Source organism: Gopherus flavomarginatus, chromosome 3 (assembly GCF_025201925.1).
Source record: "Gopherus flavomarginatus isolate rGopFla2 chromosome 3, rGopFla2.mat.asm, whole genome shotgun sequence".
Classification (NCBI taxonomy): domain Eukaryota; kingdom Metazoa; phylum Chordata; order Testudines; family Testudinidae; genus Gopherus; species Gopherus flavomarginatus.
This window is the reverse complement of record NC_066619.1, coordinates 271,471,951-271,544,039: the sequence shown is the minus strand read 5'-3', so window position 1 is coordinate 271,544,039 and position 72,089 is coordinate 271,471,951. Positions and strand designations below refer to the sequence as shown.

Here is a 72,089-nt window from a genome sequence, read left to right as displayed (position 1 = left end):
GTTTTGTATAGGTCTCTCGCAACTTAGGCGCATTTAACATGCATGATTTCAGCTTTGCGCTGAAAGGCCTGGAGTCCCGGAGGGGGCGTGGCCTCAAGATTTAAAGGTCCTAGGGCACCAGCTATGGTTGGGAGTCCCAGGGCCTTTCAATCACTCAGGGGGCTCCCTGCTGCAGAGGTGGCTGGTAGCTCCTGGGGCGAATTAAAAGGCCCGAGGCTCCAACCACCATGGAGCTCTGGGCCCTTTAAATGCCCCCCCATCCCGCCGCCAGAGCTGTGGGCGGGATTTAAAGGGCTCTTCTGGGCTCCCCACCAGGGTGGGAAGCCTGGCGGAGCCCTTTAAATCCCACCCGCAGCTCCGGCAGCAGGACGGGGGGGCATTTAAAGGGCTCCACCGGGCTCCCCGCCGTGGAGGGAAGCCTGGTGGAGCCCTTTAAATCCCACCCACAGCTCCAGCAGCAGGACGGGGGGGGCGGCATTTAAAGGGCTCCACTAGGCTCCCGCCACGGTGGGAAGCCTGGCGGAGCCCTTTAAATGCCCCCTCGTCCCGCTGGCCGGAGATGCAGGTGGGATTTAAAGGGCTTGGGGTTCTGACTATACGTGGTTTTCGCCTTACGCAATAACCACGGAACAGAACCCTCGCCTAAGATGCGACAGACCTGTATATAGTTTGCTTCTGGAAAACTTCAGGATGAAAGTTAAAAGGAACTGTAGATGTCAACTATTATCCCTCCTCTGTTCAGAGAGAAGGTGGAGTTTGTGTGAAAGATGTGCTACAAAATGAAACTGTGTTCTGCCTTCATTCCAAAGCCATGTCTACACTACAACTTTAGAGAGTTACTGACCTGCTTGGTTCTAAATACAGTGTGTCCACACACAACATGGTCAATTTAGTGACAATGGCAGCTAATTGTTTCAGTGGCCTAGTCATGTGATTTTCTTTTTCTTACAAGTTTCTAACAGTGGTAGTCGATGTAGCAAAATGTGTCTGTATAACTGAGATGGCTAGTTCTGCTCCGCCCATCTTTCTGTGGAGTCGGACATCCCAGAATGTATTGCTTCTCGTGTTGCTGATGCTCTTTTTATATGTTCTCTGTATACTTTGCCTTCCTGAGGCAGGAGGACAATTGCCCAGATTTTTCCAGAAGGCACCAGTGATAGTGCTCACTCACCAATGGGGTGCCCCCTTGTTTCAGGGCAGGGTGTTGCTGCTAGTTTAGCGCCAGCACTTCCTGCAGGTTGCCTGCCTGCCTGTCTCTGGAGTTGGGTCTTCTGTGGCACAGCCCGTCAGCCAAACTGCCTAAGTGCAAACCCCTTCCAGGGTATCATAAGTCCAATGAGAAATCCACATGAAACTGAATAATTCTTCTGCTCTCTCAGGTTACTGAATCTTCTCTTCTCACAAACCTTATCTTAGGTCTCCCTCCCACAGGTCACCGACTCTGCTCCCTGTGAGTTTCCCTCCTGTCTTCTCTGCAGTCTCTTCCTAGATCTTGCCCCCTTTTTTCCAGGCCCCACCAGAGGGCCCAGTCCTGTCCCTATGACTTTCCTTAATCTGCATACCCCAGGCCCTTCCAAGGAATTGAACTCCCTCCATCTCAGTTCTTCCCTCCATAACTGAACTCCCTCAGTCTACTTATCAGGCCTAGCTCTGCATCTTCTGGCGAGAAGGCTGTTAGTCAATCAGCCACCCAGCAGGTGCAGAGCATGACGAATTGGGGTTTTATTCCTGACTTGGAAGCGTTGGGGATTAAGCCAATACAAGATACATTGTTAGTGCCCAGCATGATTGATCCATAACACAAAAAGTCTCTGAATATTTGAAGCACTTTGCACGGCTGATTGTTACTCAGTTGCACAGCTTATTTCATTTTGTCATTTTAGCTCCTACCAATCTCAGCCAAATCTGCTTTTCTGCCTAGCTCACCACAGTGGATGAGTGTAAATATTCATGCCCAACCACTACACACGCCTGCCTGTATAGCAATGAGTACATAAAACAATGTAGAAATGCTGGAATATAATTTCTAGAAGTACCTCATCTGACAGGGCCATTGTTACTGCACATTAAATAGTAATCAGCAACAAAAAAGAGGACATAACATGGACTAATAGATTACTGATCCCTGCAGATTTACTGGAATCCTACAAGGTGCTTTTCAAAACATTCTGTCATTGCTTGCAAAGCTCTGGCTTTACTACTACTAATTATTTCTATTGTGTTAGTGTTTAGGGACCCTGAACGTGGATTAGGGTTACATTGTGCTAGACATTGTACACACAAGTAACACAAAATCTCTCCCTATCCTGTGGAGCTTGCCATGTAGAATGAGGACAATTCACAAGAAGTGAGTAAGCAGACAAACAAAAGAGAAGAGGATGTGGAAGCAGTGTTGCCAACTCCTGTGATTTTATTACAAGTCTCGGGCTAGTCAGTGTTTTTCTTAATGCCCTAGCTCCTTGAATCAAGCGATTACACAAGAACCACACTTTTGATAAAGGACAAAAGCTTGAAAATGTGACCTAAATGTAGCCTAAAGTTGCAGAAACCAGAAAACAAATAAAAATAACCCAACACATATTGGTTTTTGAAAAAAAACTCATGATTTCTAAGCCAACCTCATGATTTTTTGAGGCTTGACTGATTATTATGAATGTTTGAGATTGGCAATATTAGGAATGACAAGGTAACAGCAGGGTTTCGTTATCCATAGGCAGTCACCAGGCTTGGCATTCTAGGTAATCTTCAGCTTTATAGTCAATAAGACTTCCAACTTTTTGTCTGAGGGGAAGGTTTGTGTCATGATAACACAAGGTAAGCCTTGGGTCTCAGGGACTTTCTTGCATTGTCCCTTTGCATGGAGAGCATAATGCTCCAATGAATAGCTTACAAGTCAAATTTTACCCTGTTCTAGGAATACATTAACCAAAATACATGTTGTATATTTGACCTTCTAGCACTCACTGACAAAGTTTACCTCATAGTTACTATTTTCCTAATAAATTAATTTTAAGGTTTGTTTTTCAAGCTCAAATGGAAAATCCCAAATTGTGTCATGACAAGAGTAAATACTCCTACATGTTTAAATGTTCTGTTTTCCACTACTCTGCTGCCAACATCTGGGGGTGCAGAAAAGAAACCCAAACAAGTTGAGTATGTTGAGAATGAACTAGGACTGTAGCCAGCTCACTGTGGCCTGGTGCTATGTGTTCTTACATTTATTCAGATGTTGTCCCCAATCTATACACAAAGAGTAGAAAATCAAAGCTTTCACTTTGATCAGTGAACACCATTCTTTATCCCCTGATGAGCTGCTGGAAGGCCTGTTATTTTAACTTTAGAAGTGTAATTGGCTTGTACAGTGCCAGATATACCATATGAAATTTAAGATGACTTTGTATCCCACACATCTGCATACTGAGTGCTTCTGAAACAAAGTAAACATTGTGCTTGAAAAATATTAGTGATAATACATCATTTGAGTCTAGGCTTTCACAGTTCTGACCTCAGACTTGTATCTAGGAGAATGACAAAAGGCTTGGGAGAAAACTACTAGGGGCTGTAGTCTGATACTCAGAGCAGTGTAAATGTGTACTGGTCTAATTAAAATCATAGTATGGCCTGAGGAGTGTATCTGTTGAGTGCGTTTCTACACTCACTCACACTCGCTTTACACATGGTTACTCCACTGACGTCAGTAGTTACTCTTGATTTGCATGGTAATGAGAGGAAACTCAGACTCCCTCTGTTTGGTCCTAATTTGGGTTCTGCCCTATGAACTGGAACTGTAGTTCTCTGCTCCATCAGGGTGTGTGGCTGTGCCTGGCCATATTTTCCTGGAACAGTTTGCTAACATCAAAGATTTTATAATGATTTTATAAAATCTTGGCACCATTGAAGTCAATGGCACAACCCCATTAATTTCAATAGGAACAGGATTTCACCCAGGATAATTACCAACACACATGTGTGATAATACTGACATAATCCAAAACATTGACATGATCCAGACATGCAGGTGGAAATGAAAATCACTTATTAAAACCAGAAAGAAAACCAAGGTGGCTTGAAAGGTTTGGTCAATATTGTCACACGTGATGAGTGATTTTTGAGTGCCCAATTTGAGCTACTGTAAAAAGGCCTGGTGTTTTGGAGGATGGATTCTCATCACTTTAGGAAAATTTGGGGGCCTTTTACAGTGTCAAGTTAGGCACCCATAAATGGAGATATCCAAAATTACTAGTCTCTTCTGAAAATTTCAGACCTTGCATCTGTCTTTGCCTGTTCATTGAGAAAGCTTTGCAGATCAATCTCCAGTCCTCCAAAAGGACCGTCTAGCCAAAACATTAACCTTTCATTGGTAACTGTAGTTGTGTTTTTATGTAGTACTGAATTACTTCTGCTGGGAACTGGAATTTTGAAGTATGTTCAGCATTGCAAGGGGGTTTTGTATTTAAAAAGTTAACAGAAAAGAGTTCTCTGCAGGCTGTTCAGGAAAGGGTTTTATGAGTCAGTTTTGCACTTCTGGATTGTTGTCTGTTCTTTTTATTCAGTTAGTGACTCTGATTTGTGTCTGTGCATTCAGTCATGTTTTGTAAGAACAGAGTATTTAAGCACCAACATCAGCTTATTAACAGAAGAGGACTCACATTTTCCAAGAAAGAATGCCAAAGTTGGGCCTGCAACATTTGCAGGCAACTGGATTGTTGGCAATATACATGAGTGATAATTCATTGTATTTCTGCAGCACCTTGTATCCCATGTAGGGATAGCAGAATATATCAAAACAATCACCAATCAAACCTCACAACAATCCACTGGGGTAGTGAGGTTTGATTGGTGAGTGTTCTGAAATATACAGGATTTCCTTCCCCACGCTGAAATGCAGCTGTCTCTGGGATGAAAATCAGCCATATTTTAACAGCATGCAACAACAATGCATAAAAGAGCTCAGAGCAGCAACTGTATTTCTTAAGCCTGGTTGCAAAGGCAGGGGTGGCTCTAGACATTTCGCCGCCCCAAGCACAGCAGCATGCTGCGGGGGGCGCTCTGCCAGTCGCGGGACCAGCAGACCCTCCGCAGGCATGCCGCCGAAGGCTGCCTGCCTGCCGCCCTTCCAGCGACCAGCAGAATGCCCCCCGCAGCATGCCGCCCCAAGCATGCACTTGGCGTGCTGGGGCCTGGAGCCACCCCTGTGCAGAGGATGACGGAAGCTATGTGAAATTTCCATAAGCTGGCTAGGCAGAAAGTAGGGTGCCTACCTCAGTCCTACTGGAAGGTGCTCTGCAATGCACACTTATACAGGACAGGCAAGGCAATGCAATACCTGCCTAGGCCTTCCCCATTCCCAGCTGCTCTCAGACAGAGAACCATGAACTTTGGTCCTAGAACTCCATGAAGGAGAGAACACTTTAAATATTCAGGCTTTTTGCAGCCCTGGGCCTCCATGTAGGGTGTATGGGAAGAACTCTTAAGGGTAATCATGACCCTGGACTTGCATAAAAGAGAAAAGAGTCTATCAGGCCAGTTTCAATGGATGGGGCAGGGATTGGAGGAAGTGGGGATGAAGGAGAGATTGCGACCAAGAGTCAGTGACAGCGAGGGGAGACTAAGAGCAAGGAATAGAAGAAGAGCAAAAATGAGGTGAAAAGGGGAAGTGGTACTTACATACCAGAGAGGGAGAAACCCTTAAAAAAAAGAAATAAAAAAAAAAAGAAAAAAAAATGGCTAGACGTCAGAGCAACGCAGAGGCAGGAAGGAAAGATGGAGGGATACAAAAGGAAGGGAGAAACTAAGGGTACGTCTATACTACCCACCGGATCAGCGGGTAGTGTTCGATGTATCGGGGAATCGATTTATCGCATCTCATCTGGATGCGATAAATCGATCCGCTAATCAATGCCCGTACTCCACCTCGGCAGGAGAAATAAGCAGAGTCAATAGGGGAACCACGGGAGTCAACTTGCCGCAGTGAGGACAGCCAGGTAAGTTGAACTAAGATACTTTGACTTCTAGCTAAAGTTGCGTATCTTAATTCAACCCCCTCCGCTAGTGTAGCCCAGGCCTAAGAGTAGTTGATATAAGGAGGAGACCATAAGAGAAGGAGCAGTGTATCAAAGGGGAGAGAAAAAAACAAACAGGAATGGAGTCAGGGAAAAAGGAGGCGGGAAAACAAAGACGTATTGGAGAAATAATGAGAAGAGGGGCTGAAGGTGAACTGAGAGGAAAGTTACACCTCAATTACATTGAGAAGGTCAGTGTGAAAGGGCTGTCTTTCAAATAAAGGAACTAAAATAGCAAAAGCTAGGGATGACAGGAGATCATGTGGCCCATCCACCTACTGTATCTGTCTACCATGTAATGTGTTTTCCCTCCAAGGACTAGTTTGACTCATACTTTAATATGTTCACAGTTGCAGAATTTCTGCCTTTGGTTGTCTGTTACATAAAGACATTTCTTCTAAATCCTCTTCTTTGCTCCCATTCATGAACTTTCATTATGGTTACTCTTTTAAACAGTGTAAATAAGCATCAGTCTGCTTGACCTTGCAGGGAGGGACAGATCTGGTCTGCTGACTCACCCTACTGGCCAGATCAGAAGGGGCTCATTAGTTCCATTTAGGAATGTAAAAGACTAAAGGCCAAATCCTGGCCCCATTGAAGTCAATAAGAATTTTGCCATTTATTTTAATTGGCTCAGGATTTGCGCCAAGATAGGAAAAAGACAGGAGGTCATGTAGGGAGAAAGCCTAACTGTTGCACTCAGGAGAGAGCTAAGGTTTGTTTTGTAGGAGCAGTTCTGCACTATTACTTTTTTACCTTATCTAACTACATAGTCACAAAGAGATTGATTTTGAACATCCATCTTGTGTGTGTAAAGTTAGGATCAGGGTGGGAATCCCGCCAGATGACACACAGTTTTGTGGTGTCCTTCAATTCTATGCACCTCAGGATTTAAGGTGTTTAAAGTCAGATTAGCTCTTCCTAAAACTCATGTCTCCATGACCCCTGGGCATAGGGATCATCAGAGCTGAATCTGCTTTCCCCATTTTTTTTTGAGTAAGAACCAAAACCTTGAAACTGAAAATCAGGAAAGTTTGGCTCCAGGACCAGGTCCCAATTCTAAGGGGAAATGGGAGACACAAAGAGAATGAGGTTCCCAGTGTCACACAGTAAATCAGTGTGAGAGCCAGCAGGACAATCCAGTCCCCAGACTCCCAGTTCTGTGCCCTAACTAAAACTCTCTGAGAATGCTTTGCAAAGCAGCACCATTAACAAAGCACATATGAATTCTCACCTGGAAAACCAGATGGAAAAGGTAATGCAATGCACTGGGGAAGAGCTTACACCAATATCCCTTATACAGGAACATAGAAAATAATGGCTGCAGTTGATGTGATGAGGGGGATTAGATTGTGAGGATAATCTGTTGTGACAAAGTTCCTCCTCTACCTTGGTGGGTCCTGTGCTTATTGGCAGACTTGCTCACCTCAGTGATCTTCCCCTCTTGTGGAACCCACAGTCTGGGTCAGCTCCTCCTGTGTCTGATCAGGAGTTGGGAGGTTTGGGGGGAACCCAGGCCCACCCTCTACTCTGGATTCCGGCCCAGGGCCCTGTGGATTGCAGCTGTCTACAGTGCCTCCTGTAACAGCTGTATAACAGCTACAACTCCCTGGGCTACTTCCCCATGGCCTCCTCCAAACACCTTCTTTATCCTCACCACAGGGCCTTCCTCCTGGTGTCTGATAACACTTGTACTCCTTAGTCCTCCAGCAGCACAGCCTCTCACTCTCACTCTCAGCTCCTTGCCCTCTTGCTCCCAGCTCCTCACACACACTCCTTCTCCTCTAGCTCCTCCCTGCCTGACTGGAGTGAGCTCCTTTTTAAACCCAGGTGCCCTGATTAGCCTGCCTTGATTGGCTGCAGGTGTTCTAATTAAAGTAGCTATCTCCACTGCCTTCTAGAAAGATCTTAATTGGCCCCAGGTGCCTTGATTAACCTGGAGCAACTGCCATTTGGTTACCAGGGTCCTAGGGATTTGTTTAGCCTGGGGCTAACATACCTGTTTCTCAGTACTTTACTGTAGCCATCTGGCCTTGCTCCATCACATAGTATATCACTATATGAAACTTTGCTTCAATGGAAGGTGCAAAGAATTTTGAACCAAACTGAATAAAGGCCAAAAAAAAAATTGCAAAACCACCAAGAAATAAGAAAGAAAGCTCATTTAATAAGGCCAAACCCCTCTCCACCCACCCACATTTGCCACAAGGAATTTTAATTGATAAAGAGGCTTCTAAGTTCCAAAACAATTTTAGTTGCACTGGTTAGTTTTTCAGGGAGCACATTCAGAAGCCTTAAAAGCAAGTCTCTTTTATTACGACGCCTTAGTCTAATTATATCCTAAACAGAGCATTCTTCGATCTGACTACCCAAAAGGGGCAGCTAAAAACTGGATTTTTAAAAAATAGTTTTTCCATTTCAGAGAGCTATGAAAATAATGACATTGTTCAGTCCCTAATGATCACTAGCCAGAATTATGTGGCACAATCTCCTTTTTGGCTGAATGTACTTCCTGTTCCATAGTTTTAATGCTCTCTCTTAGTGTCTCCATTGGTCTCAGAGGACACTAGTTTACTACTTCCTGTAAAAGTGCCCAAAAGGAAATGTCCAGTAGAATCGAATTAATTATTAATTAATGATAACATCTGGGATTTTCCAAAAGCGTTCTCATGATTTAGGAGTAGACGTGCCATGGCTTGAAAAATCTCACACAATAATATGACACTGATAATATATCATCATTTATATTGTAGTGGTGGTAAGGCCTGATTGTGGTAGGTAGTGTGCAGACACAAAGATAGCCAATTCCTCCTTCAAAAGAGCTTACAATTCTCAGTCCCCAATCCTGCTCCAGACCCCATGCCCATGTGGAAGCCTCCTTATTATGCCGAATCTTAATTGCTAGTGATGCATGAGCCAGAAAGCAGCCAGCTTAACTTTCAGATCCCTGGCTGAATTTGCAGGACTGGCAGACAGAAAAGGTCTGTCTTGATTTGTAAACTGAGCAACTATGTTCTGAAAACAATTAAGAGAAAACAAATGTGTATCTCCACAGTGTCTCTTTTAGTCATTTTTCTAATTACAGGTACATTATAAGTAGCCCAAAATATCCTGCTTTAGTAATTATTTGAGAACAGAGAGCTTAAATAATGATTTTTAAAGTAACAGACCTTTTGCATCTGACAGAACAGAATATGTCCGTAACTGGCGCATGGCTCACAGCTGAGAAATGTTATCCCAGAATTGAAAGTTTGTCATTAAAACTGCACTTTGAGGCTTTTCCAGTGTGTTAGTATTGGACTAACTCTGCCCAATGTAAGTTAATTGTAACACTCCCTTTGATTTCTATGGAGCAGAACTTGGCCAAGGCTAAGCACTTTTGAAACTGTTTATTTCAACGTACTTCATGTTTTTGTGAGGCAATGATGTTAAGACAGTAATCAGTATGTTCTGTAAACTGTTACATAGGTCTTCATGGGGGAGGGGTGGTGTTAATTCAACCCCATCTGAACTGGCATGACAGAGGCATACGAATTGTGCTTGAACTCTGACTTGAAGAGAGTACTGTAGCAATAAGGGTATGTCCAATTCCACGTTGTCCATTCAACCTTTGAATGTTCTGGTGAAGCTGTCACATTATTTGTGTTTATGCCAGGAGAAATTGAACCAAAGCTTCCATCATGTCATGCATGCCTCCAAACAGCAATCTCGTGGGAGCAAAGTTTTTATTGACCAGTTACCTAACTGAATTTGACCCAATGACTTCAAGGTGGAAGACTCCATTGTGGGGCCGGCTACTGTAAATTGGTCCAGGTCCAGTGGATTTCATTACAAATTCCAGGGGCCTTCTAAATCCAAGAACTTTGATTTGCAGTGAAAACAGAGTAATGGCACTCCTCATACTTGCTTTCTGCCTCAGCCAGAGATTGATACTAATTCACAGCTTTTGCTGGCACAAACCTTTACATTTTTCTTTTAATGTCAACATAACTCCTTTAGATCCCAACGATTAATTTTGAAAATCTTCTGTTCTGTGGACTATTCAGCAGATGAAGAAAAAAGTGAAAGGGCTTTTTATAATGTTCAGGCTAACTAACATTAACTTTGATTGTTAGCCACACTATTGTCAGCCTTTTTTCCTTGTGGTAAGAACAAAATGTTGTTTCATAAATATATTTTCCAGTGTATATTTTTTGGCAGGGAAGTTAGTTTGTCTCTCTCACTCTCTTTTTCCCCCCTCTCTTCTTTTTCAAGAAGCAGAGCTGTTGGACATGGAAAGGAATGCATCTGGCCTCCAGAGAAGAGAAATGCAGAAGGAAATCAGAATTTGAGTGAGTTTTGCAAGGAAGCCAACTCTATTTTGTGTCTGTGCTTCCTTTCCAAAATTGCTAATGGGTGAACTGTCCAAAACATGTCACTTACCAAAGAATTTTGGCACTGGGAGAAAACAATCAGTTATCCCTCAGTAAAGATTAACTTTGCAATATCAATTCTTTGATCTAGTCCTTTGCATGACAAGCATATTCATTTATAAATCCATTTTAAAGAATCTCTGGGCTAAATTCATCCCTAGTCTAAGTCCACTGAAGCCACCAGTGTTACATCAGGGATAAAGTGAGCTGGGTGTTTTTCTTTAAGTGCAGTACCAGTTAATATGTATTAATTTTAGTAGTTATTATTTGTATTACAGTAGTGCCTAGAGACCCTAACAGAGTTTGAGGCCCCATGATGTAGATGCTGTACATACACCAAAATCTAACTAGACAAAGGAGCAGAGAAAGGAACTACTATCCCCATTTTAAATGTGGGAAACCAAGGCTCAGAGAGATTAGAGTCCAGAACCTCAAAGATTTTTAGTCGCCTACTCCTATATTGATTTCCATGGGAGTTAGGCATCTAAATACTTTTGAGGATTTATCCCGATGGGAGTTGCCCACAGTCACAGAGGGGAGTCTGCAGTAGAGCTTGGAACTGAATCTACATCTGCTAACTTCCATGCCAGAGCCTTACCTACATGTCCATTCTTCATCTCCCTTTTTACATCTCCATCACTGTTTCATTTCCATTATGTTATTGCTTTCAGAGTCAGATCTCGCTCTCAGTTACTTCAGATTTTTACAAGTCTATCCAAGGGCAGAATTTGGCCCTATATACATACCCTATTCAGTTATTGAAAATGGCACACTTCTCAGAATGACCTTGTATGTAATGCAGTATCAACAGCATCCTAGTTCTTTCAAGTCACACAAGATTATTTTCTAGGTTCAAAACTTGGCTCCATTGTGTTTACACCATAACTCCACAATAAAAGGACAATAAATTAATACTAAATGATTGTAGTAGACCAGTGGTTTGCAATCTGTGGTTTGCAGACACTTAGGGGTCCGCAAACTATGTCTAAAGGGTCCACAAAAGGTTGTAATTACCATAAAAAATGGTTTTTAACCTGTGGTCTGTGAACCTCTGGTGGGTCAGCAGATTGGCTAAGATTTCCAAGGGATCTGCACCTCAGGGTCTGCAAACAAAAAAAAGTTGAAAGACGAAATACAGTTAGCAATAATGAACTTCTTACAGTTATATGCCACCAGTACCATAGAATCTCTATGGATCAGGTGCTGGAACAATCTTTACAGTGGGGGTGCTGAGAGTCATTGAACCAAACTGCAAACCTCTGTATGTAATGGAAACCACTTCATGCTATGCTACGGATAAGAACATAAGACCAATAAGAATGAACAGACCCAGTTTGGCCAGTGGTCCATCTAGCCCAGTATTCTATCTTCCGACATTGGCCAGTGCCAGATGCTTTAGAGGAAAGGAACAGAACAGTGCACTTTATCAAGTGATCCATTCTCTCTCATCCTGTCCTAGTTTTTGGCAGTCAGAAATTTAAGGAAATCTGGAGCAAGGGGTTGTGTCCCTGATCATCTAGGCTAATAGCCATTTATGGACCTATCCTCCATTAACTTATCTAATTCGGTTGTGAACCCAGTTGTAATTTTGGCCTTCACTGTATCCCCTGGCAATGAGTTCCACAGGTTGGCTGTGCATCGTGTGAAGAAGTACTTCCTTGTGTTTCTTTTAAACCTGCTGCTTCTTGATTTCATTGGGTGACCCCCACCTGCTTCTTGTGTTATGTGAAGGGGTAAATAACATTTCCTTATTCACTTTCTCCACACCAGTCATGATTTGATAGACCTCTATCATATCCCTCCTTAGTCGTCTCTTTATCAAGCCGAATACTCCCAGTTTTTTAAATCTTCCCTCATATGGAAGCTCTTTCCTGCCTGTAATCATTTCTGTTGTCCTTTGTACTTTTTCCAATTATAAAATATCTTTTTTTGTGATGGGGTGACCAGAACTGCATGCAGTAACCAAGATGTGGGTGTATCATGGATTTAGATAGTGGCGTTGCCACTCTCTCTTCTAACGGTTCTTAACATTGTTACCTTTTTTGACTGCTGCGGCACACTGAGCAATGTTTTCAGAGAACTATCCATGATGACTTCAAGCTCTCTATCTTGAGTGGTAACAGCTAATCTTAGACCCCCGTTATTTTGTGTGTTTAGTTGGGATTATGTTTTCCAGTGTGCATTACTCTGCATTTAGCAACATTGAATCTTATCTGCCATTTTGTTGCCCTGTCACCCAGTTTTGTGAGATCCCTTTGTAACTCTTCGCAGTCAGGACTTACTTCACCTTTAAAAGGGGTAAGAAGCAACTCCCTAATAGTGCAGCTCTCCATCTACAATCTAGTGCTGGGGTCAGAGGGCATTGGAGGATGGGGAGCATGACAGGGAGAGGCTGTTGGGATCATCATCCCTATGAAGCAATGTGTGCTGTCAACACCCCCTTGAACTCCCAGGGGATGAATGTGAAGCTATGGCTGTCTCCCAACAGCCTCTCCCTGTCTAGTACACCAATACTGGGCTGAAGTATTTAGCCTGTATTGTGGTTTACATAGAGAAATAGCTACTGTGACAATGTGACCAAGAAAACATCAAGGAACTCTGGAGACAGACTTAATCACAGCCATATTAAAACCATCTGTCAATCTTTCTGGAAAGGTGGGGCCTTCTGAGCTCATTGTTGGATGAAAGAAATCAAAGGCGGCAGGTTCTCTAGGCAATGTATACTGCATTGCTTCAGTGAAAATTATCCACATGGGTGCTTCTCTGATAACTTTTTTAAAGTCATAGAACACAGGGTCAGCAAGTCATCTAGTCCAACCCCCTGCTCAAAGCAGGACCAGTCCCCAGACAGATTTTTGCCCTAGATCCCTAAATGGTTCCCTCAAGGATTGAACTCATAACCCTGGGTTTAGAAGGCCAATGCTCAAACCACTGAGCTATCCCTCCCTTGGAAATTGGAATGCTTGATGGCAATATGATATAATCTTTATGAGCTTGGTGGATTTCTTATTGCTTCTTCAAAATAGAAAGCAGGGGTGGTTGGACAAATGATTTATAAAAAAGTTGATGACTATGCTAGATAGACAGGAGAAAAGGATTGTGCTAATATTTTCATGGTATGAAAGATTTCTTTCAGCTATTACAATCATTTGTATTACAAGTGCACCTAGAGGCCCCATTCTTCAAGGTACTGTACTACATAGACAAGTAAGGGACAATCCTTACCCCCAAACAACTTACAGTCTAAGTGGAGAAGCCAAACAAAGGGCAGGTGAAAGGCATTATTATTACTATTACGCACATTGTACAGATGGGGAACTATAGCACAGAGATATTGTATCTTGACCTATGTCACAGCAGATATCTGCCACAGAACTGGAAACTGAACCCAGAGCTGAGTCCCAGGTCCATAATGCAACCACAAGACCACCCTGCCTTCCCAACAACATGTTTAATGCAGTTGCTGTTATGGTCTCTACGCACAAAGAGAGCAGGGAGGGAAAAGATACTTTAAGTCTACGTGACAGGTTAGAGTAGTAGAAGAACAAAACAAGAAAGACTCTCACCTTAAATCTGGGCAGAAGTCTGACACTGACTAAAAGGCGGCTTACACAAGTCTGTGGTCTCTGTATGACATTTATCTTCTAAAGGCCTGATTCTGCAAAGACTTACTCACATGCTTAACTTTATGCATGTCAATAGTTCTACTGAAGTCAATGGGAATATGTGTCTGCCAAAGCATGAGTATAAGTCTTGACAGGATTGGGGCCCTAGGAGACCAAGGGATACCCTTAAATATGTACAACTTTTATATACAGATATACATTTGCATTTAATACCCCCTCACCTCTAATTGGATTTTAAGCCCAGAAAGGACCATTATGACCATCTACTCTGACCTCCTACATACCACAGACCATAGACTTTCACCCAGTGACTCCTACATCATGCCCCATAACAATAGACCAGGGAGTGTCAATTATCAAAAGCATTTAAAACACTTTTCATTATGAAGTAAAGGATTTTGTCATAATTTCCAATGACAGACAACTGAATATGAATTAAATTCCATGGCACTTTTAAAAAAACTAAAACAATGACTGGACAAAGCTGTGACTTTTCCCCATTTTCTGCCATGACAACAAGCAGTGTTAACCCTTCCATTTCGGAGTGCCTCTTTCCAGTTTAGGGGGATACATTCCAAGGTGGAAAACAGGAATAAATTATTTTGCTTCCTCCGGATCAGAGGGCTAACACTGGGGCCAGTTTTCACTGGTAGCAACGGCTTGTTCTTTTGCCCTTGGAACTACAGCATTGAACATTGTAGTGAGTAGGCTCTGACCTTTTCTGTTCAGGTGGGAGCAAAGAATGCAAACTTGTTCACTGTTTAATAAATACAGTAAGTGTTATTTTTAATGGGTCTTTTTCTTTTTTGTCCAATAGCTAGAAATTGCAAGTGCTCAGGAATAGAAGCAAGGTTGTAGGGGAACCCAGTTCCCCTGGGCAAGATGTCATACACATGTACAGGAAATTGAATGCAGAAATTATTGCATGCAAGGCTGTTAAAGAAGTGACAGGGTTATAAAACAGATCTTTCAACTGCCACCCATTATGAGCATTCCAATTGTAGAGGGTCACATTTTAATACAAATCTGCTGTCCCAGATTACATTTGTCTTTTCCCATAAACTAGATGTTGCCAAAGTTTTATAAGGAGGTATTGCTTCTCTTTGCCTTACCTCACTTATCTCCTTTCTGTATTCAAAACAAAAACAAAACAATAGAGAAAAACAGGAACAAAACAGTGACTTTGGAGAATTTATGAGCTCTTAATGCTGTATCAGTGATGGGGCTTGTTTTCTTGGGTTGATGAAATGTGTGGATTTTTTTATAAAGCACCTCATTCTCCGAAAGTGGATAATATGGGACTGCATAAATAGAACACAGAATCTCATTAGGCTTAATGTGACTAATTTATGGTACGAATTTTTCCTCTCATAAGATGATAGTCCACCCTCTGCCATGTGCAATAATAGCATACACTTAAGGTGAAATGACTCATTTCTAAGTAATTGTGACAACAAATTGGTGAGATGATTGTACTCTTAGTTACTACAAGGCATTTTTAATATGCTTTCCTTGCTCCCTCTCTGTTGTTATTCTTATTTTCAAGGCAGCAGATGAAAAAATGTCTCAAGGCCATCTGGGGAATTAGATTTGAGCTTACAGGCTAAGTAGGTAAGCAGAGTAACATTTAATTTAATTACCTTTGAAATAGGTAAAGGGAAAACAAGCTCACAGCCCCATCAAAGAAATTGTATTTCAGAGGCATGTTAATTTGTGGAATCATCTCTCCAGAATTCATCTCCCTTTTGCTGCCAGCAAATCAAAAGCCAACCTTAACACCAATTCAGATCTAAATTCCCTTTTTACTTTAAGCCATAAATACTTAAAAAATAATAATTCTGCAGCCCAATTTCTATACTGATTGTTAATGGCTTCATTTGAATAGTCATTATTCTTTGAGACTCAGTAAATGTAGAGGGAAAATGTAAGAGTTTTGCCTTAATTCAGCAAATTCAATTATTTCCACAGTTTCAGATAGCATGGTTCATACAAACATTTAAGTCTATATTACAGCCAGTATCTACTAATTACAATTCATACATTTCAGAAGCTTTTTATGTTATTTTGTAGAGTACTTCTGTGCACTCAGTCAACTAGAATTGTGACCAGAGATCCATATCAGCAACTGATTTTGAACTACGTGACTGGTACATTTGAGATTTACATTTCATTCTTTCTGGCTAGAGAGCAATTATTTTATAGTACTATTTTCAGGGAAGACACACTGATTTCTTGACTACAAACACTATAGTCAACCAAATAGTAACCAGAGAATTTCAATGAAGGTGGTTTTTTTGTTTTTTTAATGCATTCATCTACTAGAGTAATAGGAAATTCTTCTTTGCTGAGTTCAATATGATTTTCAACAACATCATATGGTAGCAGAAATAATTGTTGAGATAAATAGTCAATAAATAACACCCAACTTATGTCACTATTGCTGGAAAAAAATTCTTCAGGCTCTCAAATGCTGTAATCAGATAGTTATATATAAATGTAATTTTTAAAAGAATAGTAAGTTTGTTTTAAATCCATACATCTAGCAAGTCACATTTATAGCTGTAATTTTTAAAACATAGTAGCTAGAACAACTTCAGATGTTAGCATTATTTTACACGTATACCCATTCACTCTGTTCCTTAGATCACATTTCATAAGACCATTTGTCAGTATAAAATACTTTTGCTAATGCTGATGATAGATTTTGAATGCAAATACATTCACTGCTGCTTACAATAGCAGTAATAGCTTTATTTATAGTTATCAGAAGCTGTTGTTGCCTTTAAAATATTCAAATATACCAAAAGTTGATTGAAGTTGATTCTCTTTGGGATACATGTTAATGATTCAGCATTAAATGTAGTTTTTGAATACACACGAGTTTAATAGTTGAGGAAGTGGCATGATCTAAACAGTCTGAACATCGTTCTGGAAGTCCAAAAAGCTAGTTCTGATTTTGACTTTGGATAAATCTCTTAATCGCTCTCTCTCTCTCTGTCACTCAGTTTCCCCATCCATCAAGTAGGGATAATACTTAACTACCTCCCAGGAGTGTTTGTGACAATTAAAGTTTGTGACGCACTTTTATGTCTTCCTATGGGAGACAATACAGCAAGTGCTGAACATCTATGACTACAAAGATTTCCCTACAAGGTATCATTATTAATTGCAATTTTCACATCTCTTGCATGAGCATAAAACTGTCGCATGATTAATTTGCATGCCAGAAATAGCCGAATACTTCAGGTTCATTTCAGATATATACATATATGGCCATTCAGCCAAATCCCATAGCCACATTCTGCTGTGTTATGCTAGAGTAAAGCTAGAATAACGCAGATATGAATCTGGCCCAGTGTCACAGGAAATTAGGTTGGAAATCTTACAAGTCTGACTTCTCTCACAAGCATCCACTGGCCTGGGAATGCTGCGAGAATCGCCCTCTCTGCAGTATTTGGGCACTTCAGCTTCTGGTGCCTTTCGGAAACCAGGGGGTATGTAGTCCCACGACAGTGAGTGAGTGTCTCTCAGTCTTTCCTGTTGGCGTTGTTCCACTTTGTATAAATAATTAAATATTAATTAGGCCAAAGAAAAGAAAAGAAAAAAAAAGCAAGAGTTAGATGCTCTAGCCTGCTGCTTAGGGGCATTTCCCTGGCATGTAGGAAAGCCAGGTTCAAGTCACTGCTCCAATGACTAATTATTTATACAAAGAGGAACAGCTTCTATAGCAGAGGTTGAGAAAGATCTACCCCAGAATATCCAGTAGCCTGGTGGTTAGCACACTAATGTGGGAGACCTTGGTTCACGTCCCTGCTCCAAATCAGACAGAATAGGGACTGAAACATGGGCCGCCCTAATCACTGGATATTCTGGGGTACGCAGGACAGCCCCAAGAATTCCCAACCTGCTCACCCCTGGCTGGTTTTCATTTGGGTCAGTTGTGCTTTGAGCACAGTTACTGGATAGGCCTCTGCAGACATAAGCACCAACTTCATGGGTGCTCCAGGGCTGGAGGTGAAATAGACTGGGGAATGCCGAGTCTGAGAATCCTTCCTGGGTTCAGGCATGAGTGAGGGCTCACAGCAACTGTGGAAGAGTATCAGGACTTAGGCACTCATGGTGATTTAGGTGCTTCCAGGAGTAGGTGGCAGCTGAGATGTGATTTTGAGAATATGAATGGCACCAAATATTGGACTTAAGAGGCAGTTAGGCACATTAGAACCATTGTGAATGTAGCCCAATGGCAATGTCTCACATTTGTGAGAAATGAGTGCTCATGAACAGCACCAGAGCTCCAGCTGTGGAGGCTGTATCAGTCATCCACAGACTAGGCCTATCAAAAGCAGCAACAGTGCAAGCTTCCCTGCCAAGGTGCCTCAACCCTGATCTAGTGTAGAGGTGAGAAGGTTGTCTCGTCTTTGTAATCAGCTCTCCGACCACTTTGAAGAAATTGCCAAAACAGGTGCCAATTGCAATGCTGGCTTTTCTGTCCACTGGGAGCTGAACGTACAGCACTGTCCTCCTTGTACTTCGCTCATCTCACAGCAATTGGGCAATCACCATTTTTAGTCACTACTAGCTTGAGCTGCAGCTGCAGCCTAGAGGTTAGCGGCTCCTTGTTCCATTGCCAATCAGTTGAGCCCTCTGGAATCAAATCTGAAAACACTCTGCTAGCGGCATTTTAGCAAATCGCTTCAAATGGAATCATTTAGCCAAACTCACTGGCTGGTGTGACTCCACAGCCTTCAGAAGAGAGACCCCAGTTGTGAATTTGGCCCGCTCAGTCAGTGCCCATTTATGGCTAGCACGTTTTTCAGATACCACTGCCAAGGGTTAAAATGTTTACATGCCCCCAGAATTCAAATGGATTGGTTGCATGTCAAATGCCAGTGAGAGAGACAGCTGGAGTATCTAAATGGAGTGCTTTGATCTTACTATCTGTAAAAAAGAGATCATTTGGTTTCCCCAAGAAGCACAGACATTTAGAAGATCCATATACAACTCATGCAAGTATTTGATTAGCAACATTTTCTATTCACATTTAGATAGTTTGTATATAATGCTTACTAAATACATCTATCTGTATCTATATGTGTGTGGTTATATGTATGCATGCTAATATACATATTTGCCTGTATATTTAGAGACACACTAATCTGTTATGTTTATTTGCCAGGAACATTACAGGGTATTAAAGCTTTAAGATTATTTTGAATTTAGTGGTAACACCAATACTCTGAAGTCATCTCCTCTCACCATATGCAAATCCTTAGGTAACACGCTGATTGTAACATTAGGTATTCAATATTTTTAAGGAGATGCAGACATGAAAACATAGACTTCATAGTACTTTAATCAGGTCTGACACTGATTCAGAAGAGAAGAATTCTAAAATATGACATTGCACAGGGGAAATATTTCCATTCTTTACAGGAGAGGATTTTGTGGTTAGTCCACAGCACAATTGAAATAGACAGCAGATGTTTGTGACTTCAGGCAGCTAACTTTAGTCTTTCTGACCCACCACCCTCTGCTTATTGTGTCAGAATAAATAAATGTTTTTTTGGTACTGGGAAGAAAACAGTTTATTTAAAACGTATTAGAGAGTGATTGTATGTATCTGCAAATAAACAATAGTCAGTGCTCATATTGTTTAGTGACAGGTTTATGAAGAATGCCAATATTATAGTTTAAAATAATAACCTCCAAGATGAAATAAACATACATTTAATTAAATGTGAAATGAATTGGACACAAATCTTAACATTAGCATAATGACATTTCTGAGATGCAGTGATATAAAGGAATGTGCTTTCATAAGCATAAGAGTCTCTTTGCAATTGAATGATTGTTATTAACATGTAATATACTTCTTACAATGACTTGCTTAAAGAAAGCTTGATATGACTCTATTTTAGTAATTTTCCTTGGTGTCTATTTTCCCCATTAATTTGGAAGCAATATTATATTCATTGTATATCTTTGATTATCAGACTCAGTGAATGATCATTTGTTTCTGTAGTCCTGCTCATCAGCACATGAATTTAGCATCATGGTCTCAGTGTCAAGTGGGCAAATATTTCTAGTTTTACATTATCATAAGACCATCCTCCAGCTACGGTTGTTATAAAGAACTGAGCACCTTGAAGTACGCTTCCAAAAGCGTCTCAACCAGCTTCTAAACATGTGGGAGGATCTTTGCAAGCCTAGTTCTTGTGCACACAGCTTTCACAACTAAGCATTTTCACAAAGAAATCAAGTAGTTAAATGACTGCATGGTCTCTGTACACGAAACTTGGACATAAAAATATTAAAAAATGAAAATGTGATCAGAGGTGAAAGAAGGGCATAAGGGAGATTCACCAAAAACTCCATGTAGCTGTGGAAACTACAAAGCACAGAAACAGACATTTTCTTTTGTTGATAGTCCATCACTGACGATGATGACGGTATTGTTGCCATTCTCATCTATGTTTTCTTTCATAAAACTGGTAACTGCATCTATCAGTGCCAGTTTTGAGCTCCTGAATAAAGGTCATGCTTTTCAAAGGTAACTAGTGATTTTGGGTACTTATCTCAAGATACTTTAATTTAGGTCTCTGTTCAAATGTGTGTTTGTAATTGTGTGTCTTGAGTGATGCATGCAGTTTGGTAGACCCCAAAGCTGAGATTTGGAAAAGTGACCTGTGATTCGGGATGACCAACACGTTACACTTTAAGGGATCCAGCAATTCTGAGGGCAAGTACTCAGCACCTTCTGAAAAATCAGGCATCTCAAGTTTCAGATCCCCCCCAAAATGGAGGCACCCCAAATTGCTAGTCATTTTTTAAAACCTTGCCCACTGAGTTGGTGCATCCAAGAAGTTCACTGCTTTAGCTGGTCATCCAAAAATTGGTACTTAGGCCTAGGTCCTCAAAGATACTTAGGTGCCTAACTCCAATTAAAATCAGTGGAAGTGAGGCATCTAAATCCTTTGAGAATTTGGGCTCAACTGTCTTTGGTTTCAAAGAAGGAAAGGCAAAGCAAGTTATTCGAATACATTCATTAACACACTGTGCTACAAACAGTGACAGTGCAGCATTTTCTTCAGTAAACTACATACATGATTTTCATACAAGGCAATGAACAGAGGGAAAAGTACCGTAACAACGACTGCTGACTAGCATGACATGACACATCAAAGGCTCAAAATAGTATTTCCAAAAACATGTTATTCATTAACTCAGCGGTGCCTGCTATTACCATAGTCACTTTTATGGGTGGGGGGAGGGAGAGAAGGAGGAGAAGGGAAATAGTGGGTTTTCAGTTTAAAATGTTAAATTAGGTAGTTCTAGAATGTGGGGGAGGTTGAAGAATCCTTTTTTTCCAGACAGTTTATTCAGCTTTCACCTGCTAAAGTGCCATAAGAAGGGATGAGTGGAGAGACTGAGTAACAGAGCAGAGTTAAGGGTACTCACCCAATAAGTGAGACACTGTGTTTTGTAGAATATTAGTGAGTCACATTTACTCAGATCAGATCAGTGCTGAGTCCTGTCATGATGGGATCTCAGACTTAATAAAAGTGCTTTTTTCCTTGGCCACCAGTTTGGGCAACTGAATTTGAACCCTGCCATTGAATGTTCATAAAAAAGAGCTGCATCACCATTGAGAACACCAACCTTCAACAATACTTTTCACTTCAGGGCAGGTCCTTTTTAAGCCACCCGGTGTTAACTTAGTATTATTTGTTGATTATACAGTGCCCCAAAGCGGTATTGTAGGGTATTTGGTAAGATGGGTCCTGGCCACAAAGAGCTCACAACCTAATTAGACAGCATATGGACAAAAAGGAGCAGGGGAGAAGGATGCACCATTCCCAGTTATGTTCTTGCCCTACAACCAGTCTTTGCAATGTTTCATTTTTTTTTATCTGTAGCATGTATTGGCCCAGAACCCCAACTGATGTAAATCAGCTTAGCGCCATTCTCCAGTTTACACCATCTGAGGATCTGGCCCTTTATTACTGCTATGCTTTGCTTGCTAACCCAATACATGTATCCTCCTCCAGTTGCTAAGAAGAGTGACTTCTACCTTCAGGCCGTAGTTTTCTTATTGTTGCAACATGTTTCAGATCTGTCTCAATGAAGTCTACAGAAGGTCACCACATATCTAGGTTTATAAGCACACTTCATTTATATTATTCCTAGAATCATAGAATATCAGGGTTGGAAGGGACCTCAGTAGGTCAGCTAGTCCAACCTCCTGCTCAAAGCAGGACCAACTAAATATTAGGCTTGATTAATTACCTTTTTTATTTTCCTCTCAGCTGCTCCCTTTGCATGAACACACTGTAAAAGCAGGAACATACTGTAGCAATGTCCATCCTGGTGGATCATGCCAGGGCCCATCTAGTCTGGACGCTGGCTTCCATAGTGGCCTATACCAAATGCTTCAGAGAATGTGGCCAGAAAGCCCATAACAGACAATTTTGAAATAACTTGCTCACATGACAAAATGTCTTCTTACTTGGGTCAGGTAATGGTTGGTTTGTGGCCTGAAGCATGAGAGTCTATATCCTTTATTGCTATTTTATCTATTGTCTCATTATCGAAATCAATGTTCAAGCCTTTTATGAATTTTTCTAAACTCCTAGCATGAGAAATTTCTTGCAGCAATGACTTCTATCGGTTAATTACATGTTTTGGTTTTTTAAAATAGTCTTTCCTTCTATCTTTTTTTTTTAAGATTTTTTTTACTTTTTGGTTTCCTAGAAAGTTCTCTATTCTTGTACTGAGAGGTTAACTAGTAGCACCTGATTTAACTTCCCTGTACTCTTCATTAATTTGTATACACTATAATTACAGTTATCCAAATTCCTTTTATCCCCAAAATCCTTATCTGAATCCACAGTGTCCCCCAATGTACAGCTATGTTAGTTAATCACATCCTTTTTACCCAAAATGCACGGTTATCCAAAACTTTTGGACTTCCCCTGACCATTTGGATAAAAGAAAGTGGTGTTGTCCAGATGCTGAGCATACACTATGCTAACACACACCTCTGGTATATTTGACTGGGGCATGCAGTAAAACTGACTTTTGAAAGTTATTTGGTCTTTGAGTCAATGATTCCCCTTCTGCTTTTAAAGCCAGGGCCTCGAAATGGGACATTAACTGTTGCTAATAGGTCTGAGTAAGCTTTGTAGAGTCAAACTCCAAGAACATATTTGCTCCATCTTCCCTCCAGCCCCTCCCTGCCCATTGCTTTTAAGAACTGTGCTTGCATTGAATTCCTTTCCTTTAGATCTGTTCCTGGTCCCTTCCAGTAATCAATTGCCATTCTTTACCCTCTACCCACCACCTCTATCACTGTGCTGGTTTAACTCTGCTGGCTGGTGTCTTTAGGGTGGAGTATTACCAAAGCTCTGCTACTCCTGCCTCTCTCCCTGCCTGTCTTCTTACAGTAAGGAGAGGACAGTGGTGGGAGCAGTGAAGGAACATAAAGGAGAATAAAACACACACACCCTTTATGACCCTTCATGCCTGCATAGTTTGATTTACAGCGTAACCGTATGTGATGTTGCACAACTCACTTAACCTCACTCTGCCTCAGTTCACCACCTGTAAAATGGAGTTAATGATATCAAGGTTTTGTGAAGGTAAATTCATTAATGCTTGTGAGATGCTACAGCGATAGACATTCCTCTAAATCAATCAGTAATTTTTCCTGTTCTTAAATTGCCACTATTCCTCCTTCCACAATTAAAAATGGAGACTGATTGCTTTATCATTTCTTTACAACATTCCCCCCCCCGGCCCCACCCCCATGAATTGATGTTTCAGGGCAGCACTCTCTCTGGGACCCCATGTACAAAAGGGATATCACTCCTAGTGCTATATTAGTTATAACAGATTGCAAAACATGAGTTGGAGGGGTGTGGGAGTGGAGGAGGATTCTTTTCCTTTTGCTGCTAAAGCCTATCTGAATCCTGGCTCTGATCCTATTGAGACAGGAAGAAATGAAGTTAAGATCAGAATCTTTATAGCAGTGGCATATTTACAGATTTTATTTTATTTAGACTTATTAAGAGTCCTAATGCAAGCACTAAGATAGCACCTAAGGATAACTATCCTTAATACAAATGACATTACTGCCCAAAGCCATTACAGATGGGACTGCACCGATATCGTAAATAACCCTCTAACCCATGCATCTGATGAAGTGGGTATTCACCCACGAAAGCTCATGCGCCAAAACGTCTGTTAGTCTATAAGGTGCCACAGGACTCTTTGCTCCTCTAACCCAGTGGTGGGCAACCTGCTGGTAATCCGCTGGCTGGCCGTGAGACATTTTGTTGACGTTGACCATCCGCAGGTCAGCTACCCGCAGTTCCTAGTGGCTGCAGTTCGCCGATCTCAGCCAATGGGAGATGCAGGAAGCGGCGGGCCTGAGGGACATGCTAGCTGTTGCTTCTCGCAGATCTCATTGGTCAGGAATAGCGAACCACAGCCAGTGGGAGCTGCAGGGGGCCGAGCCTGCAGAGAGTCAACATTAGCAAAATGTCTTGCAGCCCACAATCAGATTACCCTGATGGGCCACATGCAGTCTGTGGGCCGCAGGTTGCCCACCACAGTTCTAACCCCTCATAGGCATATTAGCCACTGCTGACTACCCCATTTCCCTCAACCTACTCCTCCCAGAAAAGCCTAGGAAATAGATAGGTCTTTCAGCAAAACCTAAAGAACAACAAATCTGGACTGTTTGAAACTAAGGTGGGGGGATGAGTTCAGAGCCAAGGACCCCTCCCAGAAAATTCTCTGCCGGCAGCTGTTGAACCAGGCGATGTTGGCTGCAGAGCCTCCACTGAAGATAGTTCCCATGAGCTCACATGGAGAGACAGGCAGTGATTCAACTAGCCAGCTTTACTGGTCAAACCCAACCCCAAGGGAGCATCACTGATTGCATTGCCGGCCCTAGACACTGCCCTTGTTGTGGGCTGCCTGTGGAGATGTCTGTCATATCCCTCGTGCAAATGGCGTTTTATTTCTTACCAAAAAATATTTCACAGAGTACGTCCTTAGCGCAATCGGGAGGTGTGAGTGCAGCACATGTGTGCATACCCGAGGTTGCTTTGATCTAGCTACATCCAAGCTAGCTCGAGTAACACGGCAGCAGGGAAAGCTGCGTAGGCTAGCCTCCTGGATAGAACCCTGCCCAGGAGACGGGGTGCATATTTGAGCACCTCGCCCATGCCACCTCACTAGACTGCTGTTGTTGCTTGAGCTGTGGTTGATCTAGACAGATCAAAGCTAGTGTGGGTAGGCCTAAACATGCTGCAGTCACACTATCTGTTTGCTGTGCAGACACATCCATAGACTTCATCTTATCTCATGCCAAAGGATTTGCAATGGACACAACGTTTTGATCCTGAGCAGTGCTGAATCCCTTCTGCAAAGTCCTGAACTTTGGTGGGTGATCAACATGATACAGAATTGGGCTCCTTGAGCCACAATTCTTCCTGCCCAGCCCCTTCTGCTCATTGATAAAATGGTTCTTAAAGTCACTTCTACATACACAGGTATTTAGTTATCTCTCTTCACCAAACACGGTAGCATGGTCCAGTGGGCAGAGCATGAGCGTCAAGTCAGGAGATCTGGGTTCTATTCACAACCCTGTCAGTGATCTGGGGCAAGACACTTAATCTCTCGGTCTCCTCTCCCTCTTTGTTTAAATGAGAGCTCTTGAGGGCAGGGACTGCCTGTCACTATGTGTTACAATGAGACCCTAAATCTTGCTTGGATGTTCTAGGGCGTTCTATACGCCAGTATAATCTATTTCCTTCATCTGCACTGCACAAAGTTTCTGGTGCTGCCCCATCTAACTTTTCTGATTCGAAGCTAGTTGCAGTCAAAACTTCTGGCCACATTTAAATGCATTTGAAAATGAGGTTTCACTTAAAGCAAAGCAAGATCACATTGTGCTTTACTAATGGTGCTAGTTAAATAATTTATGTTTTACTGCGCTTGATGCTTGTACTATATAGCCCAGGCAACTCCACTGACAAGACTTTGTTGTCTCCCTGCCCAGAAATAATGATCTCAGACAAATGTATGTTCACTGTCAGCTGAGCTCTTTTTGGTTCACTTGACACGGTTTTGGCAGAAAAGGCAGTTAATAAGCACCTACATCTGAGGTCATTGTTGCTATAAAAATTGCACATTCCGTACAATATCCAGACCACATTTTAAAGCTTTTAAAATGTTCTGTCTCATTACTGTGCTACTGTAGGGGTCAGAATAAATCCTATTGAAGCAGACTTCAACTATCTAATCGACACAGGATTTCATGCTGCTAAAGAATATTTATATCACATAATACAGCTGAAAAATGAATATTGCTTTTTAAAAATATTAAGCATAGTTTTTGTGTGTGTGTGTGAATACAGGATCTGGGCTAGATCTTGCAGTCCTTACTCAGGTGAGTAGTTCATTGAAATCAAGATCTGGTCCACTGTATCTTTCATATTTTAGTGTTAAAGCAGTTGCAATTCTGGGGGTCGATTCTGTTCTCAAAGTTTTGGACTGTCAGGACTACTATAAAGTTTGATACACTAAAACAGCCATTCTGACTGCTTAGATCTCCATTTTAAAACTGCATACTTTTGCACTTTTCATTACCAGATAGAATTGGGGAGAGAGGGGAAGAAGAGGAAAGGAAAATAAATGATGGGAAAGAAATGTACCCATAAAAATCTAAATTTCTATCATTAACATAACATATTTTTAAATTACTCTTGGATTATGTGTTTGTTTTGTTTTTGCTTTTAATTGCATCTGACCCATTCTGTGGTAATTTGAGATTTTGAAAATAATGTTTCACCCTACATAGGTATGAAAATCCAAAATTTTCATGGCTGCGAGAAGGAACAGTTCATTTTCGGTCACTCAGAATGGTCCATTTAATTTTTGACCATTTTGTATAAGATAAAGTAGATTTTGAAATAAAAGTAATTTCAGAATGAAATACTCAAACTTTCAATTCCTAATTTTGGAAACTGTTCTTTCCATTTTTTGTTCCAAAATGAAATTTCATCAGAAATGTTGAGAAAAATTTTGGTTTAGTTGAAATGGCTTTTTCTGATGGAAAACTCAACCATCTGTATTCACAAGAGTAATCCTTGACATCACAAACTGGGAACAGAACTCAAGAGTAAAATCCTGACCCTGCTGAAGTCAATGACAACACTACCATTGATTTCAGTGGGGCCACGATTTCACTTCAAAAGTTATGATTCGATTTCTCTTCTCTGGCCTCAAGCGCACATCGAAGAATGAACTTTAAAATACTGGGTTTCTATTCCTGTTAATATGAATTATTTGCATGACTAAATATTTGATTGCATCAGAATCCAGTTCAAGATCCAGTTTGCTCTTAATGGCTCGCAGCTGGATCTATAACTTTTTAAATGTGTTTTTAGGGACAGAACATTGACTTTTAAATGTATATTAATGGGATGATAATAAATGGAGCATCTGTAACAGGCATTGCAAAGACAGCATTCACTGGGCAATTTTTAAAGACTTATCTGTTGCAGAAATAATAGACATGCTTTTCTGTCAAGTGCTCTCTTTATTTACCATAATTATAAAAATATCTCTGAATTTTCAAAATTATCATAAGGACAACTTTTGATTAAAAAAAGGTTAAAAGATCAATGGACAAAATTAATAGAACCTATCTGATACTGAGCACTGGTATATTCCCCCTAGGGATCTGTGAAGACAGAATTTATTCTACCGCACCAGAAATGTTTATCAAAACCCAGGTTAATTGCCAAAATAGTGAGACTGCAAACTGAAAATCCTGATCATCCCTAACAGAGCTAACATATGATACCCATGTTCAACATAAATATGTGAGTACTCCTATTGAACTTGTTAAGACCACTCACGTACTGAAAGTTAGGTATGTAAATAAGTCGTTGGAGGATCAGAGCTTTAGAGTTGACAAAATTGTCTTCCTAAGTAATCAATTAAAAAGAGTCCAAGATAGATTATCCTTATTTTAAATAAAATTATTAATATATACATAAAATGCTCATATTGCTAATGTGTAAAGTTTGTATTGCTTAATAGACCACTTTTATCGAGTACACGCACACCCACATGTATATACGTTGTACATCACACTCTTTTCTTAAACTTAAATTTTACTATAAATTAGACACTAATTCCAGTAACTTTTTTTCTTTACATTGTATGTTAAATGTTACTCTTATTAAAAAAGTTCTCACTACTCCACAACACACAGAAGCAAACAAACAATAATATAATAAATAATAACAATAATCAATCAAGAAAGATTAATTTAAATATTGCAAGCATCATTCTCAGCCAGTCAGTTTTCTTTTAAATTGTTTATGTTTGTCATGAAAAACACAAACACTGCGATGGACATGAATAAATGAATACAACCATCAGCAACATCCTGACAGAGGAATGCAGGTATATACATCTCTTATGCTTTTAGCTTCTGACTTTTTTTCCTTTTAAATTTTGATACATGATCTCATTACATTTTTTTCTAAAATACTGAACTTGCTCTTCTAAACAAAACGGATCCTTCATGATGGATGTAAAAAAAATATTGTCCTCTGACTGTTTTTTTGGCTTTTCTGATTGGCCACAGAAAACTAGTTTGATGACTATGAGTCAAATCTGAACAAGATAAAAAAGCTATCAGCTTCTCAATGAATATTTCTAAATGTACATGATTATTCTGAAAGCAACTAAAATTGAAATCTTCATTAGGAATTGGCAAGTATGTTTTTGGCACAATAACGCTTTCCTGGCTTATCAAGAAAAATACTTGTTTGGTTTTCTGCCTCCTCTCTCTCTAATACCAGGCCCCTAGGAGTGCTAACGTTTTGTAGGATGTATTATTTCCATTACAGGGGCTTTGGACCAATTTTTGGGGATTTTATTTAGTATCATTTTAAGTGCAATTGATACAAGGTGAAGATCAATGTAAACAAATTCAAGGGCAAAGTATGGGGTAGCAACATGTCCGCAAAACAAAAAATAAGACTCTGCAACAGCTGTGTGGTATCAGTTTTGCTCGATGCTGCAAAGACCTGGGGCATTACGCAAGCTGACAAGAAAAGATTTGATGCATTTGATAGCAGGTGTTTCGGAGGGATATGTAATGTCAAATGGCACCACTATGTTGGGAACACAAGAGAACAAGAAAGAAGCATATTATATGCCTCCTAACAAGGAAGTGAGACTTTAGCAGACTGACCATCTAGCAAGCATGGAGCAAAGACGGGCAGGCAGAGAACATACAGAATGGAGTCCCTTATCTGGGCTTTCAAGTGTACCCTAGGGCTGAGCCACAGCTCACTGAAATCAGTGAAAAGCCTCCCTATCTTCTCTGCATCTATCTTGTTAGACTGTAAGCTCCCTGGGGCAAGGACCATCTTAGTGTTAGCCCTGTTCTGTGCTGGATACACAGCTGGGACATAAGAAATAATCATAAAAGAGGGAGGAAAAGAAACAATTTTAAAATGAAGGTCTGTGGCCCAGTCCTGCAAACCCTTGCTCTCCAACAAACATGGAAATAATGGTTTGATGAAGCAGGCCCCTAAAGTTTGGCAAATGTGAACTTAAGCTGTGCAAGGAAAAGGAGTTGGCACACAAAGAGCCAAAATCTACTCTACTAAGCCCATGTGACTCCACTGACTTCATTGAGGCTCCACAGATGTCAGCAAGAGAAAGGTCTGACCCACAGTAACAATACCCGATTGTTTGCTGTCTCAGTATCTTCCCAGATGCAGATTTGTGAATGAAAGATGAGGAGCATCTTTTTTTTTTTAAATGTAGCCTGAAGAGTTTCAGAGGAGAAGATAATTGAAAACAGATGGGCAGTAGAGCCAGGCAATATGGACAAAGTGGACCTACGCTACGGAAGCTCTAGCAACTGTTATGACCTTTAAGGTGCGAAAGAGGCTGGACTACCAGCAAGTTACATTTGTTCATGATGGAATCAAGAAAAGGAAACTTACACCTTCCAAAGAGTAATTAGAACCACATTCAAAATGATCTATGTTGATTTCCCTATATCAAATGATGTCAAAAATAGTTCACTGACCAAGCTCGGATTGTGCCTTTTCCTTTATTTATTTTTAAAACCTCTTGTTTCAGTTTTTTCAGTTGTCTAACATACCTCCAGCTGGCATAATCTGGTATTGTTGTTTTCATTTGAAAACTCCTCAGATTTCAGTACAAATATTCAATTACTGCAGTACGACTTTTAAGTGAGGCAATTGAACCTTTGTCAGCCACCAATTTCAATTGCTATTTCCTAGCTAGTATCTTTTTCTTTATTTTTATATGCAGAGCTCAGGACAGGCTCCCAGAAACAGACTTTCTTTGTTAAACTTTTAGTAATAAAAATGTTATTTGCCTGCTGTACTTTATAGCTCACTTTAAGAAAATCAGTGCAGGACAAATGTACATGATTCATCAAATCATTAAACATAAAGTATTATAATAAAAATAAGAACCCCCCCCCCAAAAAAAAACCCAAAACCCACACGTTTTAAACTGAAATGTCCTCAGCTTTGGACATACACCAGAATAAGTGACAATAGTCATTAAGGCAACTCAACTGGCCCATCAAACATTCAGTATTTGAAGGAGTTGAGCTCTTAGGTGATTGTCACAAAGGAAAGTTTCACACACATGCTAGAAATGAGACAAAACTGAAGTTTAGCACAATCATGTGCTCGGGACCAGCAGACTGAGTCCAGGGTAGGAGTCACACCAGTTAGATTACTATGACTAAATTGATAATGGTATGGGGAAAACTTCCTTTTTGATTTTGAAAGGACCATACATAATGCCTATGTTCTGTGCCTGAGTATCTATTCACAAACATAGAACATAACCCCATTGCCTGATGCTGATAGATGCCACTGAATCTACAGTAGTTAAGAAAACCTGGTGGAGGCAGCTGTTTTATACTTAGCAAGTCTCCCATTAGAATGGAATGGATAATTGTCCATCTTTCAGAGCCGAGGAGAGGGAATGCACTTGGTGCAGGCCAGAAAGCTGAATGGAGCGACGGCTTCTGAATTGCATTCTCATTGCACTGTGCCAAATAAAATATTTCATCTTTGTTCAGTTGGGTTGGGTATATAATAGATAGTCATATGTAACCCTAGCTAAAAGGCATTTCAGGGAAATATATAATGTGGATTATAGCCTCTGATGTGATTTAGTAGTATATTATATCTCCCATGTGTACCTATAGTGGAATTGTGTCTCTAATAGAGAGAGGAAAACTAGAGAAGCATTTTTTTTCATATAGGAGGGGCCTGATTCTGCACCATAAATTCATTGGGACCTTTGCTATTGACTTTAGTGGGTGAAGATTCAAACCCTAACTGTATAAGTAAGACGTTCTATTGTTTAACAAGAAATTGTGAAATGCTGAGTGGTTAATTAGGGTTGCAAGCTTTCTGATTGCACAAAACCGAACCTTGCCTTGCTTTTGCCCTGAGGCTCCATCCCTGCCCTACCCCTTCTCCAAGGCCCTGCTCACTTCATCCCCTCTCCCACTCTTGCTCACTCGCTAATTTTCACTGGGTGGGGGCAAGAGGTTGGGGTGTGGAAGGGGGTGAGGGCTCCTCCTGGGTGATGGGCTCTGGGATGGGCTCTCAACCTTTCCAGACTAGGAGTCTGATTTGTCTTGCGTACCCCCAAGTTTCATCTCACTAAAAACTACTTGCTTACAAAATCAGACATAAAAATACAGAAGTGTCACAGCACACTGTTACTGAAAAATTGCTTACTTTCTCATTTTTACCATATAATTATAAAATAAATCAATTGGAATATAAATATTGTACTTACATTTCAGTGTATAGTACATAGAGCAGTAGAAACAAGTCATTGTGTGAAATTTTAGTTTGTGCTAAGTTTGCTAGTGCTTTTTATGAAACCTGTTGTAAAACTAGGCAAATATCTAGATGAGTTGATGTATCCCCTGGAAGCCCTCTGAATACCCCCAGGAGTACATGTACCCTTGGTTGAGAACCACTGGAGTAGGAGACAGCTATCTCTGCTATACACCCACTGGGGATGCCTCACGTGCCAGGGGAATGCAAATCAGGGGACGTGCAGTAAGTTTCCATTCCCTTTGAGCTGCCTGAACAGCACAAATATCGCACAGTATACTAGAGAATATGACCCCGAGCCTTCTGATCTTTCATTATTTACCTTAAATAGTGTCTATGCGATAGGCGCTTCTGGGCAAGTTAAGCCCTTCATGCAATATTTTCACCCCGTGCTTTACATCTGAAAAGTTTAGTAACTGTTTTCCTCAGTCACATCATAGCTGTGCTAGCCATATTATTATTCATTTGTCTTATTGTAGCACCTAGAAGCACTCGTTATACCCCCAGGAGTAGGTGGTGTAAAATACCAAACAAAAAGATGGTCCCTGCCCCAATGAGCTAACCATTCAAGTATAAGACAAGATACAATGGATAGGGGAGTACAAGAAAACAGTAAGGCATATTGATAAGCATGATAGACAGTGGTCTCAGAGCACCAGCAGCCTCTAGATAAGCCTGACAACATTTTGGGGCACAAGATTCATAGGTCTATTTTTTTCATCCCCACGTGCTCTACTTTTTCATCTTTTATTCAGGATATGAAGATACAGTCCTGACAAAAGATCTAATTGACTGTTTTTCACCTGTATTTATACCAATGGCATCATATCTGACCTGTACTGGCAGCGGACATGAATAATTGTGTTAATGGGAAGTGCGTTAGCATGACGAGTTGGCATGACAGGGAGATACTCTTGTAAATGTATAATATGTACAAAATTTGAAATTTGAATTATAAGGGACAAAAGAGATGTTTCCACTAAAATATAATAGTGTATTCTTCATTGCATTAAATATGTTATATCATTGAGGATATTGAAAGTCGATGATATTTTGCAACAATCTCAAAACACCTGATGCAATATGCCTGTATTTTTCCTGCCAGTTCTTCAGTTTCTCAAAAGTTTCTCCAACAGCAGCACCTATCTGTGATCATCATGGTGGTAGTCTTGGGCAGACAGGTAAAACCCATTTCTGGAAAATGTCCATTAATTACTTCATTTTGTGTAGAAAGAGCATTGCAAAAATATTGTTTTGGAGGCTTTCATGGTCATCTGGCTCATAGGGTCAGTGTGACAGTGAACTAAGCATAGGATTTGAAGCCTAATTTTCCAATGTAGGGGCACAAATTTAGGCACCCAAGTGAGATCATATTGGCCTTAACCAGTTGTGTCTCAGTTTTCTGATCTGTAAAAATACTTACCACCCATTATGGCTGCATAAAAGATTTACTGTGCTGCAGCTATCAAGTCGGAGAGAAGTGAACTCTCCATGGCAGTATACTGGCTCTACCATGGTTACTCTGGCAAAGCAACCTATTAAGAATCCCTACTTAGACTGCGGAATTCATGATCTCTGGATGTCATTGAGTATGTCTTCACTACAGTTAGACGCCCGCAGCAGGCCTGTGCCAGCTGACTTGGGCTTGGGTAAGGAGTCTGTTTAAATGCAGTATAGATGGTTGGGCTCAGGCTACAGCCCAGTGTCTAGGACCATGTGAAGTGAGAGAGTTCCAGAGCCTGGGCTACAACCCAAGCCTGAACATCTACACTGCAGTTAAACAGCCCCTTAGCCTGAGCTCGAGTCAGCTAGTACAGGCCAGCTGAGGGCGTCCAACTGTAATATAGACATACCCATTGAGAGCAAGAATTGAGAGGATTCAAAGAAGGAATGGACTAGAATTGGTCAAAAAATTTCCACCTTAACATTTTTTTTTGTCAGGAAACACCATTTCCTCACAATAAAAACTTTCTGTGGGAATGTGTTAATTTGGGAGGGAAGGGAGAAATTTTTTGATAAGGGTCAAAACAATTTTTCATTCTGAAAATTTTATTCTATGTTATAAATTATAAAAGGAAAAAAGGGGAAAAAATCAGAAAAAAACATTTTGATTGTATTGAAATGGAACATTTTGACTGACCCAAAACAATGATTTATTTACCGACTGCATTTTTGATTAATGGGAAATGTATTGGCTTTGTCCTGACCTGGAAAGAAAACCAATTTTGAGATGTCAGAATTTCTCATGGAATGGAAATCCCAACTTTCAACCAGCACTTGAACGGACATTAATAAGGATAATAAAGACTATGCAGTTATAACAGTAAATACTAAAAATAACAAAGTTTTGGAAGGGATTAAATCCTCATGCTTCAGGAGTTCAGTCAACTGCTAACTCCTGGAGGCTAGGAGGAGACTGATTGCCTTGCAGGGGCTGTCTTACGCCTTCTTTGGAAGCAGCTAGTACTTGCCACTGTCACTGACAGAGAGGATACTGGCAGGGCCGGCTCCAGGCACCAGCTAAGGAAGCAGGTGCTTGGGGCGGCCAATACAAAGGGTCGGCACTCCGTCTGCTATTGGAGTGGCATGTCCGGGTCTTTGGCGGGAATTCGGCAGCGAGTCCCTCAGTCCCTCTCTTCGTCTTTGAGCTGCTGCTGAACAGGAAGACAGGGAGTGAAGGACCCGCTGAAGAATGGAGCAGCGCGATTGAGCTGCCGCCGAAGTGCCGCTGATCAGCTTTTTTTTGTTTTCCCCTGCCGCTGGGGGCGGCAGAAAACCTGGAGCTGGCCCTGGATACTAAGAAACACCCTGAGTGTGATCTAGTATGGCAATTTCTTTGCTACTTTTAAGAGGAGTGTGAGGATTTAGTCAAAGGGCTTGATTCACCAGTGCAGATATCCCAGATTTTTTCAGCACGTACTCAGTGGCTGGAAATTTGTCCAGAGATGACAACTGGCAGTTTCAAGGCCCCCCAAGAAGAAATAGTCAGAACTGGCCATGGAAGGGTGAGACCAAGACAGCCAGGGAACAGGTTGTCCTGTTTATCCTCTAGGCAATCTTGGCCACTGGGGAATCCTATTGAGTTGCACTCCCCAGTGGAAACCCCTGGGGAGACTAGTTGTGCAAACAGCACCTGTCCTTGCCTGGTATGAATCCGTGTTGCTGGCGCACAGGATTTCTAGGCCCCTGCTGGCACAGACAGCTTGTAATTTGCATCCCCTGGAGTCAGTGGGCATAATTAAGCCCAATGTTTGTACGGCACTTTGAAGATGTAAAAGGACTAAGGGCACAGCAAAAGTAGAGTGAAACTGTATATGCAAGTATCGCTAACGCGCAATATATTTGTGTGTGTGAAGAATCCTATGAAAAATTCCAGAAATTCAAAGAAATCTATCTGTATGTATGTTTCCAACCCTGCTGTGCTAATGTGAATTGGGAGTCATTCCATTGCCATTAACAGAGCTGCACTGGTGAGAGAATAGAATCAGGCACATAATTCACACAAATCATGTCTGAATCATGCAAATCATGTCTCGATTAGAAACAGCTGTTTTTTTCCCAATGCTAGAGGCCATCTAACATTTAAGGCTCTGGCTAGGTAAGTATCCTCTGGTACAAAGAAATAGCCGATGCCAAAATTGCTATGATCATATGAATTTCAAAAGGTGAACAGTCACAGAGGGCTCTTCCTCAGACCCCACTGTCCCACCCCCAAGTCTAGTAGCTGGGGTTGGTACAGGAGGTTCTTGGCAGGGGCGCTGGAGTAGTAGCAGAGCAGCAGGGTGGTTGCTGCTGCTGCTGCATTCCTGTGGCTACATCACCAGCCCCACACTGTAGTGACCAGCAGCCCAGCTTAATCATAGAAGATTAGGGTTGGAAGAGACCTCAGGAGGTCATCTAGTTCAACCCCCTGCTGAAAGCAGGACCAACACCAATTAAATCATCCCAGCTAGGGATCTGTCAAGACTGACCTTAAAAACCTCTAAGGATGGAGATTCCACCACCTCCCTAGGTAACCCATTCCAGTGATTCATCACCCTCTTAGTGAAATAGTGTTTCCTAATATCCAACCTAAACTTCCCCCACTGCAACTTGAGACTATTGCTTCTTGTTCTGTTATCTGCCACCACTACGAACAGCCTAGCTCCATCCTCTTTGGAACTCACCCCTCACTTCAGGTAGTTGAAGGCTGCTATCAATTCCCCCCTCATTCTTCTCTTCTGCAGACTAAACAACTCCAGTTCCCTCAGTCTCTTCTTGTTAGTCTTGTGCCCCAGCCCCCTAATCATTTCTGTTGCACTCCCATGGACTTTCTCCAATTTGTCCATATCCCTTCTGCAGTAGGGGGACCAAAACTGGATGCAATACTCCAGGTGTGGCCTCACCAGTGCCGAATAGAAGTAAATAATCACTTCCCTCGATATGCTGGCAATGCTCCTACTAATACAGCCCAATATACCATTAGCCTTCTTGGCTACAAGGACACATTGCTGACTCATATCCAGCTTCTCGTCCACTCTAATCACCAGGTCCTTTTCTGCAGAACTACTGCTTAGCCAGTTGGTCCCCAGCCTGTAGCAGTGCCTGGGATTCTTCCTTCCTAAGTGCAGGACTCTGCACTTGTCCTTGTTGAACCTCATAAGATTTCTTTTGGCTCAATCCTCTAATTTGTCTAGGTCACTCTGGACCCTATCCCTACCCTCCCAGCATACCTCTCTCTCCCCACAGTTTAGTGTCATCTGCAAACTTGCTGAGAGTGCAATTAATCCCATCATCCAGATCATTGGTAAAGATGTTGAACAAAATCGGTCCAGGAAATACCCCTGGGGCACTCCGCTTGATACCAGCTGCCAATTAGACATCGAGCCACTGATCACTATCCATTGAGCCCAACAATCTAGCCAGCTTTCTATCCACCTTATAGTCCATTCCTCCAATCCGTACTTTTTTAACTTGCTGGCAAGAATACTGTGGAAGACCTTATCAAAAGCTTTGCTAATGTTAAGATATATCACATCCACCGCTTTCCCCATATCCACAGAGCCAGTTATCTCATCATAGAAGGCAATCAGGTTGGTCAGGCATGACTTGCCCTTGGTGAATCCATGTTGACTGTTCCTGATAACCTTCCTCTCCTCCAAGTGCTTCAAAATGGATTTCTTGATGACCTGCTCCTTGATTTTGCCAGGGACTGAAGTGAGGCTCACCAGTCTATAGTTCCCCAGGTTCTCTTTCTTTTTTCAAAATATGAGCATCCAGGACCTCCCCAGATTGCCATGAATTTTCAAAGCTAATGGCCAATGGCTCTGCAATCACATCAGCCAATCATCCAGGACCTCCCCAGATCGCCATGAATTTTCCAATCATCCAGGACCTCCCCAGATCGCCATGAATTTTCAAAGCTAATGGCCAATGGCTCTGCAATCACATTAGCCAACCCCCTCAGCACCCTTGGATGCATTAGATCTGAACCCATGGACTTGTGCACGTCTAGCTTTTCTAAACAGTTCTTAACCTGTTCTTTCACTACTGAGGGCTGCTCACCTCCTCCCCATATTGTGCTGCCCAGTGCAGCAGTCTGGGAGCTGACCTTGTGTGTGAAGACTGAGGCAAAAAAAGCATTGAGTACTTCAGCTTTTTCCACATTAGCTGTCACTATGTCGCCTCCTCCATTCAGTAACACTTTCCCTGACCTTTTTCTTATTGCTAACATACCTGTAGAAACCCTTCTTGTTACCTTTCATATCCCTTGCTAGCTGCAACTCCAATTGTGCCTTGGCCTTCCTGATTACATCCCTGCATGCTCTAGCAATATTTTTACACTTCTCCCTAGTCACCTGTCCAAATTTGCAGTTCTTGTAAACTTCCTTTTTGAGTTTAAGCTCACTGAAAATTTCACTGTTAATCCAAGCTAGTCGCCTGCCATATTTGCTATTCTTTCTGCATTTCAGGATGCACCCTCAATAAGGCTTCTTTAAAATACAGCCCAGTCTCCTGGACTCCTTGCCTCCTCATATTAGCTTCCAAGGGATCCTGCCCATCAGTTCCTTAAGAGAGTCTAAGTCTGTATTTCTGAAATCCAGGGCCTGTATTCTGCTGCTCTCCTTTCTTCCTTTTGTCAGGATCCTGAACTCAGCCATCTCATGGTCACTGCTGCCTAGGTTGCCACTCATTTCTACTTCCCCTACTAATTCCTATCAAAAGCCTCCCAGCTCTTTCTCCTTATCCATGCTACAAAAGGATATGGGAAAGACATGTTCCTAGCATGCAGAAGGTTCAGCCCCAGACACAGATGGGCCTCCCTCACATGTCCTACACCACATGGTTTCTGTTACACCTGGAGCTCTCCATGACTGCAGATGACGGATCATCAGTAGCCCCGGACACAGGAAGATGTCCCATGGGATTCTGAAGAATGGGCAGAAACTTTTAGTCTTAAAAATACAGATGGGATTCTCGAAAGTGTTTAGCAGTGGCTTTGTTTTGCTCCCATTGAAAAGAATGGGAGTTTTCGCATTGGGCAGTTGGCCAACATTGCAGACTATTGCAAATTCCACTCTACAAATATACACTACTGCAGTCTTCTAAAAGGAAATCCTTCTTGTTTTTCTCTTCATGGAACAACTTAATTAGGCATTTACTTCCACTGAGATCAATGGTGCAGGATCGAAAAGAGAGAGAAACTTGGCATAACCATATTTTCCATTTTCACATTGCATTTCATCGACACAACTTGGGTGTCTTTCATGTGATTCTACTCTAGAACTTCACTAACACCAGTGACACCAGCATAAATGGGTTCTCTTTTTGTATCAGGAATATTGTGCATGGCATAAATCTTTATTTCTTAAACACAAATGTCCCCTCAGAAATAACCTCCAGTATGAAAACTAGAGTCCTATCTTAGATACACAGGAGGCCCACTTAACATAGTATCTGAGTGTCTCACAATCTTTACCTCACAATATCCTGTCCACTAGTTATTATCCCAGTTTGACAGAGGGGGAACTAAAGCAGAGAGAGACTAAATGATTTGCTCAAAGGAAATCTGTGGTAGAGCAGGGAATTGAACCTGGGCCTTCTAAGGTGCAGGCTCTAGCCATGGGATGAGCCTTCCTCTTTTCAGCATAAAAATACCCATTCAGCCTAGCTTTTTAAAGATAAGTATTTCTTTAGATCTAAGACTGTGCTCAGCCTTGTAGAAAGCTAAAAACAAAACAAGTCCTTGTCCTGAAGATTTTACAGCTTAAATATTTCATTATATGAGAATTTTCAAAGGAGCTGTAGTTTTTAAAATGAGATCCAAGGTGGCAACATCCAGGGATTCTGTACTTTGTCTAGTATCAAAGGGGTAGCCGTGTTAGTCTGGATCTGCATCTGACGAAGTGGGTATTCACCCACAAGAGTATATGCTCCAATATTTCGGTTAGTCTATAAGGTGCCACAGGACTCTTTGTCGCTCTGTACCTTTTTTGTATATCGTAATATAGAACAAATATCCATTTATCTCTGTTTTCAAAAATACTATTAAAGTATCTGTATGTTTTACTACAATTCACTAGACATTAGTGTTTTTATGTGCTAAATGTTTTTATGCTGCACAAAGCAAATGTTAAACACATACATGTATTAAGCATGTATATGGAATATGTGCTGGGGTGGCATAGAGGTTTTTATCAGAAAGTTTGGGGTAGGCACGTGACTCACAAGTGGTAATGTCATGAGTAAGCAATGCAGATTAAGTGTGCCAATAAAATGTCATAACACTTCATCATGCATTCTTTATATGCATGATATGCTACAGAAAAAATATTTTAGGATATTTTTTAAAATTAGGACTATTTTTCATATCCCATTGCTTATAAATCAAAGTGCCGTAATAGCCCTAGGTCTAACAGCACAGATCCTGGGGGCAAGAGAGGAGGGACAGAGAAATTGCTTTTTCTGAAAATTAAAATATTACAATGTTAAATTCTGATAATATCAGAGCTAGTGTAAGCCTTCTGCCAGGTGACGCCAGTAGCAACTAGGACTGGGTTCAATATCTTGGGGTTCCTTTCCATTGATACAACACAAAGATGGCTCGAGCCCCCACCCAGTAACCTGGGAAAATTACACACCACTCCTGAGCACCTCTGAGAGGCAATACTTCCCTACTCGCAAGCACAGAGTCTGAGTGGAGAAAAGAAACTTTTAATAAAAGGAGAGAAGTAACTTGGCATTAATTTGGGAAAACACCACAAACAAGGTTCATAAATATAAACTATGAGCAAAAGACCCAACTTACTTGAGGGTGGACAGTGTCCTTTTCCCCTCAGGTTCTTAAGTCCAGCAACCCAAAAGTCCCTTTAGCATGCCCGACCCTTCTTGGCATCCTCGTCATAGTTGCTGTCCTTGATCAGTGCATACTCAGAGTTCAAAAGGTGCATGTGCAGAGATCACCGCCCACCCTGGATCAAGGTAAGGAAGCACCTTACTTGCTCCTCTGCTTGGGCACGTGTCCGCTGCCCCTCTCTGCCCGCCACCCTGCTAGTTACCTGATGAGCCTCTCCACCAGCTGCCCTACTGGCCACTCATTCACCAGCCAACTGTCAGTCACCTTCCGCTGCCACCCACCTCTCTGCTGTGACCTCTGCATGTCAGTCTCCTAGTAATTTTCAGCTCTTTGCAGGCTGGGCAGAAACACTGCCCCATCTCAAGTGATTTTAGCTCTCGGTGATCAAGCTTTAAAATAATAAAAGAGGCTCCTAATGAAGCCTATTTAGCTCTTCTTTGAACAGTTGGGAGAAACAGGTCAAACCAGTTTGTGGACTCCCAGGGAGTGGCCAAACTTCTCCTGGTTAGATCATCTGTTCCCCCCACCCTTTTCCACAGGGCTCTGGCATTCAAGCCCCTCGCTCATTTGGGACAGGTTAAGCACAGTCCTGCTTTCCTCTGGTCCTACAATAATTACAACATTTTGGTAACAGCATTTCACTACCCCTGCATTCAGCACTAAAGTGATTTGTACCCAACACCAGCCAAAGTTGATCACTTTGACACCGCTCTATCTGCTGGATATCTGAGCAAGAACAAACTGTATTTACATAAAAACACCCAACATCTCTCCCCTTCCCAGCTAGCTGTCAGGAAAGCATTCATTCAGACCCTGCTTCCACTAGCATGGCTAGAAGTTGGTGTTGAATCTCATGGGGAATCTGAGATTGTTCCTTTTGGTAATGGTAAAGGGCATAGGCTATCTGAATGTAAAGCCGTGGCATTTTTATGTATAAACAAAAGCAGTCAATGGCTCAGGACTTAGTTTTGCCTTTATTGGACCTTGAGGCAGAGTAGACTTGCAAGGGAGACATTCATGTGGCAGTTTGTTTTTTCAATGGCAGGTATCCAAAGCCACTTGAGAGGTTAGATGATCAGTCCTGGAGGAGATAGATTAATGGGCAAAATGCAAGTGAAGCCAGCAAAGAGTGTTATAATAAATTCATTTCCCACTGGATAACACCATCATGTAGGTGGAGTCCCTGTATGTGAAGGAAGAGTGGGAAAGTGGGGGAATTGTGTGTACACCAGCATTGGCCTCCTAATCCCATGGTTATGAGCCCAATCCTTAAGGAGGCCATTTAGGGAGCTGTGGTAAAAATCTGTCTGGGGATTGGTTCTGCTTTAAGCAGCTGGTTTGGACTAGGTGACCTCCTGAGGTCCCTTCCAACTGTGATATTCTGTGATTCTACCCTCCTGCCTGTGTTTTCAGAGCTGTAGTATAAAGTGAGCTGGTTTAAGAACTGCTAAATGTTTGTATAGTTCATACATTCTATTGGACTCTATGAAATCTGGTAGGTTAAACCAAAAATATTAGAGTAAATGCTAAAAAAGACCTGGCTAGCACATTTAGCATAATGACACCCCCTCTTGCCAGCCATGAATTATATTGAGGCTGCTCTGAGAGAAGAATGCAGCTTCAAGAAGCATCTGTGAATCTGTCCAAGTGCATTGTCATGTTCTCCTCACTCTAACTGCTCTCTTTCCAATAGGGGTTTTGTTCCAATTTTTTGTTTATTTGCCGTTTACCCTCCCCAACATTAGTGAACCTGTTTTGCTATATTAAGAGTTGTATGCCTATATTGGCTGGAGAAAATGAGTTGCAATTTAAAAAACCAAGTGGAGAGACCATGCACACCTAGGCAATGCTGCTCTCTTAATCCCATTCTGTCATTCCCAAAGGAATACCACTAGTTAGAACTACTGCTGAGCCCAATCCTGCAAGATGCTGAGCATCTCCAGGGAGGTGTCATGCACTCTCCATTTTTGCAAAATAAAGGGCTGTCTCAGGGGGTAATTGGCTCCTTACAGGAGTGGGCCAAATTCTGCTCACATACCACAATTTATTTTTGTTCTTAACAAGAGCTTGATTCATGAAATAAAATATAGAACAAATCTGGTTTTGACTCAGATCCTTTATGTGCTAGTTAGTCTTCACACTAAAACACTGACCCCCTCTGACTCATTTGTATCACATAAACCCCAGCTGGAGTATTGCAAGTTTTAATTATAATTATCTTCATTTATATCCATGTGCTTATAATTAAAACTGCTCAGTAATGCAGCCTAATGTAACAGCTGGCGCACAATTACCTCTTCTTGTCAGGATGGCCAAACAATGCTTGCTTCTTAATTGTAAGGAAATTGGAAATTCTGAGGATTTCCTCAACTTTTTCTGTGCTTAACGTAAGGCCTTGGTGATAAGGATGACAAGGCAATATTTCAGTAATGTTAGTATTAAGGAATTAATGTACTGCTACAGCACATGGGGAACTAGACACACTTCCCTTTAATGTTAATGAGAATGGTTTATGGTTGTCCTCATTTGCAGTCTGGAAAATATATCCCATGTAGCCCTACAGTATGACCTGGTGAAATAAATCTGAGAATGAAAACATGGCTTTCATGAAGACTTTTTGTTTCCTTTACATTTTTTTATTAACATAAACAAAAACAAACAAAATTAATAGATTCCAAGGCCAGAAGGGACCATTGTGATCATCTAGTGCAGGGGTTCTCAAAGTGTGGGTTGGGTCCCTAGGGCTGGGACCCAGGACCAAAGCCCGAGCCCCACCATCTGGGGCCGAAGCCCAGTGGCTTCAGCTCTAGGTGGCAGAGCTCAGGTTACAGGCCCCTCCTCCTAGGACTGAAACCCTTGGGCTTTGGGGACCCCCCCACCCACCAGGGCAATGGGGCTCAGGTTTTTGGCTCCCGCAGGCTGAGACAGTGGGGCTCAGGCTTTGGTCCCTCCTCCTGGGGTCATGTAGTAATTTTTGTTGTCAAAAGGGGGTCACGATGCAATGCAAATTGAGAACCCCTGATCTAGTGTGACATCCTGTATAACACAGGCCCTAGAACTTTCCCAAAGTAATTCCTGTTTGAACAGAGCATAGCTTTAGAAAGATATCCCAGCTTCATTTAAAGATTGACAATCCACCATGACCCTTGGTAAATTGTTCCAAGGGTTAATTACTCTCACTGTTAAAAATGTATGCCTTATTTCCAGTCTAAAATTGTCTAGCCTCAACTTCCAGCCACTGGTTCATGTTTTACTGCTGAAGAGCCCATTATCAAGTATTTGTGGCCCATGTAAGTCAGTACAGATTACAATTAAGTCACCCCTTTACTTTCTCTTTTGTTAGATAAATAGACTCACGGAGCTCAATCTATCACTATATGGCATGTTTTCTAGCCTTTCATCATTCACATTGCTCGTCTCCAAACCCTCTTATCAGCATCCTTCTGAACTGTGGGCACCAGAACTGGCCACAGTATTTAACAGTGGTAACATCAGTGCCGAATACGGTAAAATAACCCCTCTACTTCCACTCAGAATTCCCCTGTTTATGGATCCGAGGACTGAATTAGCCATTTTGGCCAGTGTCACACTGGGAATTCATGTTCAGATGATTATCCACTATCACCCCAAATCTTTTTCAGAGACACTGCTTCTCAGGATAGAGTCCCCCATCATGTAAGCATGGCCTACTTTCTTTGTTGCTAGATGTATATACAGTAAAAGCTTTGTTATCCAGCATGTTGGAGGAATGGGGGGCGGGTGCCAGCAAGTCAAAAATTCCGGTTAATTAAGAGGCAGTTTAGGTGCAGGAGGGGGCTGGGGCATGGGCTCTAGGAGGGAGTTTGGGTGTGGGAGAGGGACCAGAGCAGGGCTTTGGGGCGCAGGAAGGAGTCCGGGGTGCTGGATCTGGACAGCGCTCACCTTGGGCAGCTCCCCAGAAGTGGTGACATGTCCCTGCTGCTCCTCTGCCCACAGGCACTGCCCTCGTAGCTCCCATTGGCTGCAGTTCTTGGCCAATGGGAGCTGTGGAGGCAGCCCTCGGGGCGGGGGCAGTGCACAGAGCCACCATGGATGCTCTTAGCATTATTTAGCTGAGTCTAGAGTTGTGCTCAGAATGGAAATTCTGTTTGGCAGAGGATTGTGAAATTAGCTTTCATTTCAGTTCAGAGTGAAACTTGAAAACTTCAAAATTCACTGTGAAAGAAATTAAAAAATATAAAATAATTTGGAATCAGTCATAATGTTTCTTTTTAATATTGACCATTTTATTTTATATATTATAATATAAATCAAAATTAAAAAAAAAGTTCTAAACAAAAAGTCACTTCCAAAGAGAAAAATCAAAGTGTTTCATTTCAACAGGAATAAAATGAGACTTTTTTGATGTTGTTGGAGCTTCTTCCCTTTTCCCTTCCAGAATGAAATTTCAGCCGAAGAGAACTGCAATATTCCTACAGAATATGGTTCCATCAACATTTTCCTCAACCGACTGTAGCTTTGGGACCTACTTCTCATGTGCTGTGGTGGATGTGATCAAGCCAGTTCATGTGCTGAGACGGTCTTTCCAACATCTATGGGGTTAATTTTGCAGCAAAGTCAGAAGGGAATTGCTGTCATTTCCAGTACAGGGCAGGAAGGAAAAAGCCAGCACAGGTAAATATGACCTGACATTCTAATTAAAAAAAACAACCTAGGGAAATGTAGTCTAGATGAAATTACTATGAAGCGAGTGCTAAAACTGCTTGAAAGATCATATTCAAAGAGTAGTTGTGAACGGTTCATTGTCATACTGGAAGGACATATCTAGTGGGATCCCGCAGGGATCTGTCCAGATTCCAGTACGATTCAATAGTTTCATTAATGACTTGAATAGTAGAGTGCAAAGTATGGTTACAAAATTTGTGAATGATATCAAACTGGGAGGGACTGCAAGCAATTTGGAGGACAATATTAGAATTCAAAATCACCTTAACAAACAGGAGAATTGGTCTGAAATCAACAAGATGAAATTCAGTATAGACATGTGCCAAGTACTAAACTTAGAAAGAAAACCAAAAAAAGCATAAATACAATTGGCTAGGCAATAGTATTGCAGAAAAGGATCTGGGAGTCATAGTGGATCACAAATCGAATACGAGTGAATGTGATGCAGTTGCAAAAAAAAGGCACAAGTGTATGTAAGACAAAGGATATAATTGTCCTACTCTACTTAGCCCTGGTGAGGCCTCAGCTGGAGCATTGTGTCCAGTTTCAGATGCGGCACTTTGCCTGCCACACTCCACAAATTGGAGAGTCCAGAAGAGAACTATTCAAATGATAAAAGCTTTAGAAAATTCGACCTATGAAGGAAGGTTAAAAACACTAGGCATGTTTAGTCTTGAGAATGAAGACTACAGGTAGTGGGACCTGACAATCTTCAAATACATTGCAGGCTGTTATAAAGAGGATAGGAATCAAGTGTTCTCCATGTCCACTGAAGGTGGGACATGAAGTTATCAGCTTAATGTGCAGCAGTGACATTTAGAAAGCTTTTCCTAATATCTAACCTAACTACTTTAGCAGAAGCACTGGAATAGGCTGCCAAGGTATTCCTTGTCGTTGGAGGTTTTTAAGAACAGGTTAGACAAACACGTGTCAGGGATGGTCTAGGTTTACTTGGCCCTGCCTCATTGCAAGGGGCTGGACTAGATGACCTCTTGAGGTCCCTTCCTGCCCTACATTTCTGTGATTCTATTGCTCTATGTATGTGAGAAAAGGAGCCGCGTTGGGCAATGCTTTTTTGGAGCCAGAAGTAGAGAGGCATGCAGTTGTGTATGTGTGTGTGTGAGAGAGAGAGACAGACGGGGGGAGGGGGCGCGGGGCGGGGGGAGGGAGGGTCTCCAAAGTGTAATGGGAAGAAAAGTACTAAGGCAAGGTTGAAGTGTCCTGAGATAATGCTGTGTCAGAGGAGAGGCTGATAATGCAGAAGGCAAGTGGGACTTTTCTATCATCTAATCCAGCTCTACGCCAATGGCTCCCTGCTGTAGGCATACATGTAATGCTTTGTTAAGGCTAGTTCTAAATGCCTAAGTGATGGAGCTCCTGCCATTTCTCTTGGGTTGCTACTCCAAAGCGTGATCAAGGAGGGCGGTAGCAAAAAGGCAGCAGGAAGGAGCATTTCTGCACTGGAGGGAGGGAGGGAGGGGAAAAAAGATAGTTCATAAGAGTTTTCTGCATGAGGAAGAAGGCAGTGGGAGGGAGCAGAGGTGGTGATGGAGGGAGATTCAGCATGGGGAAGCTGATTCTGGAGTGGGGAGGCAGTGGGAGGGTAAAGGGAGCAGAGAGTTTGTAGCTGGTGAGATGGGAGCAGGTGGAGTAGTTCTGCTGTGGGAGAGAGGCAGTGAAGGAGGGAACAGATAAAATGGGGTCTGTCCTGAGTGGGAGGGCACAGATGGGTGTGTGCATGAGCCTGCCGCTGATAAAGTCTCTTGTCAACAGTGGTTACTCGACTCTACTCCTTGTTGCTATATAGCTGTACACAACTGACTTGAAATGAAGCTATGCCAATTGATACTAGCTGTGGGCCTAGCCTACAGTCTGATCTGTCACTGCACAGTTAGTATCAGGGAAGGGAGAATGTCTTGCCTAGCTTTAAAGCGCTATGCTGAAACAGGAGCTGATACACATGAAACAGTAAAACTACTTACTTCCTACTGATGTTAAAGAGGCAGTAACGGCTCCTAGCACCTCTCAGGATCAGGTATTATGGACCTATGCATAATCCAATCAGAACAGGCATTGCAATGCTGTTGCCACTTAAAAAACACAGGTCCATGGAGCAACTCCTATTTCCCCACAAGCTCGCAAATATTTTGTTTTAACGGCAGAAATTCCCGGTGAGTGACAACTATGTTGGCAGGTCACAGGACTTGCTGTTGGGTTATATCATTGTTATGAAATTCATGCTGCTAAGGAACTTTAAGTTGTACTCCGTACTGGGAATAGGCCAAATAATCTGTGACTCAAAACATCTCTCCTCATGGATCACTGAGAACACAAAAGATTTGAGTTGACCTGGTAGGCTAAACACAAACATGTCAAGATCTCACCAGCACCAAAATATTTGTTTTAACTATCTTGGGAAAGAAATAAGGGCCAATGAGCAACATCTACTGGGTGAACACATTGTTTCCCAGATGTTTCATTTCCTAATTTTATTATTAATTAAATACAAATAAGCTCTGGAATTGAAAATAATGGGTGTGAAGAACAGTGGGCCAGATTCTGATCTCAGTTACACTGTGTAAATCCAGAGTAACTCCAGTGAAACCAGTTAAATTACTCCAGATTTGCACTGGTGCAATTGAGAGCAGAGTCTGGCCCATAATCTTGAGAGATGTTTGTCCAAACACAGCACAAACAGATACTTTTGGCTTAAATAACTCCTATTATGAGAACGAATCAGGAAAGAACAAAAGGAAAATCTCCTCTCTCACAGTCTGAGGTGAAAGTACAGCACATGTCATTAAATGTTTAGCAGTCACTGCCAAAGATATCTTAACTCACTTGGTCCATACCTCTTCATTTCCCAAGGCCCAGATGAGGGACAAAGATATTTTATTACTACAGGAATCACAATACTGCATGGATTGATTCCTTTAGGAAAAGTTACTATTCTAGTAACCGCACTCTCATGCTTGTTTATTTCTGATGGAAGTTATTATCAACAGTAAAACTGAGGGGGGGGACACTAAATTCGGGTGGAATATAGGCAATGTTGGGACTAAAATGAATGCACCCCCTTGAAATAAGGGGCATTTGAGAAATAAGATAATGGAACTGTCTTATGCAAAGACCAGGAGATAACACAAGGCTACAATAGCAAAGTAAGCAATGTTGAGTTTTACATGGAATCCACTGTTGTAAGCCCATTTTATAAAAGAAACAGGCTTAAAGTAATGAGACACAGAGCTCTAATAATAAATGTCGTTCCCTTCAGAGCCGCTGTTAATTCAGTGAAGAAACATTGCTGGAATACACAAAATGGACAGGGCGCAGAATCTGGCTGCAGAGGACATTTGAGTGGAAGGTACTGGACATGAGAGAGACTTAAGGCTGCATTTGTTATTCTTTTTAAATCGTTCTGCCTAAATTAAGCAAACTCACTTAACATACAGATTGTAACTTCTGGGGGAATTCTGCGCACACATTTTAAAATTTCGCAACTTTCTGCATATTTTATTTGTCAAAACAACACAATAAAATCATGCCGGTTTCAATTATTTGGGTCATTTATTTCAAAATACCTCTCAGCAAGTATGTCTGTAACAATCACAAAAAAGATTCAGGAAATGTTTTTGACAAATAGATTCCTTACTTGGCATATTAATACAAAACTTTAAGTAATAATTCATTTAAACTACAATAAAGAAATGCTTTTCCTACACACTCAGCAGCAGTTCAAAGGCTTGGGAGAAATCAGGGGTAACGGAGGAGCTGAGACAGAGGGAATTAACTGCTGGGAAGGAGCATGAGAGCAAACCTGAAGTGTTGGTGGGTGTGGGTGGGGTAGGTATGGAACAAGTTTTTTCGGTGGGAGAGATTATTAGGGAGTTGGGGAGCCCTCCACATGCAGACCTGGCTGTCTCCTAGCCTCCTTCATTCAGTCGGGCACATCTGCCCCATCCCCATGTGTCCCTGCACCCACCCCCCTGTGCCCATGTGGTCCTGCACCCCTACTCCAATTCAGCCCCTGCCCCAATCTCTCCCCCGCAACTAGCCTTTCTGAATCATAGTCTAAGGCCTGGTCTACACTACGCTGTTAAACCGATTTTAACATCGTTAAATCGATTTAACGCTGCACCCGTCCACACTACACTGCTCTTTATATTGATTTAAAGGGCTCTTTAAATCGATTTCTGTACTCCTACAAAACGAGAGTAGTAACGCTAAAATCGAAATTACTATATTGGATTAGGGTTAGTGTGGATGCAAATCGATATTATTGGCCTCATTATTTTACAGTGCTACCCACAGTGCACCGCTCCAGAAATCGACGCTAGCCTCGGACCATGGACGCACACCACCGAATTAATGTGCCTACTGTGGATGCACACAATCGACTTTATAATATCTGTTTTATAAAATTGGTTTAAGCTAATTTGAATTTATCCTGTAGTGTAGACATAGCCTATGTGACCCCCCCCAGAAGCCCTGTGTGCCCTGCTCTGTGTACCCCCATATCCCATGCCTCCTCACGGGGCCCCACGAGCATGTTGCTGTGAGGAAAGCAGCCTCTCTTCCTCCCTAGTGGCTGCTGGCTGCTACTGCCAGTGAGCCAGCTGCACCCGGTTCTGGCACCACAGCAGTCCCTGGTGGAAAAAAGGTGTAACTGCAGCATCACACCAGCAGAATGTATTTTCTGCAGAGAAAAAAAAAATCTGTGGTGGACATGAATTCTGTGCATGTGCAGTGGTGCAGAATTCCCCCAGGAGTAACATGTGCACTCATAAATTGAATATATTTCGCTGCAAAGTTTCAGTTCCCTTTTTTGTGTGGGGTGAAAATAAAACAGATAGAGATGGGCCCAAACCAAAACCTCAGCTTCAAGAGTCCTAATCTAGATGTGAACTCCATGGCTGGCCCCGTCTCTTTAATGCATTGAACTGAATGCCTGGAGCAGCACACCTCTGAACTTTGCAGGATATTTGCAGCCTGGAGTTAAACTGTAGCTCAGACCATCTCTTAATTTTGTATTTATCAAAGAAGGCAGAGTTGGAATCAAGTATAGTCAGGAATAAACCACAAACTTCCTAGAGTATGATTTCTAATGCAACTGGCAGATTTTATGTTCTCCTTTAAGGTGTGTGATGTGGCTAAGTGGTGGATTTCATCCTCTAACATTGTCAATCCAGTTTTTTCTGGAAATACGAATTCCACTTGAAAAGTTAAACACAATTTAGAGGAGAGCTGAACATTTCAGAGGAAGGTTAAATGCCTCTGAATGGACAAGGTATGACCGGCTCGTCAATGTGGGCTTTGGTTGAATACATGGGTGGTCCTTTGCTGAGAGAGGGTCTTGTGCCCACAGTTTAGGAACTGAGTGGCAGGGTTCCAATCCTTCAGTTGTGTGACACCGAGCAAGTCACTTCGTTTCCCTATTTGCAAAGCTTATTCTCGCCTATCTCATAGGGTGGGGGGTGAGGTTAAACTCATTTATATTGGAAAGAGGCTTGGATGAAAGGGAAACAGAAGGGTAAAGTGTCACTTTGTTCAACACAGATATGAGTCAGTTTGCTTATCTCTGTGATATTTAACCAAAGTTGCAAGGCAATCAAAATCTCCTCTACATTGTGCTCTCCACCTTCCCTGCTGGAGAACATACTTTTTCCACTTTAACCATTCCAGACACAGCTCATCTTTTATTAACTCCTAAAATAAATCACCACCCTAAGTAACAGATGCTCCAATACATGATGGACACAACAGTCATTACACTCATAACCATTTTTCACCTGTCTAAGTGGAGACCACCTATGGCTTGTTGGCAGTATACTGGCCAAACTGATGGCTCCAAGTTGACATGGTTGGACTTTGTGACTTCTTAAGGTCCCTCCAGCCCTGTATAACATAGAACCATATAATTTTATAAAAATTGACAAGTAATAAACTCTGGCCAGATGCAGAGGATGCTCAAGCAGCACATAAAGAATGTTTACATGTGGACACTGTTAGAGCAACATATGGTGTCTAGTTCATTCACAATGTTAAATTATCCCAAAGTGGAGCTGGTCAAATAACTGATTCACAAATATTTTTGTCCCTGATTTAGGAAATCACCTAATTAAATACTCAATTCCATCCTGTTTCCAGGACTACACAAGTATGTACTTGAGTTCTGTCCTGAGTCAGGGCCTTTATAAATACAACTGCTGCATTCAGTTCACTATTATTTTGTGGGGTCGTGTTGTGATTAGTCAGACATGCCATGTTTGTGAAACTCTCTCAGATTATAGCACTAATGATTATTTGTCCAAAATTATGTACCAGAAGGGTTTTTTTTAAATGTTTGAATCCATTAAGCCTCTAGTTTTAAAAGTTTTGTTCATCCAGAGATAGAACAAAAGCAATACTGTGTGAGTTGACCAATCAATTACTACAAAGAATGGATAGCTGAAAATGATTTGTCCAAATTATTTGGTGAATACATATGAATAAACTCTTCAGTAGAACAATTCCTTTGAATAAAGTTCCTAAGTGAGTAACAACATCAGGATCAAGTGCCTAGTTTCCCTCTTTCTGATTAGCAATGACACTGCCATAATAATGTAAACTGATAGAAAGCTTTCTCCAGCCAAACACAATAAATAGCAAAGATGGGAACACAGCCTTCTTCCACCCAATTCACTTCCAGTGAGGAATGCACTTTGAAAATGAATGGGGGCATAATGCTAGCAAATGTCTAACCACAGCTAATTAGACAGACAAGGTAGATGAGAGAATATCTTTTATGGGACCAACTTCTGTTGGTAGACAAGCACAGCTATAACAACACTGCAGATAACCACAGGTAAGTTCCTTTTTCTCTTTTTAAAAAGCAATCAAATTAAATGCATGATGACTATGTTAATTCAACTTTTTCTGGATGAGAGCAATTAAATGCAAATCAGATATGTTACTATAATGGTGAGATTTTGCAGGTATATTCACAAAATAAATAAATGGTCAGAAAATGCTGAAGTTCAGGTTCTAAGAGGATTATTAACTTGGCCCTATTGCACATGGGTATCTTCCATGCCTGTTTTTCTGGATAAAGTGTAGTACTATTTCTACCATACACTGTGTTCCATCATAGGTATGATGTGCAACACAGCCAAGTTAGCACTGCTGTTGAGTCTTAACTTAGGTATTTATTGTCTTTTTCAGATTTCAGCTGTGTAACCTTAAGATTGCATTCATATAAATTTGGGCATTTGACAAAAAAAATTGTCCAGGGACTACACATTGTCATAGAGTAATTAAGACAATTATACAGTTAATTACCATAAACATAATGTGGTAGCCTGCAGAGGCCCTCAGGGTGGTGGCTGCAGGTAAAGCTTACCATTACTAGCAGACCCCTCCTCCCCCGCCTTGTGCTAGCTCTCAATCAGGGCCAGCTCTACCATTTTTGCCGCCTCAAGCCAAAAAAAAAAAAAGAAGCCACCTGGACTGTGCTGCCCCAAGAATGGATGGAATGCCGCCCCTTAGCATTTGCCTCCCCAGGCACGTGCTTCCCCCGCTGGTGCCTGGAGCCGGCCCTGCTCTCAATAGCCTGCTCTCCTGCCCAATGATACGGTATCAGTTCTGCTGCCTGTTGGACTCCAGGGGCCCTTGGACAGGGGAAAGGGTGGATCTGAGTCTAGCTCGCACTTTACCGCAGAGGTACATTACTTCCAGGGGTTGTTACCTGAGCCAGTCATGGGAGCTTATGGAAGGAAAATACTTAACACATTTCCACTGAGCTTCATGTCTGCGCAACACAAGTAGCAGCAAAAAATTGTTTTTCAAGCCATTTCCTTAACTTTCGAGATACCTTGTGTGTGAGACTTTGAACTTCAGTTGCAATCTCTCCAGTTTCCCTTGATCATACAGTATTTAATTTGGATGACATATTTTTGTAGTATTTATTATTGTTTTTGCCCCATTGCAAAACTCTTGTGTCACAAGAACATCAGTCTCCCGCATAACATTTCAGTCTTGGAAAACACATGCACTTCCCACCCCCCTTCGCCAAACCCGACCCCTTTCTGTATCCATTTAAACTGCCTTATGATAATGCTTGTAAAAAGATCTGATCAGCAGTTTTCCAGCCCACTCGTATTTAATATGAAAGAAATTAGTGGAAAACCTAAATCCTGGAAGGATATTTTCACTACTGTACAAAACAAGACATGAAACCTTTAAAATAATATTTACACATATTATGTTAACCTTGCAGAAAGTATTTAAGATTTAGCACTGTTGCTTTTAGAGTCTTAAGACAGAGTTTTTCTGGGATTTATTTACACTTAATAAATCTGACCTTGAGGGAAAACTAGGCCTCTACTCTGTCTTTTGTTCCCTTTATATACTCATGTTTACAGACTAGCTATGAATTTTTTAAATGCGTTTATAAAAATCTTTAGACTTTTCAACACACATCAGATGTGATTCACACTCCAATGTACAACATTCTCCCCTCCCCCAGCCTTCAAGGTTGTTACACATTATATCAGTGCTGGCCCAGAATAGCATCTCTGAAGTTAAGAAAGCATTTCAATACGTCTGGTTTTGCAAGGCACGATGGGGTGTTCACCTTACACCAGAGCCCTGAAGGGGTGAGGGTGGATCAGAAGGGGCCAATTAACCTGATAGGCCACAACTGTGGGAAAGCCAGAGACTGAAATGGATAATGGATTTTGATACCCCAGAAGGGGAAAACTGTACAGTTACCTGGCCATTGGGCTGAGTCACGAAGAGAGAGCACCCCAAGTCCTAATGAGCAAGAAGAGCTGCAGGGCGAGCAAGTGATGGAAAGGGGCACCAGACCAAATGAGAGCTGATCCCCAGACTCAGCCACAAGGAGGCGTCCCAGTGGAGTGAAACCTGCTACACATGGCCATTAGAAACGATGCACAAGCACCAAACATACCAGCCGTTTATCAGAGAAGTTTCTTCTACTCCCTCTCACAACAAGTGTCATGGAGTCAAATGTGGGGCAGGGAAGGGAGACACCCATACATGATTCCAGGTTGAGCAGCAGAGTTGAAGAACGAATTTTAATTCAGCATTCAGAAATGTCCCTGGTCTTGGATTTGTCTTCCAGCAAGAGAATGGGAACAAAAAAGGTGTAAAATCTTTCTGATGAAGAAAAAGGAAATCTTTTTAAAAAATGGATGAGCTATTTAGATTCCTGCATACTAAGGCCAGAAGAGGCCACCGTAATCATCTAGTTTGATATCATTTTTGACACGGGCCATAGGACTTTCCCAAAACAATTTCGTTTGAACTAGTTCAGTGTTTCTCAAACTTGGGACACTACTTGTGTAGGGAAAGCCCCTGGCGGGTCGGGCCGCTTTGTTTACCAGCCGCGTCCGCAGGTCTGGCCAATTGCAGCTCTCACTGGTCGTGGTTCGCTGCTCCAGGCCAATGGGAGCTGCTGGAAGCGGCGTGGGCCGAGGGACGTACTGGCCGCCATTGGCTGGAGCAGCAAACCACAGCCAGTGGGAGCCACGATTGGCTGGACCTCCAGACGCAGCAGGTAAACAAACTGGCCCGGCCCACCAGGGGCTTTCCCTACACAAGCAGCGTCCCAATTTTGGGAAACACTGAACTAGAGCATACAGTTTTTTAAATCCAAGCTTTATTTAAAAAATTGCCAGTGATGGAGAATCAATCATGACCCTTGGTAAACTGTTCCAATGGTTCATTATCCTCATTTATGTCTTATTTTCCATCTGAATTTGTCTAGCTTCAGCTTCCAGCCATTGGATAGTGTTATACCTATGAAGAGCTAATTATCAAATACTTGTTGCCATGTAAGTACGTACAGACTAATCAAGTCATTCCCTTAAGGTTCTCTTTTAAGATAAATAGATTGAGCTCTGTAATTCTATCACTTTAGGGCATGTTTATTAATCCTTTAATCATTCTTCTGGTTCTTCTCTGAACCCTCTTCAATTTATCAACATCCATCTTGAATTGTGGACACCAGAACTGGACATAGTATCCCAGTAGCAGTCTTACCGGCACCAAATACAGAGGTAAAATAACCTTTCTACTGCTACTGGAGATACCTTGTTTATGCCTCCAAGGATCACATAATCCCTTTTGTCTACAGTATTGCACTAAGAGCTACACTTGGAGATGATTATCCATCAGGTCCTCCAAATCTTTTCCAGATTCACAGCTTTCCAGGATGGAGGAAGAGCTCAGTCATGTATTCATAGATTTTAAGGTGAGATGGAATTATCATCATCTAGTCTGGCTTTCTGTATAACACAGGACAGAAAATTTTACCCAATGATTCCTAAATTAAGTCCAATAACTTGTTGCTGAACTAAAACATCTCTCAGTCTTGGTTTAGAGACTCCATGTGATGGAGAGTTGTCCACATTCCTTGGCAATCTGTTCCAACAGTCAATGAGCCTGGTGTGAAATCCTGGCCCCACTGATGTCAGTGGGAGTTTTGCCACCAATTTCCATTTGGGCAGGATTTCACCCATGGTTCATTATGGACTTCACTCGCAATATTTTGGGATTATAAAGTACATGAAAAATCTCCAGGAATTTCAAGAGTGCAATGGGAAGTCATGTAAGCGATTTGGGAAAACATTCCCCAGTTTTTACTGAACTCTGACATTAAGGAAGAGTGTGAATGCTCTGCAAAGGGCCGGAGATGGGCTCACTTAGCACTTGATTCTGCATTCCTTGTGCAACCAAAAATCCCACCGCACAGTTGCAGAATTTGGTCTGAAATATGAGTACAAGGCAGGATGTTAAGGCCCTGTTCTTCTGCCATTGTTTCTTGGGCAGAGCTGCCATAGATATCAATGGGAATCTTTCACAAAGTTACAGTGTAAAACTATTCTAGTGCCTAGAGATCTTCTGTTTGGAAAGCTTTCAGTAGTGAGCTGTCTAAATATAAATATGAAAAAACCACAACATTTTTACTCACCAAGATGTGTACTCAAACTAACCAAATCGTTGCACCATCTTACTTTGGTTGTGACCTAAAATGCATGGTGTCATTTAAGTGCAGTTATGAGTGGAAAAGTGACAAACTCTTTTCTGACATGCTGCTCTCCCCATCTGATAAGGGACCTTCTGCATTCTGCATGGTTCTCCATTCATCCTATACATAGTGATCAATGGCTTGATGTCTAGTTGGCAGCTGGTATCAAGCGGAGTGCCCCGGAAGTTGGTCCTGGGGCTGGGTTTGGTCAACAAGAGCAGCAGTGGTGCCTGCAGCCATACGCACATTACATATGGGTAGGGGCAAAAGGGGCAATTTGCCCCAACCCCCCCCATTGAGAGGGCTCCCAAACATGAATGATGCTGTGATCACAACACCACTCATTGAAACTTGGCCCGGCGGTGCCTCTGTCACATTTTCAGTTTAAGTGAGAGAGGTTCAGATGTGCTTACCATGTGAAAAATGTCTGGGGGGTGCCCATGAAAAGTATATATGCCAAAATGTAAACAACATTTCTTTGTTCTGAAACAAGAAATTGTTACAAGAGAAAAAATATAGGACCACATTTATTTTTGCTTATCTTAAAAAGTGTTGCCATTCCCAAAGCAGCCCTGATAGTGCTCCTTTTTCAAGAAAAGACTTGGTTCGTTCTTTCTGCAAAATGTATATCATCAGCCTCAGTTAATTCATTATTGAGATTTGACAATAATCCCTGCCTTTCTTTCTAAAGATACTCTGTGTTTAATGGCTCTGTTATGTAATGTGCAGCAAGCCAAGAATATCTTGAAAACTTTTGGAAAGGTAGCACTGAAATGTTCTGCCAGGTTTATCTCGGCATCTAAACACCATTTTTAAAATGCCAACGTTCTTTCAATTACTAATATTTGGTAAGCGTTGAGAATCAGTGTAATTTATGCCCAAGAATATTCAGGTCTGAGAAATTAGGAAAACTTGTCTATATTCCAGGGGATGTCAAGTGTCACTAAAAGAAGAAAAAATACTGATGTTTACACATGTCCAGGATACTTGGGAAAGGTCTCATGCAAGTGAATTTGGAACAAATTTCTGACTCAAGAAAATGCATGGGAAGAGAGAGAGTAAAAACTTATCTCTCCCAACAGTTTCTGTAAACAATCAGGAAATACCCAGTCTAAGGTATCTATTATTGTTAGTCATGTGTGCAAGCACCACAAGACACAGAAGATGACAGTCTCTGGTGTAAGGAGGTTACGGTCTAAGCAAAAAGACAACCCCAAATCCACAAGGAAACCCAGAGGGAGTGTGTGTCAATTTTAGAGCATTCCCTTCTCTTCCCACCCACTTTAGTAAAACAGATGAGTGGGTTAGTGCATGCAGGGTTTAAATTACTGAGTTTTGAGGAGGAAGGTGAAGAGAGAGGGTGAGCTTCCAGTTCACTGCAACAGTGGCCCAGGCATACACAGCAACATGGAAGAAGGCAAGAAGATAGCAGAAAAGGCAGACAAAAAGAGGTCAAAAGTGGGGTTTAATTAGGAGAGTGAAAGGGGCACAGGGTAGGTATTAAGAAATTAAAGCAGAGAGATACAGGTGAGAGCAGAGTTGTGCAGAAGTTTGGAGGCAAACATCAGTTTCTCCTCAGGGATCGAGGACAGCCTGTCTTCACTCTCCCCTCTCTTCTGAGCGTGGGGAGAAGCAGCCAGACTTGGTAGAGTTTTGAGGTCTTGAGAGAGAGAGAGACTGACTCGTTTGACTGATCTTTCCTTCATACCTTCAGGGAAATAGCAGGAGATAGAAGCTCAACACAAGGCCAAGAAACAAAGTGAACATTAAGCTAGACCAGGTGAGCTCAGTACGGGAGTTGTGGGAAAAGGAGGCTTAACAAAGTGTTGGTCTGGCCTGGTAACACACGGGATTGGAGGGGGGAAACAGAACAGATATTGCATATTGGGCTCCATACAGGGATAACTGGGTGACAATTAATGGCTTGTGACATACAGGTCAGGCTAAGTGATCTAATGGTCTCATCTGTTTTTAACTTTGTTAAAGTTCGATATCTGCTCTAATGACCAGGGGCCCAGAGCATACCTTGAGGAGACAGCTGCACTATTCATGCTCAGTTAAGATATTAACCAGACCCACCCAACAGAGTGCACAGACCAGTGCAGACAGACTGTGGATCAACAGCTAATACTTGGCAATTTGACCAACACTAGGACTGGCCTCCCAGCACCTTGCCCCACTCCTAGGTTGCAAATGCTCGGGATAAAAGGTACCCATATACAGAGATCCAAAGACATAGGCCAGAGTGGGGGGTTGGAATGGTAGTTTGACACAGGTTGTGTCTCTGCTAGGTGGTGTTTAAAGGGTCACAGATCCAGGAAGTTAGATTTCCAAGATGCGAGCTAGATCACTCGGGACACATTTCAGTCCCACCTGGGGAAAACACCATCTTCCTGGCTACTTCCCTCACTTGTCCACCTCCTAAGTAGAGCTGCTGTAGGAAACAGGCTGAGGTCCCTTCCCACTCCTCTGCAACCCAACGCTATTCTCATAGCAAGGTAGGGGGGAGAAAGGAGCAGAAAGACATCAGCAGCTGAGGTTAGACCTGCTCTCTCCTCTCCTTCCCATGAGCAACAGGAATGACTCCTCTGCTCCTTCCCTTTCCTTCTCCCGGCAACACCCCGCCACGGAAGTGGGGCAAGGAGACCCTGTTGCTGCCCCCCAGACTTGAGAGAGGGGTATGAAGAACCCCAGGAGCTGCAGAGGTGAGGTTGGGGGGAGGCAGAACAGGTCAGGATAGGGATGGGACTAATTTGAGGGTTGGGGAAGAATTAATTGCTGGGCAGGTAATAGACAGATGTGAGGGAGATGAGACCCTCTCCACACTTCCTCGAACACACACACACCACTTTAATCACTGCTGCTAGGCACATGGCTAGGTAATATTTTCTACCCATTTTCAGAGTTAAGACACTTCTGGGTGAGTTGTCTCAGATGTCACCCACTATTGGATACTCTACTTTGGGTTTTCAGTAAGTATAAATCTGGAGTAATTTTCACATTATTTACTAATTTTTCCCAGTGTGTCTGAAATTTCACTGTTTGCCAGCTGCCTGCTAAAATGGTTTGAACAATTTTTTTGGTAGTGTCCTTTCTGGGTAGTTGCAGGTCTCTCCCATGCATATAAAATAGAACACAATGGGTTAAATAGGGAGGGGAGATATTCAGAGTTCAACCACCTCAATCCCAGAAACCTAGGGACCACTGGCAGCATACCACCAATGGGACCCTACACAGAGCTTTAGGCTCCCCAACAGCAGAGCCCAGAAATGTCATTACAGCGAGAGAGTTTGACAATTCTGAAGGTTGTGGTTTGTCTCCTCCAGTCTTAGGACAAAGGGCAATTGTGCACCTAATTATAAACCTTTGCCCCTGGGTGCTCTCTTTGATGTTTAGTTTATAATATCATTTTGCAATTCTATATGGATTTCAATGCAAGGATCTAAAAGTGCTTTGCAAACACTGATGCATTTAGATTCAGCATATATATGAAGGTTGGTAAACTTATCTGAGTTCTACAGAATGGGAAATCAAGGAATAGCGAGGATAAATCATCAAGTCATACAAGCGTCTGTTGGAAAGTCTGGAGTAGAACTCAACCACCTGTGTCCCAGTCATTTTTGTTGTTATACTGGGGTTGGGAAGGGCATCTTTGAGCTACTGGCAGTGCCAAACCTTATTTAAGCCAGTGGGCATGATAGCTATCTTAAGGGAGTGGTTAAATGTCCCTTCATTTAGTGATAGCTGAAACAATTGAAACCACTGTCCAAATAATAGAATACCATGGCAAGGGTGGAGTAAGGGCTGAAAGGTTTCCCTGGGAACTGAATGCAAATTCAGGGGCTGGGGATTGTTTGATGGAAGTTGGTGTGAGTCAGAAGTAGCCAAAGAAAGGCAGAAAGCAGCAGAATGCTAGAAGGCAAGAGAAGCGCCCTGAGAGAAAGCCAAGAGAGCTTTATGGGCAGAGGGCTGGGTGAAGAGAGGCTGGGAAAAGTGAGCTTGAAAACTGTTTCCTGTTTGATTCCTACTCTGTTCAGGAAAACAGTACCCAATGTACATTCTTTGTACTTAAACAGGATTGTATCAAATAAATATTTAACTCCATCATCGATTTCTCACTCTAATAGAACCCACCAACAAGGCCCCGAACATTGGCTAATCACTCGAGCTAGAAAGGGTAAACTATTTATATTGCAATAGCCCCTACAGGCTTCAATCAAGATTGGTGTCCCATTGTGCTAGGAACTGTACAAACACAGAGTAAGAGATTGTCCCTCCCCAAAGAGGCTACACGGAGAAGTCAGGTGTATGGCAGGAAGAGAAATAGAGGCACACAGACGAAGTGGTTGGCCCAAGGCCACCCTGTAAGTCAATGAATAGGACCCAGGTCTTCTGAGTCCCGGCCTAGTATTTTATTCATTAGACTATGCTGCCTCTTGAGCTCTCACCTCAAGATTAGCTTCCTATCTTCTAGGAAATCTATGCAAGTTTATTAAAAACTGCAGATTTCTTTGCATTTAGCACACCATATTGACTGTGAAAGATAATAATTGAGAGGCTCATACTCAAGCACATTTTGAACTTTAAGCCCCTGCACTCATTCAGATGAAATAACAGGAATAGTTTGCAGTGGACTGTAGTGCAAACTCAGTCTGAAATGTGCCTTTATGCTGGAGACAATTTGACACATGATCCACTTACCATACATGCAGGTTCAAAAGCAATCTGTTCAGAATTGTGCCAAGTTCGGAAAGCATTTTTGATCAATGTGCTTTGGAATTCTGAAGAACATTAATTCCATATCCTATTCTCCAAAATGTCTGCTTTAGACACAATTTATGAGCATACTTGTCAGGATATATTTAAAACCTTTTAGATTTCCAAGTACAGGAATAAAACACATATCACTACCACCTTCCTTAACATATTAGGATATAAATCAAGTGAGAGAGTCAGGGTTTTCTTAACTAAGGAAAACCACTGCATTTAAGGAGAGAGTTAAGTACTTATTTATCAGTGTACAATGTCTCAAATTCCTTTCTGTCAAGAGCGATTTAAAGGGGGCTGTCTTGAGGGGTTGAAATTAATGCACACTTAGCACTTGGAAGTTAAGTCTACTTCTTTACTTTGTCTCATTCTCATATGGAGCCTAAAAGGGTGGGGATCTATTGGCTTCTTCTCCTAACTATGTGAAAATGTCTTAGGAGAAAAAATTGGAAAAATGATCTGAATTTATCAGCAATCTTCTTGTCTTACCCAGCCATCTATCATCCGTGCAGTTTAGGGTTATCCTGAGGTGCTCAGCCCCAGAGTATCTAGGGGCTGTATTTTATTGGAGATATTTCTTGGTGCCCCCTGAAATGCAAGTTTTACTGATTAGCCAGGTTACACCAGACCGAAGGGAGGGTTGTCATATAAGGTGGATGCACAATTGGTTGATCATACTCCAAGAGTACTTATTAATGGTTCACTGTCAAACTGGGAGGCCATATCTAGTGGGTGTCTGTGAATGGGTTCACTTTCATCAGGTGATGCCTCCTTGTGGCTGCTCTGAGGAAATCAGCTCTTGGCTAGTCTAATACCCTCTTCAGTTGGTTACCAAGGAGCTAACCTCTCTCTCCCCCTCTTCAGGACTCAGCCTTCTGGCCAGGTCACTATGTATTACTCCCCTTCCAGGGTATCTCCAGACCAGCTGTCCAGTAGGTGCTCCTGTGCCACGTCCCAGTGGGTGCTAGGGGAGCCCAGCCCTCCTTCCCTCCACCACCGAGTTCCATCCCAGGGACCCTATATCAAGCAGTTAAGATTTGCGCTGTCCTACCCCTTGCTGCTCTTTCCCTGGGCTTCTTCCTACTCAGGTTCCTTTCCCCACAACTCATCTGGGGTGGACCCTTCTTCCAGGACTAGAAGCCTGGGGCTTATTCTCCCTCTTGGGTTTTCACTTCTCTTCCGCGTTGCTCCCAGAGAGGGAATGCACTCTCTCCCTTCAGCCCCTTTCTGCTGCAAACTTCCTGGTTTTATAATCCAGCCGGCTCCTCTCCAGCTGGACTTCTTGTTCAAGGAGGCCTGGCTCTCCCTCCAGGTACAGCCAGGTACTTTAATTGATCCCTTTAAGGCCTGTTTGGGATGCACACCCCATCACCGGAGTGAGTCCTGGGTCGAGTGTGATTCAGTATTTTCATTAATGGCCTGGATAATATGCTTATAAAATCTGAGGATGACACCAAGCTGGGAGGAGTTGCAAGCACTTTAGAAGACAGGATTAGAATTCAAAATGACCACGACACATTGGAGAATTGGTCTGAAATCAACAAGATGAAATTCAATTAAAGTAAGTGCAAAGTATTAAATTTAGAAAGTAAAGTCAAATGCACAAACACAAAATGGGGAATAATTGCCTATGTGGTAGTACTTCTGAAAAGGATCTAGAAGTATAGTGGATCACAAATTTAATGACTGAACAATGTGAGGCAGTTGCTAAAAAGGCTAATATTCTGGGATATTTTAACAGGAGTGCTATATGTAAGACACTGGAGGCAATTATTCCACCCTATGTGGCACTGCTGAGGCCCCAACTAGAGCACTGTGTATAAGTCTGTGTGCCACACTTTAGGAAAAATGTGGACAAACTGGAGAGAGTTCAGAAGAGAACAACATAAATGATAAAAGGCTTAGAAAACCTAACCTATGAGGAAAAACTGGGTATGTTCAGGCTGAGAGGGGTCCTGATAACGGTCTTTAAATATATTAGGAGGGCGATCAATTGTTCTGCATGTCCACTGGAGGTAGGTCAAGAAATAATGGGCTTAATCCCCAGCATGAGAGAATTTGGTTAGATAGTAGGGAAAACTTTCCAACTATAAAAGTTAGTTAAGCTCTGAAATAGGCTTCTAAGAGAGGCTGTGGAATCCCCATCTCTGGAGATTTTTAAGAAGAGATTTGACAAATACCTGTCGGGGATGGTTTAGGTTTACTTGGTCCGAACTCAGGGCAGGTGAACAGACTTGACTTCTCAAGGTCCCTTCCAGCCCTACATTTCTGTGCTTCTATGACTCCACTTGTCCTTTGAGATTTTGCAACAGGAGACAATGGGAGTTAAGAACACAGCATCTGAAAAATCAGGCCTTATTAACTTTTGCACTTCAGCTCCAACACACAGAAAAGGGCTTATCTGTACCATTCCTTTTTTAGCTCCTTCGGTAGGTCTAATAGTACCATTCAGAAACAGAATGTTGCATTGCACAGAAGGTGAAAATTCAGAGAAAGTGGAAAAACTGCACAGAAACTTTAGGTCAGGTCTGTCTTCAGTTGTGATGGTGCAGCTCCATGGACTTCCTTAGTAAGTCATTGGGCCAAGGTGAAATCTGGTGTTAAGCAGTTGCAACTCAAACAAAACAGAATTTGACTCTATCTTCAAGTCAACAGGGTCCAGTTCAGAGGAGATCACTCTGTCCGGAGCTTGTAAATCATGAGATACATTCAGGTCGCTACAGACATGGTGATCATACTGCATACAGTTGTGACACTGAAACGGAGGACAATTTTCCTTGTCCATTGCCATGGATGCTTCAGTAGCAGTGCAACCGTCCTCTGAAGAGAACATTGGACAATTCAGGTTTCTGCTTACACTTAAACACCAAGTTCCATCCCAGGCAGCAGGTAGCATTCAAAGGGTCTTTTAACTGCTTCCGATGCCATGATGTTTCTGTGATCCTGTAGTTCCTGTTCAGTTTCCCCTTTCTTATTACTGAAGAGAGGGCACATCCCTATAAAAGGAGACTCTCCCAAATGCCACCCTGTTATGCATAATAGCTTTACCGTTGTATGACCTTTGGGGAGCGTGTGGGGGTGCGAAATGCTAGACATTTGTTGATATCTGAATGAGGTTATGAGCCATGGCAAGTTTTTTTTGCATTTCCACCAGAGTCATCTTTTCTGTTTCTTTTTCTCAATGACCCAGGCTGACAACTCATTTGGCTTTGTAACTTTTTCATTACATATATGCAAGGTTTAAAAAAAAAATTCAAAGCCCCTGCTCCTTTTTCTGTGATCCTGGGTCAGAATATGTTATAGGAGTATTTGTGCCTGGAATTGAGTTGTATAGCGCATCAGTATCTACTCTCTTACTAATCACATGTGAACACATATTTCTTGTGATCAAAGGTCAAAATTGGTCTATGAGTAGCATGTTGTCTTTTCTAGAGAATAAAGTGCGGGATTCTGAGCACATTCAGGTTTTCTCCCAGCCATTCAACCCAAGTCAGGATGGCTGGGAGAAAACCTGTAACTCCCACTCAAGCCTGAACACCTTTACATCCCTTGTGGGGTATTCCGCTGGGGCTTTGTGGATATGGTCTTCCCAGAACCATGATACACCAGGACTCCCAGCAGCCACTTAGGCCCAGATCACAAAGACATTTTGCACCTAAGTCACATGGTTTTCATTGTGAGATGTGGAAATGGGGTGCAGTGGTTCTACAGCATGCTCTCTGCTCCCTCCTGAGTTCACAGAAATCACCTCTGTGTCAAGCCCAAGTGTTTGGGGCTCCTTAACTCTGAAGAGAAGGCCAGGGGTGAGAAGAACAGGTGTATTCTGGGGTATCGTCCTCTCTGAGCAGAGGCAATATTAGTTCATTCATTAGTTAATAAAGCTCTAGACACTATTAAATCCTGCTCTGCAATGCATTTGGAGAGGGAGACTCACACTGCAGCCTTGCTGCCATGAAGAAGTGGGGTGCTCGTCATCACTGAAGAGCCAGCTTCCTACCCAACAGTAACATCTGCACCCTCTCCCTCCTACACACAGAGTCCCTGAATCTCAAGTGTTCAGACACTGTCTTCTGCTTCCTTAAGGGCTCCCCAAGCCCATCTTCTGAGGTGAGCAGTCAAGGAAGTTCTGTGAGGTTCACCTCACTGAGTCTGCATGACTTTGTTTCCTTCCCATAGGCTTTACACCTACAGGAAAGTAAAAAAAAGGATATTGTCTGGTCACATTTGCGTTTGCATAGAAAATAATTATTTACAAACTCAGAATCTTTCTGAAAAGTTCCCTTAGAAGTTTAGATAAACAAGTAATAGAAAGAAAGAGGTTTTTTAAATAACTATTCCCCAGCAATATTTGTGACCCAAACACTGCAGCCTTGTGCTAATGCCAGAGGGCCTGCAAGTGATCAGAACTAGTAAGAGACAGTGTCGGGCACAACCTTAAAATGGGATATTTATACATGCTGCAGTTCTGGCAATGGTGCCCATCCCATTCTAAACAGAGAGTACTGCAATGGGACTATTCACACTGAGTAAGGTTTGCAGAATCAGTTACCTAATCTAGCACCCTAGGCTAGCTAGAACATGACACAGACAAGGGAGAGAAGATAATAGGCAAGGAGGTGGAAACAAGAGAGAGAATTACATAGGATAAGGTTGTAAGATTACTAATTTTTGCATTGTATGCCTCATAATATAGCAGTTTTGATAGCTCTCAAACCAATCTGATCTCCTTCTTTGAGAAGGTGACGGATTACTTAGATAAAGGAAATGTGGTAGATATAATTTACCTTGATTTCAGTAAGGCGTTTGACACGGTTCCACATGGGGAACTGTTAGTTAAATTGGAAAAGGTGGAGATGAATATGAAAGTTGTAAGGTGGATAAGGAACTGGTTAAAGAGGAGACTCTAGCAGGTTGTATTGAAGGGTGAACTGTCAGGCTGGAAGGAGGTCACTAGTGGAGTCCCTCAAGGATCGGTTTTGGGACCGATCTTATATAACCTTTTTATTACTGACCTTGGCACAAAGAGTGGGAATGTGCTAATAAAGTTTGCGGATGACACAAAGCTGGGGGGTATTGCTAACACGGAGAAGGACAGGGATACTATTCAGGAAGATCTGGACCACCTTGTAAACTGGCGTAATAGTAATAGGATGAAATACAATAGTGAAAAGTGCAAGGTCATGCACTTAGGGATTAATAATAAGAATTTTAGATATACGTTGGGGACGCATCAGTTGGAAGCGACAGAGGAGGAGAAGGACCTTGGGGTATTGGTTGATAGCAGGATGACTATGAGCTGCCAATGTGATATGGCTGTTAAAAACGCAAATGCGATTTTAGGATGCATCAGGCGAGGTATTTCCAGCAAAGATAAGGAGGTGTTAGTACCGTTATATAAGGCGCTGGTGAGACAACATCTGGAATACTGTGTGCAGTTCTGGTGTCCCATGTTCAAGAAGGATGAATACAAACTGGAACAGGTCCAGAGATGGGCTACTAGGATGATCCGAGGAATGGAAAACCTGCCTTATGAAAGGAGACTCAAAGAGCTTGGCTTGTTTAGCCTGGCCAAAAGAAGGCTGCGGGGGGATATGCTTGCTCTATATAAATATATCAGGGGGGTTAACGTTAGGGAGGGAGAGGAATTATTTAAGTTTAGTACTAATGTAGGCACGAGGACGAATGGGTACAAACTGGATATTAGGAAGTTTAGACTTGAAATTAGATGAAGGTTTCTAACCATTAGGGGAGTGAAGTTCTGGAACAGCCTTCCGAGGGAAGTAGTGGAGGCAAAAGACTTATCTGGCTTTAAGACGAAGCTTGATAAGTATATGGAGGGGATGTTATGATAGGATAGTTTAATTTGGGCAATTGATCTTGGATTATCACCAGATAAGTCTGCTCAATGGTCTGCGGGGAGATGTTGGATGGGATGGGAACTGAGTTACTGCAGAGAATTCCTTCTTGGGTGCTGGCTGGTGAGTCTTGCCCACATGCTCAGGGTTTAGCTGATCGCCATATTTGGGGTCGGGAAGGAATTTTCCTCCAGGGCGGATTGGCAGGGGCCCTGGAGGTTTTTTGCCTTCCCCTGCAGCGTGGGGCATGGGTCGCTTGCTGGTGGATTCTCTGCAGCTTGAGGTCTTCAAACCAATTTTGAGGATTTCAATAACTCAGTCCTGGGTTAGGGGTTGTTATGAAAGTGGATGGGTAGGGTTCTGTGGCCTGCCTTGTGCAGGAGGTCAGACTAGATGATCATATTGGTCCCTTCTGACCTATGAGTCTATGAGTCTATGATTTAGGTGCTGTGCAGAACAGACAGGCCCAGCCATGCCAGTGCCATATTTATTGTTATAACTTTATTTATTAAGTTAGCATGAGAGCATTTGTATACTGATTGACTCAGGACAAAACATGGATGGCTGTTTCTTTTCTGGATAAGCATTTACACAGCACAATACTGACTCAAATGTTATTATAAAAAGGAATCTAAAAAGTGACTATGGATTTCCTTGAGTAAATGATAAGTACCAATGTGTCACTTTATAAAATCCTAACCTCATTCAAATTGATTTCCTCAGGAATGACTCACTGCCATTTCCCTAAGCAACAGTCACAGCTGGATCCCAGTGCAATACTTCATAGTAATAATTACATTTATTCTTGCTGTCAAGGAAACTCAACTGATGTTTTCTGGAAACCCACCCTATTACCTTTGGCAGCTTGCAAAAGTCAATTTTATTCAACGAAATTGCTCATGCGCACACTCTCAAAGGCCCCAGACTTACATTTTTTACTGGAAATCTCACAGTAATGGGTTGCCTTTGTTCTTAGCATTCAGCAAACACATTTTAGAGTTTGCTGTTGTAAAAAGCCCTGCTATTACCTGCCAAAGCCTGCAGAAGTAAATTATCTTCGCTCAGCTATGCATCTGCACACACTGCAGAGTGAATGGAAGGAAAGGTTCCAAGGGTGCAATGAATGCATCCTAACACAAAGCTGTCCCTACTCTCCTATGGGTGCTGTGCCTTTACCAGAGGGTCGGGGGGAAGCAAAGCTCTGGTCCTGCCTCAGTCCTCCTCTGCACCGGCCTGTGGGGCAGCACTGGTTGATGGGAGTGGGAGCTGGCTACACACTATTAAAGGAGGTGCAGTAACAGGCACAAACATCCTGCCTCAGAAAGTTGAAAAAGCTACTAGGGAGGAAGCTGTTCTAGACTTGATATTAACAAATAGGGAGGAACTCGTTGAGAATTTGAAAGTAGAAGGAAGCTTGGGTGAAAGTGATCATGAAATCATAGAGTTTGCAATTCTAAGGAAGGGTAGAAGGGAGTACAGCAAAATAGAGACAATGGATTTCAGGAAGGCCGATTTTGGTAAGCTCAGAGAGCTGATAGGTAAGGTCCCATGGGAATCAAGACTGAGGGGAAAAACAACTGAGGAGAGTTGGCAGTTTTTCAAAGGGACACTATTAAGGGCCCAAAAGCAAGCTATTCCGATGGTTAGGAAAGAGAGAAAATGTGGCAAAAGACCACCTTGGCTTAACCACGAGATCTTGCGTGACCTACAAAATAAAAAGGCGTCATATAAAAAATGGAAACTAGGTCAGATTACAAAGGATGAATATAGGCAAATAACACAGGAATGCAGAGGCAAGATTAGAAAGGCAAAGGCACAAAATGAGCTCAAACTAGCTATGGGAATAAAGGGAAACAAGAAGACTTTTTATCAATACATTAGAAGCAAGAGGAAGACCAAGGACAGGGTAGGCCCACTGCTCAGTGAGGAGGGGGAAACAGTAACGGGAGACTTGGAAATGGCAGAGATGCTTAATGACTTCTTTGTTTCGGTCTTCACTGAGAAGTCTGAAGGAATGTCTAATATAGTGAATGCTTACGGGAAGAGGGTAGGTTTAGAAGATAAAATAAAAAAAGAGCAAGTAAAAAATCACTTAGAAAAGTTAGATGCCTGCAAGTCACCAGGGCCTGATGAAATGCATCCTAGAATACTCAAGGAGTTAATAGAGAAGGTATCTGAGCCTCTAGCTATTATCTTTGGGAAATCATGGGAGACAGGGGAGATTCCAGAAGACTGGAAGGGGGCAAATATAGTGCCCATCTATAAAAAGGGAAATAAAAACAACCCAGGAAACTACAGACCAGTTAGTTTAACTTCTGTGCCTGGGAAGATAATGGAGCAGGTAATTAAAGAAATCATCTGCAAACACTTGGAAGGTGGTAAGGTGATAGGGAATAGCCAGCATGGATTTGTAAAGAACAAATTGTGTCAAACTAATCTGATAGCATTCTTTGATAGGATAACGAGCCTTGTGGATAAGGGAGAAGCGGTGGATGTGATATACCTAGACTTTAGTAAGGCATTTGATACGATCTCGCATGATATTCTTATAGATAAACTAGGAAAGTACAATTTAGATGGGGCTACTATAAGGTGGGTGCATAACTGGCTGGATAACCGTACTCAGAGAATAGTTATTAATGGCTCCCAATCCTGCTGGAAAGGTATAACAAGTGGGGTTCCGCAGGGGTCTGTTTTGGGACCGGCTCTGTTCAATATCTTCATCAACAATTTAGATGTTGGCATAGAAAGTACGCTTATTAAGTTTGCGGACGATACCAAACTGGGAGGGATTGCAACTGCTTTGGAGGACAGGGTCAAAATTCAAAATGATCTGGACAAATTGGAGAAATGGTCTGAGGTAAACAGGATGAAGTTCAATAAAGATAAATGCAAAGTGCTCCACTTAGGAAGGAACAATCAGTTTCACACATACAGAATGGGAAGAGACTGTCTAGGAAGGAGTATGGCAGAAAGAGATCTAGGGGTCATAGTAGACCACAAGCTTAATATGAGTCAACAGTGTGATACTGTTGCAAAAAAAGCAAACGTGATTCTGGGATGCATTAACAGATGTGTTGTAAACAAGACACGAGAAGTCATTCTTCCGCTTTACTCTGCGCTGGTTAGGCCTCAACTGGAGTATTGTGTTCAGTTCTGGGCACCGCATTTCAAGAAAGATGTGGAGAAATTGGAGAGGGTCCAGAGAAGAGCAACAAGAATGATTAAAGGTCTTGAGAACATGACCTATGAAGGAAGGCTGAAGGAATTGAGTTTGTTTAGTCTGGAAAAGAGAAGACTAAGAGGGGACATGATAGCAGTTTTCAGGTATCTAAAAGGGTGTCATCAGGAGGAGGGAGAAAACTTGTTCACCTTAGCCTCCAATGATAGAACAAGAAGCAATGGGCTTAAACTGCAGCAAGGGAGATTTAGGTTGGACATTGATGTAAGCAGAGTCAGGATAAGCTCTACCCTGACATCTGGTGGAAAGAATGTCAGAGAGTGTATTTGCATAGGCACGCCTACCCTATCCCAGACTGCTGAGCTGTGGGACTGCTTGGTGACAAATGACTCACCCTCAGTTGGGTGGTACTTGCTAGACAAGGGACATGGGTTCCAAAACCCAGTGAATAGAGAGAGGCTGGGGACAGGTATTTGTACCTGGTGGTGCAGTCTCCTTGTGGAGCCAGAAGCACCAGTTGCACCTCCTCCTCTCTCCCCTGTGGAATATCAGAGTTGATTTTTTTTTATTCTCTCAAGAATCTAAATACAGGTTACTGAGCTGAATTCACTTTGGGCTAAGGGTGCACTAGCACTGGGGCTCCCCCACTAAGAGCTGAGATCACTAAGAGTTGAAATCACTAAAGAGCTGAAATAACTGAGCTGAGAGCACTGAGTACTGTGCTAACTAGTGGGGGAGCCTGAAGATATACTGTGGAACAGAGCAGCTGGTGGAGTGGAGCAGTTGCGGGGACGGAACCGCTGGTGGCAGCAGCGCGGCTGGCAGAGCGGAGTAGCTGTGGGACGGGTGGAGCGGCCCACAGAGCGAGCGGAGCTGAGCAGTTTGCAGAGCTGCTGGTGGAGCGGAGCAGTTTCTGAGGACGGCTGGAGGAGCAGAGTGGAGCGGCTGGTAAAGCGGAGCAGTTCGTGGAGAAGGCAGAAGCAGAACCCATGGAGAGGCAGGGCAGTTGGCCCCGGACCATATAAGGTGCCCCTTTCTACCCAGGCTGGGGGGAGGGACCTCTACAGATAAACTCTCGAACTCTGGGTTGGCATTGACCAGAGACTTTTGGGTTGTTGGACTTTGGGGTGATTGGACTTAAAACCCTAAGGGGAAAAAGGACAGTGCCAAACATACTTGGAGGTGGGTTTTTTTGTTTATGGTTTGTGTTATAACCCTGTTTGTGGTGTTTCTCCAGTGGGATGCCGCATTGATTCCTTCCTTTATTAAAAGGATTTTGCTACACTCAGACTCCATGCTTGCGAGAGGGGAAGTATTGCCTCCTAGAGGCGCCCAAGGGGGTGTGGTATATGAGTGTCCCAGGTCACTGGGTGGGGGCTCGAGCCGGTTATGCATTGTGTTACTGAAACGGAACCCCTGGATACTGAACCCGGCCCTTGTTGCTGCCAACTCAGATGGGCAGAAGGGTTACATTAGGAAAAAGTTCCTAACTGTCAGGGTAGTTAAACACTGGAATAGATTGCCTAGGGAAGTTGTGGAATCTCCATCTCTGGAGATATTTAAGATTAGGTTAGATAAATGTCTATTAGGGATGGTCTAGACAGTATTTGGTCCTGCCATGAGGGCAGGGGACTGGACTCGATGACCTCTCGAGGTCCCTTCCAGTCCTAGAGTCTATGAGAGGCTATGAGCCTGCCTGGGAACCCCATCAGATGAGCACGCACTGGGACTGAGAATGCCTCCCAGTGCTCTGCCAGTGGTTGGGTGGCTCCACGCTTCCTCTTACTATGGGCTGTCCCCAAAAAGCACCATACAGCTCTATTCGATGTAGGACGCTTCATACTCTCTAAAGGCTCAGTATCCCCACTTTAGAGGTCTCACCTAGGGATTCTTCCTCCCAACCCCAGAGAGAGACTTCCTCCTGGTTCAACCTTCCCCTACACATGCCCTCTGGCCTCTCTATATCACACCCACACCTCTCAACCCAGAAATAGTCTTCCTTCTCTCCCTTCCCAGCTTTAGTCTCACAAGATTCCTCCTCATATCCCATGTGTTCTCTCTTTCCCACCTCCCTTATCTTCGGAGCATCTCCTTCCCAGACTGTCACCTCTCACCCTGGGTTTGACCAGAGTGTCCCCTGATTTTTACTACCCATCATCTCCTCAGCTCAGCCCCTTCC

The 72,089-nt window shown here is 42.3% G+C and overlaps 1 long non-coding RNA gene across 4 annotated transcripts; it reads left to right on the top strand.

The window, feature by feature from the left end:
- The first annotated feature begins 19,008 nt into the window (after positions 1-19,008).
- LOC127048383 (uncharacterized) lies at positions 19,009-48,632 on the top strand. Of its 4 annotated transcripts, XR_007773624.1 has the most exons (4): positions 27,873-27,995; positions 33,145-33,220; positions 44,792-45,027; positions 48,353-48,632. It is a non-coding gene; the product is annotated as an uncharacterized LOC127048383 (long non-coding RNA). The 4 variants fall into 4 exon arrangements; XR_007773622.1 differs by lacking the exons at positions 27,873-27,995; positions 33,145-33,220 and adding an exon at positions 19,009-19,110; XR_007773625.1 differs by lacking the exons at positions 27,873-27,995; positions 33,145-33,220 and adding an exon at positions 26,438-26,557.
- Positions 48,633-72,089: the final 23,457 nt, after the last annotated feature.